General features: G+C 37.2%; 2 protein-coding genes across 2 annotated transcripts; both read right to left on the bottom strand.

The window, feature by feature from the left end:
- Positions 1–1,218: 1,218 nt before the first annotated feature.
- Positions 1,219–13,675, bottom strand: LOC126818196 (osteoclast-stimulating factor 1). Its single transcript, XM_050545466.2, has 8 exons — positions 13,529–13,675; positions 10,897–10,943; positions 7,561–7,675; positions 7,078–7,169; positions 6,502–6,621; positions 5,906–5,984; positions 4,506–4,595; positions 1,219–2,507 (listed from the first exon to the last, which is right to left on the bottom strand). The coding sequence occupies exons 1-8, from the start codon at positions 13,578–13,580 to the stop codon at positions 2,449–2,451; spliced, it is 654 nt and encodes a 217-aa protein (XP_050401423.2). The 5' UTR covers positions 13,581–13,675; the 3' UTR covers positions 1,219–2,448.
- Positions 13,676–31,124: 17,449 nt separating this feature from the next.
- LOC126818037 (NXPE family member 3-like) lies at positions 31,125–40,295 on the bottom strand (the record flags this gene model as incomplete). Its single annotated transcript, XM_056100294.1, has 2 exons — positions 40,003–40,295; positions 31,125–31,350 (listed from the first exon to the last, which is right to left on the bottom strand). Coding segments are annotated over exons 1-2 (519 nt in total), but the record flags the coding sequence as incomplete, so codon positions are not given.
- Between the last annotated feature and the right edge of the window lie 20,653 nt (positions 40,296–60,948).

Here is a 60,948-nt window from a genome sequence, read left to right as displayed (position 1 = left end):
CAAGCAAACAACAGCATGTATAACCTCCATAAAAACAAAGTTATTTGTTAAACAAAGAAGAAAAAGTTTGAGATTGACAATTTTCAAGCTTTTTTTTTTTAGATATTATCGAGAATTATTTAATAAATAACTAAAGAAACAGACTTTATTTGGTTTCATTTGCATTCATTTAAATTGGTTGAATACATTGCCGTAAAAACAAGAACAACCAAAATTTTGCAGTCTCGAAATAAACTCATTTCTCACTGTGATGAATCAATGCTCTTCATTTGAATACTAAAATCATGTTTTTATTTTTTGCATGTCAGAGCTAACATTGTGGTTTTTGTTTTGGCGTAAAGACAGTGGTCATAAATGTAACAAATGTTAACTTATAACCATAAAATATTTGTTCCTGTTTTCCTTTAACTGGTATACTAATAGCAATTTTAAAATTGTGCAAGTGTTACCTCATCAATCAATAGATTTTCTCAGATAACTCTGTGTACTGAAAATATGGAAAGCAAACAGCTATAAGCAACAATCAATAAGAAACATATCTTTGATAAATAGTTATTTGTAGATAAATACCAGAAACCTTACATGTACCACTTTTAAGAGAATGTGATTGTGAGCATCGAAGATTTCAAGTTATCGAATATAAATGAATAAATGCCTATAACATAGGACGTTGCTTATCATTTTCTTTTTTTTTTATTAAAGATTTAGATAAAGAGCTGACTGTTCTCGCTATAATATTTCAAAAATAGATACCGGTAATGCAAAATGAATATTGAAAATTTTATTCAAATTACTTTATTATGAGCAAAGTTATCAATGGTTTAATTTTGACAAGATGTGTGCATTGATCCTAACTACCGTACTAATCATTAGAGTCTTAGCCTCACTTCTCCATTTTTAAATTGAATCATTAAATGACCGCACCATTCTAACCCAATGGCATTGAGAGTTGATTATGGTCTGTCAGGTTAATAAATTATATAACATTTAAGGCCCAAGAAAAACTTGCAATAGGCAGATTTAGCGGTTACATAATGCCTGTTTAATTCAAAGCCACAATTAAAAAAAAAAAACACACCTTGAAATTTTATTTATATATTAAAGCCTTAAGCTAAAAATTGTCAAAATATATTACCACACCTACCTCTCTCAATGCTTAGATACATTGTAGTTTTTAATGAGTCATCACGAATAAATTGCCTGATAATTTTAACATGCATTCTTTTTTTTTTAAAATCAAGAGAAAAGTGCAAACAACTGATCACAAATAGCCATGAATAGTTAAAATAATATCAACAAGAAATAAACTTAGATAAATAACAGCAAATATAATAATTACATACATTAAATAAAAACATGTACAAGTTTAACAATTCACTTTTATAATCCTCCTTAAAATTTAATGTTGCATAATGACATACATGTATTGATGGTCATTTGAATCATTCAGTAGTCTTCAAGGGATCAAAGACAAAATAATATTAATAGGTTCTCCCTACCCAAATAAGGATATTTCCATATTAATATTAGAGGGAAGATTTGTTGTCTCTATGTATGATGTGAAACTCAGGTTTGAAAAGTGTAGGATTAGTTGTTTTAGCAGGTTCAAACAAATTTCACACTTGTGTAACATAATTGTGTGAGACCCTGGAATAAAAGTGCCTTTTTCTCAGCAACTATTAAACCAATTTATTTGTCAATATTCATTAGAAATTGAGTAAAATCAGAATAAAATGATCTTATTAACCTTTGTATATCTCCCTACAGAGTTAAATACCATTCTTTCTCTCTCAGTGTTACATGTTTAAAAAGACAATATAATACAATGTGGAAATTCAGAATAAAGCATGATGTTTGCTTGAAAGACATAATGACAATGTTTACGAAGATATAATTCATAAGCTTTATGTGAATAATAAAACTAACGTAATCAACTAATGGTAACATGATTTTAATACCTTAGAAACTCAAATATACAAAAATACTGTTATTTTTTAAATGATCTAAAACAAAAGTAAATGTATGTTACAGAAAATGAATTTATTTTAAAGCCGGAAATACATACCTGTCACAGACAGCATCAGACAGCAGGCTTCATCAGACATAATCCCATTTTTTTTGTTTTGTTATTGATATTTTAATATATGCCCGACAAAAGGCTAAAAATGTCTGATACTAGTTGATTTGTCATATATACATACAATCATTATTTCCAAGCCTACTGTTTGAAAATAGTTAACGACAATTAAGTACAAACTTACTACAAATGCTGTACATAAAGCTTTATATCTTATTAGCAAAATAAAATTTAAATAACAGATCGTTTTGTGTAACATGAGATAAATTGTATGATAAAGATTTAAATTTGATGTACTGTAATAAAAGAGAGAGGTATAATGGTCCCCAGTTGTTTATAATATATATATGTTATTATACTTATATACTCTTCTAATCTGAATCTTCATCATCCACATAACCTTCGGAATATCTATCCGATGTCAATCCAGCTGAAATGGGAAAAAAAGGACAGGTTTTGAACAACAGTGTTATTAATTTGTAAAAAAACAACCACACCCAGTCTTTGCCTCGAGTGAAAAAATGCTATATTATAGTCATCTGCAAACTTATTGATTTTGGAGAGGGGTGATAATAGGCTTTCTCCTGTTCCCCAATCCTTTCAGTTATCTAAATAAATATTGTTTATATAAAAAAAAACTTATTGATTGAATATTACAAACCACCACATTACTCAGAAACAACATTTTAAAAACTCTTAACCAGGGTGGGGGGGCTATATATATATGTATAAAAAATTGTAAAACAACACATTTCATGAGTGCTTTATCCTTTATCATTGTCATCAGATGGTGGGATGGGATGAGCATTCTAAGTGCGAGATAATGATACAGACATATGTGATATCACAACTAATGCCTTGTATCAATGAAATTGAATCGCAATGTGATCCTATTAATTCATAATAAAAATTTACATCAAACGGTGCATTGGATTTCTCTGATTAAAAAGCTCAGTGTGTATGCATGCCTACGCAATTTGGAGATGGGGATGACATCATGCATGGTCAATTGTCAAATTTCCTTAACAGGAACCTGGCAAACCCTCTCCTATAAAAATTCATGGACCCGCCCCCTGCTTAGTTATTAAGTTGGATAGTTACCAAAATAATGTTTGTTTACAGTGAGTGTCTGAGTGATGTTATAGAGATATAAACCAGTGGCTGCCAGGCAGGATACGCCCACATTTTCGAGAGATGGATAGAAAACAAGCTAAAACGAAAGTGATTTTTCCTACAATCAAGGGCCATAATTCAGGAAATTACAATTTGATATGCGCAAATATCGAAAGGAACCAAGATCTTTGACTTATAAACTTACATTTCAAGTTTCAACAAAATCGGATAAAAATTGTGACCTCTATAGGGTCCACAACCTTGATATACCATATTTTTACGCAATTTGAGAACGAGGGGCGGCCATTTTTTCTGTCAGTTTTGAGCCGATTTTCACGAAATTCGAACTCAGTCGTCCTTAGGGTGTAACGGTGATATAATAATACGTTTTTTTAAATCGGATAAAAATTATGACCTCTATATGACTATAGGGTCCACAAGCTAAAAACGCGATTTTTCGTACAATCAGGGGCCATAATTCAGGAAGTTACGTTCCGATATGCGCGAATATCGAAAGGAACCAAGATCTTTTGGTTATAAGCATACATTTCAAGTTTAAACCAAATCGGATAAAAATTGTGACCTCTACAGTGTTCACAAGCTAAAAGCGTGATTTTTCGTACAATCAGGGGCCATAATTCAGGAAGTTACGGTCCGATATGCGCGATAAACCTATATTTCAAGTTTCATTGAAATCGGATAAAAATTGTGACCTGTAGACTGTTCACAAACAATTGTGAGTGGACGGACGGACGGACGGACGGATGGGGGCGTAGAACAATGGGCATCATTCACAAATATTTCAAGTACTGGAGCATAAACTGTTAGAATTTCTAGATTAATATGTATATTCAACAATTTGTAAAAACTGAAGCTGAAGGTTTCACGTATAATTTAACATGAGTATGATTTGACAATACATTTTCTAAGCAATATTTTCAGATATAATCAAATGCTATAAGATTTGGAGAGGAGGGGAATGGTCTGTCGTTGAGTCAAGTGGTGTACGTTCAAACACATGCTTGTACGTGACAAGAAGTAGGGTCACATGCCCAGCCATGGTGTGTTTTCTCAGCGTCCTCCCGATTCCTACCACTACTAAAGATCCTTACACGCAAGTGAATTATTGAAATAAATTTACAATTTTTTTTCATGAAATGATCTAATTTTGAGTTGAGTGGACGTTAAGCCTTATTTCTTTCTACCTATCAAATTTATTTCAGCTTGTTACTACCGTAAATAACAGATTCTTCCAGTTTTAAAAGACCAATGTTTTAGATTATTATTTAACATGAAAAGATAATAGTTATATTACCTGCTTCTTTTAATAAGGCAGCTGTTTGTGGATCTTTCGTTAATTCTACTGGAAGTTTACCATCATTATTCCTTATATTTGGGTTTGCACCTGCAAATATCATTTAATATATTTTATAGGCAACTTTGTAAAACATTACAAGCAACGCGTGCTTGGGCTAGCTTGGTAACCATAATTGAACACAAAAGTCATTCAACACACGTTTTGTTTTTCACGCGAGACACCTAAGCCCCAGAGTAAAAAAGCCATCGCTAAGAATTGTCAGCCACTTATGAGAGCAAATAGTTCCTCATGACGTAACATATTGTGGAATATTGAAATTGTACAAATCTCATAGTGACCCAGAGTCAAAACCAAGAGCAAAACTGTTACTCTTTCAAAGGGAAATAACTACATTTTACTCAATATTAATGTCCTGGGCCATGTTTATCGAAATCCAAATTTTAGTAGATACTTCAAATTTGATTAGCTAAGTACTAAAATCAATCTAATATTATCCAATCAAATTACTAAAATTTGGATTTTATCTTAGTTAAAATTTCGTGAAACAGGTCTCTGGTCATAAGCGACAAAGATAAGTCGATCGGTGACGGTTCTAACAAAGTTGATTGATTTTCGAGACATTAGTTTTGATATGGAATGCCATTATTTTATTGTCAAATCAATGAAATAAATTCTACCTGTATAAATAATGATATTACAGCATAAACTCTAATTCGTTATTCATATATACTAATTATGAAAGTTTTCAAAACAAATTATCAGTAAAAATAATTTGGTGATAATATTGATTATTGATCGGCGAATGGTCCACGATTATTGATATTTAAAAGCAGTATTGATTGACATCCATACCTGGCTCCCCACAACAGACAAGAAATTAAAATAAAATCAAAAGCGACCTTTTAAATTCCTTCACACTATTTTCAAATTCAGTGCGAGATTTACAAAATGGGGCCCCTGTCATAAGTCTTTTTTATACGCAATGTAGTCTTAAATATCCATCATCATCCTTGTCTTTACTCAATTGTATTTAAAATACACTTTCATCTTCCTCTAGTCGTGAGGGTGGAGTGATTGGGTTGGGCCTCATATGCGGAATTAGCCTAGGAACTCTCTTCATCTAAAGCTGTTAGTGTTTGTGTGCATGCAGACACCTAGTCAATTCAAAAGGAATGACGTAAAAGATGTGCCAACTAGGGTGCACCACAGAGATAAATTTCTGACGAGGGTGCACCACAGAGATCAATTGCCGACCAGGGTACACCACAGAGATCAATAGCCGATCAGGGTGGACAAGGAAATCTATTGTCTCGAATAATGCTGCAGTAGCCTGCTACTAAATTGCGTCCTTGAAGGTATGTGGAAGATTTCCAAAATATATATAGATAGCATCTTACCAAAACTAAGTAACATCCGTACTGCCTCGGCATGATTTTTCCAAGCTGCTGAATGAAGTGGTGTATCACCTAACTTGTTCTAAAAACAATAAACATGCCATTAAGGTATTTATAAAATAAAACAATGATCTATGCATGAGATGAAATTATTTTCACTATTTTTCACAACTGAACATTTTTTAATCAATCAAATTTTAAATTGCAATATATTAATACATTATAATCTAAATTACAATACATTTAATACATTATAATCTAAATTACAATACATTTAATACATTATAATCTAAATTACAATAATATCAATACATTATAATATAAATTACAATGTATTAATACAATATATCCTAAATTATAATAAATTAATACATTATAGTATAAATTACAATATCTTAATACTGGTACCAATTTTTTGGTATATGTTTATTAGATATATTATATCTTCACTATCATTTAGCAATTTCTATAAGACTCGTGAGGTTTTCCAAGAGACCACACACTTTACTAGCAGACATAACTTGACATGTTATAAAAAATCATGAACTTAGTCTTGAGACTTAGTGGAACAGTAATAATAATGTATACAAGTTATGTACCTTAACATCAACTTCACAATTACCAACATCGAGTAAAGATTTTAAACATTCCATATGTCCACCATGTGATGCCCAATGTAAAGGTGTTGATCCTGCTTTATCTAATCCATTCACAGACACCTAAAAGTAATTGAAAATTATATAATAACTTGGTATTTTTAATACCAATAACAGTTATAAGATACCGGTACTAAATTCATAACTTTTGATTGGAAAACGTGTGCCTATTCATGCTACAGTTTTCATTTACCATTATTAGAATAGACTCCTTATTGTGAATTTTAGGGTATATTGTTTAAAAACATAAAATAGACCATGCCAATAACAATACAGTAGAATCTGTATAAGCAGCCACTCCTATTCAGCGACATCCCCTTGTAAGCGGTCACGATAAATTCCCCCCCGTAAAAATTATATTTTTTTTATCTCTTTAATCAACTGTAACTCCTCTAATGCGGCCAGCGGTCACTATTTGACTAATAAATTTAACAAAACATCAAGCATTCAACAGCCATTGTTGAATGATACCATCCTGTCATGATTAATAGTTAATAGAAAAGGTTTTGAAATACTTACTCTATTTGCTATACATTCACTCATAAAATCCATGTTACCTCTTTTAGCTGCTTCATGTAATGGATGATCTATTGATTCTGTATGTTCACTCACTGAAACAGTTGAGATAAATTATTATTAACAAAGGATTTGATTTAAAACTAACTAGGAAATTTCAGGACTAATATATGGTACAATTAATTCAATAATTAGCTTGCATGTATGGGTGTGCAATAAAACCACACCACAAGATAAGTACCATTTGGGGACCAGTTGCTGGTCCAAACATCATCTTTTCTGCGACAACTAAGGATAAATTCCGTGCTTGCGATTTTTATCCTCTTGGAAGTTAAAATGTTAGATAGTGTTCAATTGTTAATGATATTTGATCTCATAATAAAATCCATTTTAAATATTGCATATGAAATGTAAAAAGCACCATGAATAAGTCAAATGAACATGACCGAAAACATTACTAAGATTTCTACCCCTGCCAGTACCTACCATAGTTACTGGGTATGAGACCAGCTCTTTTACCACATTTAGCTTTCCACCAATTAGAATCTGACATATCGAGAATATATAATGTATCTCCTTCATCAAAAGATAATTCATCTGGCTGAGAAAAAAAAAAACCCACAGAAATATGAGATTTCAATTATTTCAATTTTTAATATTAAATCTGTTTAGTTGTTGATTTTTTTTTTATAAAAAGACACTAACATTATGATGCATTATTGGTTGGGTTTTCTAATATGAATATTATTGACATATGTGACTTGTGCTGGCAAAATGAGTTGGAATGCGTTAAGTCTAATAATGGGCTACAGAAAAAACAAGATCAAAATAGCAAGAAAATATTTTAGAAACCTTTATTTGGACATTTTGCAAGAGTACTGTATTCTTAAATCTTTCTTTTTTCTTAAAATTCTGACCAAAATTAGTTATTTTTCAACACACATAGTGGGACGACCGGTCAACCTCCTTACGTAATACTTGGAATCGTTGTGAAGCGCTGCGATGAATCTCTAATTTATAAATATGACCAAAGTATTGCCGATATTCTCAGTTTCAAATAGGCCTAGTTTCAACAAATAGAAACTCATTCTAAAACCTATACAATACGTAAACAAACTCCCAGACACCCTGCGTAGTGCATTGTGGTATCATGGTTCCGTCCAATGCTCACACTGTTAATTCGCAATCTGCAGTAAAAAATGAAAGTGGCGATAAAAATTTGATTTTGTCGATAATGTTTTGGGGTACTTCTGATTCTTTCTGAAAAGTGGTGGACAATTTTTTTTTAAAAATTCTAATTGTATGTATATAGGCCTGCAGTCAAGGTCTTCCCTACAAACAAATTATAATTTTTGGAAATCTTATAACACCAGGAACATAAATCCAGAGAGTTCCAAGCAAAATGTTTGCAATAACTCAATTTGAAAATTGTCAAGTAAATGTTATATTTTACTAACAATTGTGAAGTTGACATCAAATTAAATATTGGCGAAACCCTCTGACCCCTTCATCCTACGCAAAGAATAGCTATTGGTTTAATTTTGATTTAAACCAAAATGCAGAAAACATAATGGACAAGGGAACATAAAGAATTTTGGAAACCCTTTAACGGTAATAGAGAGTTATCTCCCTTTCTGTCAAATGTCTGCAATTGTTAACAGTATTTAAGGTGCGTGTTTGACTGCTGATGCTGTATGATGCACAAGACCATGTGTGAGCACACAAGCCCAAATATTTATATTGTCAATTCCGTTTGCTACGGCATGTAAAATATACAAGCATGAATAATAGGAAATCATTGTTTCAAATTCTATTATCACCATGGGTCCAAAATGTGAGAACAACAAATAGCAATGATTCTCAATTGAGAAAATGGTCCGCAATATGTTTCATTATACCACTGCCAAAATGCACCAAAGTGACTGTAAGCATCTCTTACAAGTCTTACAAATGAAGTTGAAAGTTTTATCATTCTATCAGGGGTTCTGAGTCTGATATCGTTACGGTACCTGAAAATAACAGTAGACCTATTGTGCACACAAAACCTTATTTTAATTCAGTTGTGTGATGAAGATAACAGAACAGAGTTGGTGCGTATTTTGTTCTATTTTTGGTAATGAAATGTTTATAATACACTGATTTTTTCAAAAAATTCTTCTCAGACCTCTCTATATACCTGTGTGGTACCACATTCCACAAGATTTTCGACTTGATAGTGTTTTGATCTGTAGTGTTTTTTACAAGAGTTCCACAAGATAATAGACATACACTGTAGAAAAAAAATCAGTTTCTGCAAAAAATTCTTATCAGACCTCCATTGGAAAAAATCAGCGCCCCCAATCAATGAGCGCCTTTTCCATATGAAACCAACGACCAATGTGCCCATTGCCCCATATCAGTAACCCAACAACCAACGTGCCCATTACCCCATATCAGTATGGACGCCCCATAAAGCCGAGTGACATTGGTGAGGTGCCTCATAATGAATCCCATGATTAACACCACAACGTGATTGATGGGGCGCCCAAAACGGCATGATCTGTGGGGTGTCTTACATTACAAGCAATTAACTAACCCAATAAATATGATTGTTGCTAAAATAAACAATTTATTGGCTTTTTTTAACAAGACAATTTGTATTATTGCACATAGTAATTTTGTGTAACAGTTTTAACAAGACAACAGATGTATGTGGATTCGTGTCATTGTATGATCTGTTCGATACCCTATTTAAAACAAATGGAAATAAAATAAAATTTGATTTAACATTCTGCGGTTCTGAAACCTACATGGGCTACTGAATACGGGCATACGCAATACAATGTGTTATGAGGGGTATCCCAGGCATCGGCACTACGGCCGCAAGGCTTCTTTTAAGTGCACGCCTTCATGCTGTTCGTCCCATCCTAACGACTAAACGTCGTTCCTTGTCAGTACCTCCTCCCTGCACACTTACCACAGCAGTCTTATACTATAGTTGGTAAAATAACCACAAGCATGGCATTTTTACTGGATATGATTTACTAATTTAAGGTGTTTTATTATAACTTCTGTTAATCTCACCAATTATTAAAATAATTGGTGAGATTAACAGAAGTTATAATATACAAAACCTAGCTATAGATTACTAATATATGGTGGACTAATCTCTTTTGTTCTAAACTATAACACCGAAAGAAACATTAAGCAAAAAAATAACAAAAATATGGCGTGGTTGCTATGTGATTTAGTTTTAGAACACACAGACATCTTTAACATGCTTTTTCTTAAAACTACCTTTTCAGATTTGGGCAACCTCAGTCAATTTTTGCCCTATTCATACCAACTACTGGTATACATCATTTTGAAGGTACCATAATGAAACTGAGAATGTCAAGATAACAATAACTCAATTTTCAAAATTAAAATTTCTTCATTGCGACTCAATTTTCCAGCACGGGTCACATATGTCAAAAAGAAGTTATATATTTCAATGATTTGTAGCTACCCCATAGCTAATTAAATTTATGCTTATTAAGCCTTTGAATAGAAAACATGCCAAAAAGGGAAATCTGCTGAGATATTTCAGTGCAAACATTTTTGACGTCAAGACATGTATGTACTGGTACTGCATTTGATTTATTATGAAAGACAGTGTGCTGGCTCTACTTAGAAATGAGTGTGTATTAATGCACACCACACATTATGATAGGAATGCCAAACTCTCTCTGTAAAACTTAAGTTTTTGAGGGCTTACTAGATAATTTGCACACAACCTCTCTGATATTATCTACAACAGGATTCAGCTAACTTGAGTAACATAGAAAAAAAATCACCACAAACCTGTTGTGCATCATATTTATATAGAGCTTGTACGACTTTTACTTGACCTGTAAAATAACAAGTAGATTTTCAGTACCGGTAATTAAATAATTAATCAGCTTTCAAGCCAAAATTGAGATCAACGGCCAATACTGAAATATCAACCTCTCTCCATTAGTCCATTTCAAATATTATGTGTGGATATAATCATAAACATTATGACATAGTTTAAGAAATCACTATGTTCACTAGTGTCGGTGTATGAAAGTCCGAAAAAACCCATGAAATAGAAATGCTGGCAATTTCCTAGAGTGAAAAATGATTTCTTTGCGTCTATAATCAGTCTCTAATTCCTTACGATTTTTTCTGCGGCTGTAAGTGGAAAAAGAAAGAAACGCTTGCCATGTGTTGTACTGCAATATTGATTACCATTATTGCTGTTTTGATAATTGCCTCATTTAAGAATTTTTAAGGGTCTGGCAAGGAAAAGTGTCTAGTTATTCAAATGGTACAAATAATATGAGGTCCATGTGTACATAAAGAACCCTGTGACGAAAAACCGAGGTCCAGTGTACACTACACGTTGGCCTGCATGTAAAAGAACCATTGTCAGTTGAAATTCGATGAATTTGCTCGGGTAAAATTTTGTTTTCGTAAAATTTCACGCTTACATATAAAACACTGAATGGGATATGCTGGGAAGTCATTCACAGGGCTCAGTGAGTATTGATAAGTCACTAACCTAGAGGTCAGGAGTTCGGTCCTAGTGTTTTGGAGGCGAAAGTTTCCAGGGATTTTCTACTGTCTAGCGTGGTTTCCTCTTGTCAGTGATGCAGTGCAGAGGGCCTGGCAAGAAACATCATCTATTCTTCAAATGGAACGAAAAACTGAGGACCTATTTCGGCATACATCGTTGGTGCGCCATAAAAGCAAAAGAACCTTTGACAGGTGGATTGGAATTCAATTGAAGAGCCCCGGGGAAGAATGATCCATGTCACTTTTTCAACGAACCCCAGTTAATGGCGTCATCTGGTAGCAAATCGTATAAGCTTTCTGTGGAACAATCAATTTCAGGTAAAAACAATTGGAGTCACATCGAACCAAGGCCCATCTGAAATGGCCTCCCGGACAAATATGTCCATCGGACCCTTTATTTGACCTTAATTTGGCTAAAAAGTGGAAGTCAGTTGTTGTACTGGTAATTATGATTCATATTAACCATCATTTTGAAGTTGTAATTAAACCCACTCGTTGTTCTGCTTGCATCAAGCATTTTCGCCCAAAAGTCTGTTTCGCCTTTTTAAATGCGAAAAGACAAATATACGTCCACATGAAAATGTGGGCGTATAAAAATGTGACTTATTGTCTGAACCATCGTAAATTTTAAATGGATTTCTTTGATTATGAACAAACTACTTAACTTTGGTAATTATAAACTTACCTGTGTGTTGGAAATCAACTCCCGTTAAATAAAATCCATTGCACAACTAATTATCTCAACAAATAAAAAAAATCTCTCTTGAAAAATTTTTGACATAGAAAAATACCAATATGGAAGCTGATTATGTCACTCTTCGGGAGATATCATTTCGTATAAAATAAGGGGTGACAGCATAGCAAACCGAAACAGTTTTCGGCACTTTTACGACAATTCAAGTTTGGTTTAAAGCGATAATTTCATATTTTTAAGTTATATTTTTAAAATGTATTAAAACAAAGCCTTAAAATAGATAGTATCTATAAACAGTCCTACCTTGTTAAAAAAAATAATCCTATTAATCCTATAATTCACTATTGCCAGTTGAAAAAATGGCAAAAATATCATTTTCAACTTCAAATTCAAACATTTGAAGACTTTACCTTTTGGAATATTTTTTTTTAATACTTATTTGATTAGCGACTCGGATGGGATAATTTTCTTTTGAACGCACATTTGGCACAAAAACAATTACATTCGTTTTACCGGCCATAAATATTTCCTATGATTATCTTTAATATGATATAATATATAATCTAATAAGCAACACGCTTGTAAATGTTATTGAAGCGGTTATTATTTGATCCCGACGTGGTTTCCCCTTGTCAGTGGTGCAGAACGGAGGGCCTGACAAGGACAGCTGTCTAGTCCTTCGGATGAGACGAAAAACCGAGGTCCCATGTATATATTGGAATGCATGTAAAAGATCCCCTGGCAGTTGGAATTCGATATAAGAGTAGGCGATAGTGCCGCTGCCCGGGCAAAATTTCCCTCATAGCACACTGTATGGGGTATGCCCGTCTTCATTAGCCCAGTAGGCTGAGTATAGGAGCAGAACAGTAGGACGTTAAACCCCATTTCATTTCATTTCATTTATTATTTGATTGAAAGAATGCTATCAAATTAACAATACACTCGGAGACTTCGGAGGTGAGTTTCATGAGCCGTGTTAAATTATTTATAACATATATTTTTAGTTTATATATGACTTTATTTTTACGAGTATTTTAATAATTTCCATTGGCATTTGGTCTACTACTGGTCTAGCCCCTAGGCCTATTCGTTTTTTAGGCTATATAATATGCACTTTTGTCTATCATCAGATTCTACAATTCAGATGTAGATCTATATAATAAGTCAGTCTTTCGACATCGACCATTTTTGACAAACAATTACCTGGTTTTGGGACCAAAGGCGGTGGCCTCGTAGGTCTTGGACGGTTAGCCATCTCTGCGTTAGTCAGAAAGTTGAAGAAACTTTTCTCCACTTTTTATTAACTTCCGGGTTAGACTCGATTAACCTATGGATTAACAAAGAACTTTTCTTTTACAACGACTCGATTTCACTGGATAATGCTGATGCAACGGAGCAGTTTTGGAGTACGGATAGTATAAGTCTTTGAAAGGCGGACTAAAATTGTTATTAGTCAAAATCGCAAAAAGCCCATTAAACTCTCTATTCGTGAGAGAAAAGCGAGATTTCAAGACGTATAGTTTAATTTTGTTCAAATTAGTTCTACACTAGTAAGTACACAACACAGTTTACACATTTAGAGAAATACACTAAAAAAGTAATTATGGATATGAAATTCACTGAACATAATAATGCAGGTATTGTCACTGGCATAAATAAATACTGTGTCCTTCACATCATAATTGTCCTTGTTTAATTTGTTTTTCTCGGTGAATTCATGTAGGAAAGTTCACCTTTACTGTTTAGTTCAGTTTGTTTATGATTTTTACACGAGGAAGTTTTCTAGAAAAGCACCGGAAGTTGTAATACTAAAAGGGAGATAAACTGTGGATAATTTGTGGATCAGGACCACAGCGATAATCAATAAGCTACAAGGCCTTAAAGAGAGTAAACACGAACATCGCCACCCCCCTGACAGAGTCAAACAAGTAGTTAAACTGAAATAGGACTATAAAGATTAATTAAGATTAAGGAATATTTGATATTCAAATGTTCTTTGAAGTATCAGAGAATTCGAGTCTTTAGATGTTTTCTTCTAACAAACAGATCTTTGCAGCGGGACGGATGTAAATTCCATGGGCTGTTCCGACTTTCACAGTTCGTATACGACCATCCTCTCCTGGGTAAACAGCGGTGATACGACCAAGTGGCCAACTACCACGAGGTTGGTTGTCTTCGACCATAAGAACCAAATCATTAACATGTAGGTTTGGTTTTTCCTTTGTCCATCGATGGCGTAAGGTAAGATTTGGTAGGTATTCCTTAAGGAAACGCTTTGATACATGGTTAGCAAGCACCTGTACTTGTTTCCAGCGTTTTCTGCTGTTGATTTCTTTGTCGTGTACAACAGCTGGTGAGAAGGTTGTTTCTGCTCTTCCGATCAAGAAATGATTTGGCGTGAGAGCTGTAAAGTCATTAGGATCGGAACTGTTATGCGTCAAAGGACGGCTATTCAGCACAGCTTCTACTTCGATAAGTGATGTTCGAAGTACAGACTCAGAAACATTGAGGTTACCAATAACTGCTTGGAGAGCTGTTTTGGTTGAGCGTACAAGTCTTTCCCAGGCACCTCCAAAATGTGGACTTAATGGAGGGTTGAAATGCCATTCGATCCCTATTGGTGCTAGAAAATTGGTGACTTGTTGTTTGTTCAATTCGTTTAAGGCTAACTTCAGTTCATTGTTCGCCCCGACAAAGTTTGTGCCATTGTCACTGTAAATATGTTTAGGGTGTCCACGGCGACCAATGAAATTACGTAGAACTAAGATGAAATCATCTGTTTCAAGGGAGTCTGTTTCAAGGGAGTCTGCAACTTCAAGATGAACTGCTCGGTAGGTCATACATGTAAAGATGCATCCCCAGCGTTTGACATTACTGCGACGAACTTTAACGAGCATCGGACCAAAATAATCAATACCAGTATGATGGAATGGACCAGTCATACAATCGATTCTGCAGCTGGGAAGATCAGCCATTCTTGGTACCATCGGTGAGCTGCGTCGACGCTTGCAGTAGCAACAGTTGTTGATTACAGTTTTGGTAGCACGTCGAGCAGATATAGGCCAATATTGCTGTCTCGTATGAGCTATTACGTGTTCTACTCCACCATGGGCAGTTTTGATATGAGCGTCATGGAGCAGTAGATTGGTGACCTTGTGTCCATGAGGTAAAATAAGCTGATGCTTTGTTTCGAGTGGTTCTTTCGATCTGGATAGTCTACCACCAACTCGTAGATGAGTTCCATCATAGAGAGGTGTTAATGGTAGTAAAGAACTATTGTGTGGAAGTTCTTGATGATCGTCAAGACATGCGATCTCTTTAGGAAATTCGTCTTCTTGAGCTTGTCGAATCCAACATCGTGAAGCATGTTCATATTCCTTTGGTAGTAGATTGTCGTTTCTTATGGGAATAAGATTCAATCGTTTGATGGGAACAAGAAAATTCCGGATAGCTCGAAGTAGCCATGCTGTTCTTCGAGTGAGTTTTATCCACGTTGAGAAATTTTTAGCTTCTAATATATTTCCAACTTGAACTATAGGAAGAGTGTCCTTTGGAAGATTATTCTCTTTGGTGGTTGTAAACATGACTGAAGATCCTTTGATCTCAGGATCATTAACTGGGATTTCACCATGTTGTGTTTGTTGACTTGGCCAAAACTCTTCACGACGATGAAGATAATCTGGTCCGTTGAACCAAGGATGGTCCAACCGTAGTTTCGATGCAGGTAACCCACGAGAACAGAAATCTGCAGGATTATCCTTTGAGGGTACAAAACGCCATTGGTAATTTTCAGTTGACTCCTGAATCTCTGCTATCCTATTTGAGACAAATGGTTTGAAACGCCTCGTATGGTTGTTGAGGTATTGAAGTACTGTTGAGGAATCAGTCCAGAATATGACCTTTGTAAGTGGTAAAAACAATACATCCTTCAGCAAACACCAAAGTCGCACTGCAAGAACTGCCGCTTGAAGTTCGAGTCTTGGAATTGATAATGCAGGCTTGATTGGTGCTACTCTAGTTTTAGATGCCAGGAATGAGCAGATTATGTCTCCGGACATATTTGAGTATCGTAAATATGCCACACTTCCGAAGGCCTTTTCTGAGGCATCTGCATATATGTGCATTTCAACCAAGCGGACGTCTGAAGAGAAGTTAAGATGGTGACGGTTTAACTTGAATGATGAAAGATCTTGCAGTTCACGTACCCACGAACTCCATTTGTCATCAATATCTGGAGGAAGTGGATCATCCCAGTCATTATTAGATCTCCAAATATCTTGTATGATGATTTTAGCTCTTAGTGTGAATGGGGAGAGATATCCACATGGGTCAAAGATTGAGCTAACGATGCTAACAATCCCTCTTTTGGTAGTGGGTGTAACCTTTGGTTGTGGATTAAAGATGAAGATGTCTTGTGACACATCCCATTTTAGGCCAAGGGCTCGTTGTAAGGGTATGTCATCTAAATCAAGATTAAGGGTAGTGATTGCTCGTTCCGATTCAGGAATGGAGTCGAGTACATCGGTCGAACTAGACATCCACTTGTGGAGGTGGAATCCGCCAAGTTTCAGTAGCTCAGTTACTTCCTGGTAGATGCGAATAGCTTCTTCGGTCGTTTCTACTGACTTTAGTAGGTCGTCTACATAGAAGTCTTGAAGAGTAGTGTCAATAGCTTGCTTACTAAATTTATGTTTATTATCAGTAGCAGTTCGTCTCATAGCATAATTCGCACAGGCTGGTGAATCGGCTGCTCCGAATATATGCACATTCATTTTGTAAGCATCAGGTGGACCAGGTTTTGATATATCAGTCTTCCACAGGAACCGAAGAGATTGGGCATCTTTGTCAGGAACTAATACTTGATAGAACATCGCCTCAACGTCACCAACGATGGCGACACTATATAACCGGAACCTTTGTAGAACTCCAAAGAGGTTGTTAAGGAGATCCGGTCCGGACATGAGGTTATCATTAAGTGATGTCCCGTTGTAAGTAGCAGATGCATCGAAGACTGGGCGTACTTTGCCTGGTTTATTTGGGTTGATGACACCGTGATGAGGTATATACCAAGTGAGAGGAGAGGTAATAGATACATCTTCATTGGTAAGCTTCTGTGCGTATCCATTTTCTACATAACTGTTTAAGGTCTTGCTGTACAAATTGTTTAGGTTATCATCACGAGCTAGACGCTTTGTTAATAACTGAAAACGTCTTTCTGCCATTGGGTAGTTGTTCGGAAGTTTAGTTTTAGGGTTTTTCCATAGCATGGGAACTTCATAATGACCGTTGACTATACGTGTATTCTGATCCATCAAAAGAGATGCCTTCCGATCTTCAGACGATAAAGCAATTTTATCATTGTGGGAAATACCAAAGGACTCTGTTCTCCAGAAGTGAGTCATCTGCTCGTCCAGACTGCAACTGCGAGTTATGAGGTTAACGTTCACTGTTGGATCTGTAGGATTATCCCCGGCCACCCCCATGAGAGACCATCCCAAGGTAGTGCGAATGGCTATGGGTTGATCAGTGTCCCCGGATCTAGATTCGAGTTGAAGATGAGCTTCTGGGATATTGGCTCCTATTAGTAGTTTTACTTCTTCTTGCATGACATTCAAAAGTCCAAGTCCGGTGAGATGTTTCCACTCCGGATTAATTATCTGTGGTGAGCATTTAAATATATCAGTTGAAACCATCCAGGCCTCATTTACCTTAATTAGACTACCAAGCGCATCATCAGCTGATTTGAGCGAGAATGATACCGTAGATGATTGTTGTGATGTTTCACCATTGATAGTCTGAATAGTTAGCAACTTGCGTTTGCCTTTAAGTCCTAATTCTTGACCCAGTTCCTCCCGTATGATCGTTATTTCGCTAGCTGTGTCTTGAAGGGCGTACGTTTTAACACATTGTCCATTTGGGCCGTATATTAGTACTCTGACTATTTGGAAACAGACTCGTGATGACTTTGACTGCATCTTATACATAATCTGTGATTTTGGCGTAGTATGATCACTAGATTTGTTTAAATGTAATGTAGTGTGATGCTTTTGTTGACAATTGGGCTCACGACATAAGATTTCAGAAAAACATGTATCCGGTTTGTGAGTTCCCTTTAAGCAGTTTTCACATAACTTATTATCTTCAACAAGTTTGCGTCTCTCTAGTACAGACTTATTGATGTAAACTGGACATCTGTATAGGTAATGTAACTCTGCACATAATACACATTTATTTCTGCTAGTAACATTGGTACTTGTAGCGTTTGGTGCTGACACACGGTTATCAGACGATGATAGACTTTGGCTTGTAGAATTTCGCTTACTCGTAGTACTAGTCGTAACTGGGGCAGGTTTCTTAGCCATGTTGTTCAAAGTTTTGTATTTAACTGAATGATCATGTGAATATGATCTGTGTTTATTTTGATTAGATTCTTGTTTTGTGTACGTGGCTGCGTATGGATTCATATCCGCATTAACGCGCTCATATAGCCAATCCTGCATGTCAATTAGTGTGGGATCACGTAATTTCACAATTCGTTTTGAGAATTCGTTCCAGCTATTAATTTTATCAGTTGGAAGTCTTTTGATACACTTTAATAATATTTCACTACTCATTATGTCCGACATGTAGTTCATCTGACGAAGTGTAGTTATGCTGTCTCTTACAGAAACGTAAAAATGTCGTAACGCAGCTGGGTCGTTCCGTGCTATCTGCGGTCCGCTTATAATTTTGTCTAATACGGCTCTGGCTACTTTAACACGATGTCCAAAAGCAGACTTTAATTCTTGTAAGGCTAATGCATAATTCCTACCACTGTAACCAAGTCCCTGGATGTGTGACTTAGCCTCGCCTTTAAGATGTGAAAGTAATAGGTCCATCCTGCGAGTATCATTTATTCCGGGTCTACAATGGATTTGCGAGTGTACTTGTTCTATGAACTTAGGCCATGACATAGGTGAACCAGAAAATATTGGTAAGTCTACTTTAGGTAGATCACGCTCACTTTCAAGTTTAATAAGCGTTTGTGTTAATTGATCAGTAGTATTTGTCAATGTGTTATGTGGTATGACAGTTTCTTGACCGGGTACAAGTTGGTCTATCCACGCATCTATAGGCCTACTAGTAGATTCATGGTTCTGTATATAGCCCTGTGGTGTGGCATAATCACTATTATTGTGACATGTAATAGGTTCATAAGGTGCTGCAAAAGGATTCATTTCAAATCGTGGTGGTTCTTGCACATTGTTATTGTTTATGTTTTGCAAAAATGGATTTGTCGAAAACTCTGTATTTCTTGGTGGCTGTCTCAGTGGAGTACTACTTATAAACGGATTGAGACTGTGCTGTGTTTCCATGTGATGCTGACCATTTTGAGATTTAACATTATGTGTTTCCAATGTTGTTGTTTGGTTGGAGTTGAAATCCTGATTAATAACCCACTGGCCTACATGTACATCTGAGGTATGACGGTTTTCAGGTACTGACGGTGGTTTGTGGTAATCACGTAAACATTGTTCTTTGTTAAGAATATCTTGATAGATGTCAGCTTCTAGATTAGCAATTTCCACAGCCTGCCAAGCCCTTTCCTTTGCACGGTCAGCCTCAAGGTCTGCTGCCTTTCTGGCTAATTCAGCATTCTTGAGAGTATGTTGTGCCTTTAATCGTGCCATCTCGGCTTTAACTTTCAGAGAGTGGCTACTGTGGCTTTCACTACGTGTATGGTATGAAGGAGTACTAGGCCTACTTTGTGTCGTATTACTACCTTGAGTTGATAATATTGACGGCGATATCAAGTGACGGTTTGAGTTATGATCTGACATTTTAGTACGTTTGTATGTGTAAAAAAGGGTAATACATGTAAATAGTAAACGTAAATAGTAAACGTAAACAGTAAAAGCGAGTATCCCTACTGTGTCTGTAAGTCGAGAAAAACTTTCTATTCGTGAGAGAAAAGCGAGATTTCAAGACGTATAGTTTAATTTTGTTCAAATTAGTTCTACACTAGTAAGTACACAACACAGTTTACACATTTAGAGAAATACACTAAAAAAGTAATTATGGATATGAAATTCACTGAACATAATAATGCAGGTATTGTCACTGGCATAAATAAATACTGTGTCCTTCACATCATAATTGTCCTTGTTTAATTTGTTTTTCTCGGTGAATTCATGTAGGAAAGTTCACCTTTACTGTTTAGTTCAGTTTGTTTATGATTTTTACACGAGGAAGTTTTCTAGAAAAGCACCGGAAGTTGTAATACTAAAAGGGAGATAAACTGTGGATAATTTGTGGATCAGGACCACAGCGATAATCAATAAGCTACAAGGCCTTAAAGAGAGTAAACACGAACACTCTCAAAAATATTTATTAATTAGGGTTTGACACCGAGCGGAATCTCTCACCCGTATTCCAGCACCCGGATTCGAGATCAAGTTAGCACACATATTCTCTCACCCGTATTCCAGCACCCAGATCAAGTTAGCCCACATATTCCTAGCGCCAAGAAAAACCTAGATTTTGCATGCTCAGTTAGCCTAGTGTGCGATATTTTAGTATGTTTACGGTAATAGAATATTTTGGGGGGATGGGGTGGGGTCGGGGGATCTATTACATATATACTTTGCATTAATATGTTTTAAAATTTTATTTTCTAATATAAAGGCAACAATTATTTTTGTGATAATTATATCTAGGTTTTTCTCTGGGAATATGTGGGCTAACTTGATCTCGAATCCGGGTGCTGGAATACGGGTGAGAGAATATGTGTGCTAACTTGATCTCGAATCCGGGTGCTGGAATACGGGTGAGAGATTCCGCTCGGTCATACGCCATACAGTGTGCTATGAGGGAAATTTAGCCCGGGCAGCGGCGCTACGGCCAAGGGATCTTTTACGTGCACGCCAATGTGTATACGGGACCTCGGTCCTCGGTATTTCGTCCCATCCGAACGACTATGCAGCTGTCCTAGCCAGGCCCTCCGTCCTGCATCACTGACAAGGGGAAACCACGCCGGAAAATCTGGATGAACTTTCTCGGCCAATGCAGGGATCGAACACCCGACCCATAGGCGTACGAGCCAGGAGGGCAGGGGGGGGGCAGCTGCCCCCTAACTTTCGGGCAATCTGACTTTTCGGGCAGACAGGTAAAGTGATAAAAAAATTTTTATTTCATCTACATGGCAAAATAAAGTGCCCGAAAAACTAATAAAACACTAATTTTACGTGCTGGAATAGCTGGAAAACGCTTTTGCGGCCGTCAAATATTCCAAAATTTTCTTGGGCTCCGCTTCTTCACCCCCGAAATTGTCATCGAGCGCTAATAAAACACTAATTTTACTTTTCTTTTAATTGAAGACCACGAATTTGTACTGAGATGACTATGGATTAAAACATTTTGTCTGGAGCCACTTTTTTCGGGTATCGATTATTATTTGTGAATGCAGGTGCAACAGTCTGGTTGGATGGGTGGAATTCAGAGGGGGTTTTCGGTTACAAAACCATTTGAAACTTTTGGAGTTGCTTACACGGGCTAGAATAGCAGAAAACGCATTTGTGGTGGTTACATTTTCAGGCCCCCATATCCCGCGACAATTGATTGGTTGATTGGAATTTGGGTCAGCCAGGTAGGCTACTGAACCAAATTGAATTTGCTGTATTCACAGTCTGGAATAGCAGGACATCACGTTTGCGACGGTCAAATTTTCTCCCAACAGTCCCGTCTTCGTGGACTGTAAACGATTGATTGGAATTCGAGTCAGCCACCTTAAAAAGACTATATTAGACCACTTTGAAGTTGCTTTTTTCACGGGCTGAAATAGCAGGAAAACGCGTTTGCAGCCGTCAAATATTCCAAAATTTTCTTGGAGGTCCATACAAGGTAAGGGTGTGTGTGTGTGTGTGTGTGTGAGGGGTAGCCGCTGTCTGTAAACGCAAATTTTTTTTTCTCGGGCATTTCGGGTTCTGCCCCCCTAACTGTCATCGAGCTCGTACGCCTATGACCCGACCTCTAGGCTAACGAGCCAGCGTCTTACCCACTTGGCCACCGTGATACCCTAGATGATGGGTGTAACGATTTGTATGTTTCTAGATGGGATCTTTTTTACCACTGACCCGTGGGACACTGACGCCTTTAGTGGATTTCTTATTCACGTGGGTCAAGGGTGAGGTAGTCATGTCTCCTTGTGTGATTTGATCTGTTTTAGTTCAAGTATTTTCAAATGTTTTATAGAATTAAATTTATTATCACTTCAGGGAAATATTTACAGTATCCGTGTTTGTTTATTTGTACCAGAATGGGAGAAAAAGCGTACTTACGATCTTACTTTGATTTCAGTCCGAACTAAGCCAGACTGGATTACACTGGGGACAGTAGCGTAGAGTCCCTCATCACCTGACAGCTGAACAAGTGTTACTTAACAAAGATTATTTCAGTTATGTTTATGATTATTTACTCCTGTCACAAATTATCAGATTTCAAAGAGGACCTTGATTTTTCGTCCCCCCTCCCCCGTCCTGCATCAATGACAAGGGAGAACCACGCCGGAAAATCTGGATGAACTTTTTCGGCCAATGCAAGGATCGAACACCCGACCTCCAGGCTAGCGAGCCAGTGTCTTATCCACTTAGCCACCAAGATCCCCCAAAATGATCGGAGTATGGAGCATAAGTTTTGGGTAAATGTGCCCCTCTAGGAAATGAAATGGGGTTTAACTTCCTGAAAAACTCAACGCCCGTAAATACAAACAGCGGCTGCCAGGCAGGATACGCCCACATTTTCGAGAGATGGATAGAGAACAAGCTAAAAAGAAAGTGATTTTTCCTACAATCAAGGGCCATAATTCAGGAAGTTACAATTCGATATGCGCAAATATCGACAGGAACCGAGATCTTTGGGTTATAAACTTACATTTCAAGTTTCAACAAAATCAGATAAAAATTGTGACCTCTATAGGATCCACAACCTTGATATACCATATTTTTACGTTATTTGAGAACAAAGGGCGGCCATTTTGTCAGTCAGTTTTGGTCCGATTTTCACGAAATTCGAAATCCGCCATCCTTAGGGTGTAACGGTGATATATTAAAACGTTTTTTTAAATCGGATAAAAATGATGACCTCTATAGGGTCCACAAGCTAAAAACGCGATTTTTCGTACAATCAGGGGCCATAATTCAGGAAGTTACGTTCCGATATGCGCGAATATCGAAAGGAACCGAGATCTTTTGGTTATAAGCATACTTTTCAAGTTTAAACCAAATCGGATAAAAATTGTGACCTCTACAGTGTTCACAAGCTAAAAGCGTGATTTTTCGTACAATCAGGGGCCATAATCCATGAAGTTACAGTCCGATACATGCCAATATCGAAAGGAACCGAGATCTTAGGGTGATAAACATATATTTCAAGTTTCATTGAAATCGGATAAAAATTGTAACCTGTAGACTGTTCACAAACAGACGGACGGACAGGGGCGACGACAATATACGTCCACATGAAAATGTGGGCGTATAAAAACGCCAAAAATAATAATAGTATAAAGTGATTTTAGGTTTTTGTTACCGCAGTGGCATCCTTCTTATTTTTAACTGAAAATAAACCACTATACTGACATAAAATTCATACGAAAAGATAATACCCTATAAACTTGACAACAATAAAATGAAGATTAGAACAAATAATAATTTTGATTCGATTCCCGAATAATAATAATAATAATAATAAAAACTTTATTTAATGAGGCAACGTAATTAGTTTGCAAAAAAACAAAAAAACTAATCTTCCATATGGGACGGTGAGAGGGTATCTCACAATTCAAAAATAGAATTGACTGTCACTAGAGAAGGGACACGAGAAAAAGTAGAAAAATCCCGTGCATTCCCCCGTTTTTATTCATTCTGTTCTTAATAAAAACATGGTAATGCACGGACTTTTTCTAATTTGTTTGTTATCTTTTATCTACTGAAAGCCAATTCTTTTTTTGAATTGTCAGATATCCTCTCATCGTCTCATATAACAACTTTTTTTTTTTTATCTTCAACGGAATTATCAGTGAAATGAAATTCGATCGTTTGTCTGTTACTTCAGTCAGAAGGACAACTCATGTTTGTCATGTTTGACGTCACTTCCCGTTTCTTCACGTGCTTGTTACAAGTCTCCCGTAGCAATGATCTCTGTGTTAAAATTATATTATATTTGGGATGTATTTAACGAGCTCTATCACATATTTTATAATGACTGACACCAATTTTGTCCTTTAACAAAAAAAAAAAAAAACAAAAAAAAAAAGTTTTGACGACACAGGAGTCAAAAGAGGTTTTTTTATCGCTGAAAAATCCTTATAAAGTAATGAAATATAAAACAGTTTACTTCACAATATGAAATTTCTAAGAATTATTTTTTCAATCCCGAATAACGAAACACCTTGAAGTTTGAAAAATAAAATGGTTTGTTTTATGTCATAGAAGGGAAAAGGGTTTGTTTATTATGGCAGTATATTAGACTCAAAATTCTAACATGCTATCGTCTAATTTCTGACTTCTATTCATGTAATTTCTAACTTCTATCCATGTAATTTCTAACTTCTATTCATGTAATTTCTAAATTAAGACAATGTATAATCCAACTTCTTTTTTTGTTCAGTGTAAATTTTAATTCTGTTTCATCTTATTTCTATTATTAAGACGAAAAATGTCTAATTTGTTGTCGCTTTACATGTTAAGCATGAAAGCCAAACAAATTTAGAATTTTGATACTTCTACTTAGCAACCATTATTATGAAGTCGTTTGGGGTCGCCACCGTGTGATCGGGACCATTATGTTGATACCAACGACTCGCTCTTCGTCGGGTTGAATGGTATGGCGGAGTGTTGAAATTGAAAACAACATCGAACGTGACATGGTTTGCAAATCGAAATACTATTTCAAATATAAGCTAAACCGCAAATGTTGTTTAGCTTGTAATTGAAATAGTATTTGCAACCATATCACGTTCGATGTTGATTTCAATTTCAGCATCGATTCCCCGGTTCGGCGGTTGTACGTGACAACGAGTAGTGTGGCCTGTCCAACCTCGTTGGTTTTCTCCGGGTCCTCCTGATTCCTCCCACAGCTAGACTCCTCCTTGCAAGTGAATTATTGAAATAAAATTGAAACATGTATATGTTAGTACCGAAATGGCCTAGTTTGTGTCGAGTGGTCGTTGAATCTCTCTCTCTCTCTTTCTCTCTCAATTCCAGCACGGAGGGCCTGACAAGGACAGCTGTCTAGTCGTTCGGGTGGAAGGATAAACAGAGGTCCCGTGTACACATTGGCGTGTAGGGCCTACGTAAAAGATCCCTTTACCGTTGGAATTCAATATAAGAGAAGGCCGTAGTGCCGCTGTACTGGCAAAATGTCCATTATCGCACACTGTATGGCGTATGTCCGTCTTCATTAATCCAGTTCGGAACCGAACACTAGGACGTTAAACTCCATTTCATTTCCAGATGAAGAAAGAGAGATGGGGTTCAACGACCACTCGACACAAACTAGGCCATTTCGTTACTAACATATACATATGGTTCAATTTTATTTCAATAATTCGCTTGCGAGGAGGGGGTCTAGCAGTGGGAGGAAACAGGAGAACCCGGGAAAAACCAACGAGGTTGGACAGGCCACACTACTTCTTGTCACGTACAACCGCCGAACCGGGGAATCGATGCTGAAATTGAAAACAACATCGAACGTGATATGGTTGGCAAATACTATTTCAAATACAAGCTAAACAACAATTACGGTTTAGCTTATATTTGAAATATTATTTCAATTTGCAAACCATGTCACGTCCGATGTTGTTTTCAATTTCAACACTCCGCCAAACCATTCAAGCTGACGAAGAGCGAGTCGTTGGTATCAAGATAATGGTCCCGATCACACAGTGGCGACCCCAAACGACGTCATAATGATGGTTGCTAAGTAGAAGTATCACAATTCTAAATTTGTTTGACTTTCATGCTTAAAGTAGCTAAGTCTTTAACTCAATATCATCAAAAATCTTCGACATTGAAAACAAGATTTATTTGTCGCTTTAAATCAACATTGATGTTGTGATTTTACCGGGACATATGGAAGCGTGTTTGGGTCACTACTTATTGAGATAATATCGCAACAGATCGAACTAAAATATGTCAACTTCATGAGTTATATTACAAAAACAAAAAATCGACTTAATAAGTCGACTCGACGCATTAAATTCACCTCTAAACGACAAAAACTATGTCGATATGTTTACAAAATGCCAATAGTCGATTTGACTCTAAATCAACAATTCATATTTTAATGCAATATATAGACTTAATAATGTCGCCATTTTCAGTTATGTACCACGTGCTTAATTTCATTGCCCGAGATTGCTTATTCATGAAAGTGCAGCCAATGATGGGGTTTAACGTCCACTCGACACAAACTAGGTCATTTCGGGACTAACATATGGTTTAATTTTAGGGGTCTTTAACAGTGGGAGGAAACCGGAGGACCCGGAGAAAACCCACTAGGTTGGGCAGGCAACCTTACTCCTTGTCACGTACAACCGGGGATTCGAAACCACGCCAGTTGGCTCAATGACAGGCCTTATGATACAGTGCGCACGTGCTAATATGTAATATAACTCATGAAGTTGACATATTTTAGTTCGATCTGTTGAGATATTATCTCAATAAGTAGTGACCCAAATACGCTTCCATACTTCCAAAGACCCCACGACATTAAAAATGTCGTATTGTTGCGTAAAAATGTCGTGATGTCGGGTAAAAATGTCGTATTGTCGGGTTAAAATGTCGGGTTGTCGTGGTGTCGGGTTGTCGGGTTATCGGCCATATTATGATTATAAACTGATCCTGGTGTTGGTCAAGAAAGTTCCCCGGGATTTTACAGCGTGGTTCCCCCCTATCTGTAGTGCAGGACAAAGGGTCTAGCAAGTACAGTCTCTAGTTGTGTAGATGGGACAAAAAACACGCTCCTGTGTACACATTGGCGTGCACATAAAAGAATCCTTCACAGTTGAATTTCGATGAAGAAATGCCACGGTCCATTGAAAATTTCCGCCATAGTACTCCGCGTAGCGTATGCCTATCTTCAATAGCCCGATTGGTGCAGAAAAGTAGGAAAATTGAATGAAATGAAATTGTGTTTAACGTCCTACTGTTCTGCTCTGACTGGGCTAATGAAGACGGGCATACGCTATAAATTGTACTGTGAGGGAAACTTTGCCCGGATAGCGGCGCTACGGCCTATATTGAATTCCAACTGTCAGGGGGTCTTTTACGTGCTCGCTTATATGTACATGAAACCTCGATTATTCGTCCCGTCTAAAAGACTATACGTTATCCCCTGACAAGTCGAAACCACGCCGGCTAGCGAACCGGCGTCTTACTCACTTAGCAACTGTGACCCCCGGAGCAAAACAGTTGGACGTTAAACCCCATTTCATTTTCCTACTTTTCCGAACCAATCGGACTATTGAAGATATGCATACACTGTGCAGATTAATATGACGGCTAGCGAGCCAACGTCTTACTCACTTAGCCACTGTGGATCCCGGAGCAGAACAGTTGGACGTTTAACCCCATTTCATTTTCCTACTTTTCCGAACCAATCGGACTATTGAAGATAGGTATACGCTATGCAGAGTGATATGACGGAAATTTTCAATGGACCGTGGCATTTCTTCATAGAATTTCAACTATGAAGGATTCTTTTTATGTGCACGCCAATGTGTACACAGGAGCTTGTTTTTTGTCCCATCTACAATACTAGACACTGTTCTTTGCCAGGCCTTTTGTCCTGCACTACCGACATGGAGAAACCACGCTGCAAAATCCCGGGGAAATTTTCAATGTACATAATCATAGTATTGAGAGGAATATGGCCGATAACCCGACATCACGACATTTTAACCCGATAATACGACATTTTTACGCGACATTACGACATTTTTTGGTGCCGGGTGAAAATGTCGTAGTGTCGGGTTAAAAATGTCGTGATGTCGGATTGTCGGGTTGTCGTGGTGTCGCCTTATGAAGGGCGACGCCACGACATCACGACATGATACCAATCAGCCACCATAGCCTACAACTTTCCTGACCAAGAGATATGCACAACCGTCAACATACAAGCCATTTGTGTTATCTTCAAATATGAGAGGCCATCGTAAACACAAGGGCGTCCTTTTCAAGCTCGGAAATGAAGTCATCACCAAACAGCAAAGTTTACAGAGGTCCTCGGGGCTGGAACCTAAGCTGATTACAATGGGCAAATAATTGCTAGTCTGAGTCCATCTTATCTTAGTCTTACAACTAGAGTTATCTTTCCCTGGGATCGTTCATTTTTCTGGAAAAATACCGTATTTTAATGACATGCAGAAATAGTCACGTGATCAAATTTATTTCCGTAATATGCATGGACAAAATCTCAAGCAGAAAATCTCGAGTAGAAAATCTGAAGTTGAAAGTCGAATGTCAAAAGTTGATTATTGAAAGTGGAAATTATGTTGTTGAAAGTAGAAATTATGTTGTTGAAAGTAGAAATTATGTTGTTGAAAGTAGAATATTTACGACTTAAAGTTGAAAAGGTGGACGTATTAGGTTGAAAAGCACGAGCGGTATATGTTTCCCATATGAAAATGTCCATTTTGGATAGGAATTTTCTCTTTTGCTTTTTATTTTCTACTTTCTACCTCAGATCGCATTTTGAACCCGATACCCCGCCATAATAATATACTCAGCCAAATTAAAAACTTGACACTGATGAATTTCAACAAAATTTTTTTCTGGTAAGTCAAATAAATTTTAAAGTGTTTCTAACGATAGTAAGTAGTAAGAAGCCTTTAATTTCATAAAATTGTAAAGTCACGTGGATCACGTGATTTTTGTGCATATAAAGATGAAAAACCTGAAAAACACGTGCAAACACAAACTCGTGAGGTCAATCGATGCAAGTTTGCTTAAACTGAACACGCACACGTAACTTGAACTGGAAAAACAAATTAAAATTGTTATTTTCATCTTTGTTAGAAAATGCCGCGCCTTTCAAATGTAGAACGTCTACGTGCTGTAGGTAGGCTCTATGCTGGTCAGTCCGTGGTCACTGTTGCAAGAGCCTTTAATTGTTCACGCCAGACAATAATTAATCTTAGAATGAGAGTGCCTCAAACTGGAACTATTGCCGACCGCCCAAGGGCGGGAGCGCCACGTGTGACGTCACTCCAGGAAGATCAAGCAATACGATTACGTCATCTTAGAAACAGATTTGTCACTGCAACCTCCACAAGTAGAGGGATGTTTGGTGGAAGGGTAACTGCACAAACTGATCGAAATCGCTTGCAGACTGCTGGTCTTCGAGCTCGGAGGCCCTATAATGGACCAATATTGACACCTCTTCATCGCCGTAACCGACTTGTGTGGGCCACAAGACGCATAACATTTACACAAAGACAGTGGAATTCGGTTGTCTTTAGTGACGAATCTCGATTCACTTTGAGATTTGCCGATGGCAGGGTCCGAGTGTACCGCAGTCGAGGTGAACGTTACGCTCAAGTATGCGTCAGAGAAGTTGACCGATTTGGTGGCGGCCGCGTCATGGTTTGGGGAACTTAAATGCTGTCCAGTACAGGGATCAGATTTTGCAACCTGTTCTTCTTCCGTTTATGCAGAGACAATGCTCGACCCCATACAGCAATTGCTACCCAGAATCTTTTAAGAAATGCCGGTGTCTAAGTCCTGCTACCCAGAATCTTTTAAGAAATGCCGGTGTCTAAGTCCTGGATTGGCCGTCGCTAAGCCCCGACCTTAATCCTATTCAACACATCTGGGACGAACTGGGTCGACGTGTTCGTCAGCAAGTGAATCCACCACTGACGCTAGAGGAGGCCACATCCGTTACTAAACACTTTATTCCGATTGTTCTCCAAGTCTGTGAATTTCAGTTTGGGGGGTACTGTGACATCACGAACGTTATCAATGTCAAGGACTTTAGGCGAGGCGTATTCTTGCTTTCTGTTGATGTCAAGGTCGTCTGTGCACGACATAACACTAAAATAGTTGCCTTAAACCAAATATTATAAATCTAGTCCCAAAAATCCCGAGTGTCAAGTTTTTAATTTGGCTGAGTACTAGGAAACAAACCCCGCATTATGTACAGTTAATATCAAATAGAACTTGACCTAATGTTTCAAGTTAGTAGGCCTAGCTGAGTGGATGCCTGAAAGTATACTGTCAGACTTTACGAGTCTAACTGATTGACAAACATTCAGCTTTTATTATTTTTATGACTAAGGACAAACATAGCCAAATAACAGCCGTAGCATGTTCCATTGCATAGGATTTGGGGGGTGCATGTCTCTATTTGCATAAACACAAGACATATCCCAATAATCCAAGTATGTAACTCTGTTCCGAAATTCTGCGAGTTGATTCTTTAGAACTCTTTCTACAAATGGTCCCGTATAATCACTGACCCCTGGCACCCAAGATACACTATACATGTGAGGGCCTTTCACGGTTATAAATAAATTCTCATTTCGATCCAACGCACGCCGCAGAGCCACGGTAATATGTCGTAGTCTTTCACGAATAACATAGTAGTGATGGCGTGCAAAATGAGCAAACATATGAATAACAAATATATATCTTCCTTCGGCCGGTATATCATCCAATAAATTTGCTATCGATTTGGCTCTTAATTTCTTTTCGTTGGGAAGCTTTTCAACACTAGAAATTGGCATATTGTGCGGTCGCCATTGAATTTTCAAGTTCATTCTTTTGTTTTCGCATTCTGCAACCCGAGTCCACTTTTTAAAATTCGATGTGCCTACAGTTTGCTTACATTCTATAAATTTCCGTAACCCAATAAACCAATGCCTTGTAGTAGAATCTCCAGTAAATATTACAGTTGTATTTATCAAACATGTTTTAATATCCTCATCGGTTTTGTTAATTTGACAGTACATAGGGAAATATTTTCCCTTTGAAGCATAACCTGTTGGTGATGAGGTATCCCAAGTTTTTGATTTGGATAATCTATTGCAAATAGGTAGTAGATGTCGTCGGTTGTCTTCTTCTCCTACAAAAAAAAACATGAAACGAGTTTAGTACAGTTTTGAATTTTCTGTCATAATTACTTACACATTCAAATATCAGAACTGTTAAAATTAATTGTGGTTCCTCGCATATCATTAGCACTTTTACAGGACAAATAGATTATAGTTAAAGTAGCTAAGTCCGTAATTCAATATCATCCAAAATCCTCGACATTGAAAACACGATTTTTTTTTGCAATTTAAATCAGCGTTGGTGTTGGGATCTTACCTGGAAAAGATGGGCTTCTGATATCCAATATTTAAGACAAAAAAAAAATTTAACCATTGGTACACGAATCGTGTACCATAATGCGTTTCAGCGCCATTTGTAACAAGGTGCTCAAAGAATGAGGCTAGACATATTGCACAAGTCATGTCAAACGGTGATATCATATTCTTTTTTGGAGAGCATGCGCAATAAATAATATCGGTGTTGACTGGAATAACCAGACGCTAGAAACTGACTTGCCGTTGAGACTTCTGGCGTATTTCGCCGAACATAACTGATGACAATTCACAATAAAACGGACACGACTGAATGTAAAACAGTTTATATAAATTCATATTACATTATTATATGTGTTGCGACCCATTTGTGCCAATTTCTAGGTACAAAATATTAGCGATTTAGCTCCTTTAATCCAGTATACACCAACATTTACCAACTATATCGCAGTAAAGTAATTAAATATGGGCAGATGGCTTTGGTATCGGACTCGGGGTTGATAACTATTATTCAGAGTTTATTTCGAACAATCAGATTGCAGTGTGCTAATGAAATACACGCAACTGTTTGATTAATGTGGACGACTGGTATAATCAAGAAATTTTATAGGTGGTTGAAATATGGTGCACACAACAATGAAATATGACTGACCTTTTACTTTAACTTTTAACGCTTTAAATAATCTCAACGTCTTACCTCTGAAATGATAGCATTGTATTCTATATTATTGAGATATCAGAAAACTAAAATCGGTGGCACATCCTTCATTTCGCTAAGAAATTGAACGAGGTGAGATAGAGGGCTTGACAAACAAAAAATCATACAAAATTTATTAACTAAATCTGGAAACAAGAAATGCAGTATGGAGTTTAGTGCGTTAAAAGTGCACTATTATTATTATAATTCACAGAAATAAAGAATTCAGTTAATAGCTCAGACTTCGGAGATTCAATCACCCGCACAGAATACCTGTTCCAGTGCCGGACTGGGCCCACCTGTCCGTGACAGGCTTAGGCCCACTTAAAAAAAGTGGGCCTAATGTAGCACCATAAGCCTTCTGTCTGACGTGGAGAGCGTCTATGGGAAACCGGTCGCCACATCCTACGTATGACCCATGCATCTTTTCTTACTACATATTTCTGTAGCCTTGTGATCGTCTAGGATTTGTCTCTAGCTGTCTTTACTTCTGCTTCACGTTGTGTATTTACTTCTTCCAGTTTCTTAAGACGTTTGTCTTACCAGGAATAATAATGCATAGTTCGCTTCTACATTTTATATATAGCATATAACTGAATACAGGTATACAAGCATAGCACAAATTACAATACTATATAGCTAAAACCACTTCTCCACCCTATCCAGCCTCCCGGCTGTCTAGGAACTCAGATGTACCCTCGATCTCTGGAATCTAATGCAAGTCTGACTTACAGGGTTCCCCGGTTTCTTTTAAAGGTAAATGAATATCATGCACCATAAAGCGTGATCATGGCCCTGAACTTGTGTAATTAACAAAATGATTGGTTACTTTAAAAAAAATGATGCAATTAGAATAATTCCACTCACGTGTAATTCAGACTAAGTTGATTTAGTGCACACTATATATGTGAAATTACTAACTTGCCAAAGATATTAATTAATGAAATATAAAGGCATCTTATTTCAAGAGCAAAAATTCTAGCAATATTATTACACTAAGCCTATAAAGAAAAAAGAGAAAGAAAAAAGAAAAAAAGAGAAAGAAAGGAGAGGTGGAGGAAAGAAAAGAAAGAAGGAAGGAGGGGACAGGACACAGGAGAAAGAAAAAATAGGGAAAAAATGACTGACAAACAACACAAAAAAAGAAGTGTACTAGAATTCTCAAATTCATCTTATGAAAGTGCTTTTAGGTCATTCTGTTGTCTAATTGTATCAGGAAATCAAACATTTGCCTTCTTCTGCTTTGGTCTGAAATGCTTGGGAAATGGGTTTGCGGTTGTCAATTTTTGCGCGCTCGTGTGGACCTTTGGCCCACCAGTCCGGCACTGCTGTTCAATAGTAGGTGTGGTTCTGATATTGTAACTGTGTGAAATACTTGACGCTTGACAGTTGTAATTAATTGTACCCCCAAAAATCCATAAAACGACTAGTTAAAAGAGTCAAGTGACTCGTTTGGTAAAGTGAGTTCTTTGACAACTGTTTTGAATCATGTGACACAACAGATGAGTAACGCCATTAACTGAAGCGAGTCAAATGTCTAGTAAAGTGAATCAATGCAAATAGATTTGAGTCTATGACTAGCCAACACAAGCCCGAATCGTATTAAAATTATATTACAATTTCATTTTCGTTATTTTTTACTGATATTTTTGTCGGTAATTACTAAAAACAAATGCCAACATCTTTGTCTGATGTGTACATCTTTGCATCAGTGTGATGATGCGTTGGTCTTTTGAACTAATCAACTGGTTAGCCGACCAATTAAACAACATAGTATATGTCTAAGCCTGTATGGTCATTATGGTGTCGGTTTAAAAATGAATAATATCGAAATATTTTTTTCAAAACGAGGCAAATGAAATGAAATGAAATGGGGTTTAACGTCCTACTGTTTTGCTCCGAACTGGGCCAATGAAGACGGGCATACGCCATACAGTGTGCTATGAGGGAAATTTTGCCCGGATAGCGGCACTACAGCCTACTCTTATATCGAATTTCAACTATCAAGTGATCTTTTACGTGCACGCCAATGTGTACACGGCACCTCGGTTTTTCGTCTCATCCTAATGACTAGACAGGTTCTCCGCCCTGCATCACTGACAAGGGGGAACCACGCTGGAAAATCTGGATGAACTTTCTCGGCAGGGATCGAACACCCGACCTCTAGACTAGCGAGCCAACGTCTTTCCCACTTAGCCACCGTGACCCTCCCCCAGCCCCTCTTTCAAACGAGGCAGTCCATATAAGTATTTTATACTACCAACTTAAAATACTATAAATAAAATACATTTTTATCTCATTCCATAAGTTGTTTATCCATGACATGATTTCTCTGGTTTCTGCAATGATACAAAACAAATTTCCCAGACTAACATAAACACTTCAGTGTTTAAATCATAAGTTACAGCTGATGTTGAAATGGTTTAAACGTCAAATAACACTTCACCCATCTCCCCGATTTAGGTGAAACTCACAAAGCAGGACTGTGGTCATTACATTGCCAATGTAATTAAGAACCATTCCACGAGAAAATCATGCAGAAGGTCCTAAGGTGGGGGTCGGCGGATTTTAGAAATCAACCGTTTCTGAGATTTTCAGGTCAAATTTCGACCATTTTTCTAGCATTGCTACAGCTGTTAATCAACCATTGACAACTAGGTTTTGGTTGGTGATTATGGTCTGGGTCTCACCCTACCATATTATAATGGCCACCCAGTGCAACCTCTCTTTCCGAAGGTGTCATTAGACTACACAAAATACCTGTCTGCAGATACCTGAATTATACCCTTTCTTCAAATTGCCAGATTCCACTTGAACAGGGTTTTTGATAAAAATGGAAAATCATTTATTTGCAGCTTGACCTGAAAACAAGCTAAAACGAAAGTGATTTTTCCTACAATCAAGGGCCATAATTCCGGAAATTACAATTCGATATGCGCAAATATCGAAAGGAACCAAGATCTTTGGGTTATAAACTTACATTTTAAGTTTCAACAAAATTGGATAAAAATTGTGACCTCTATAGGGTCCACAACCTTGATATACCATATTTTTATGCAACTTGAGAACGAGGGGCGGCCATTTTGTCTGTCAGTTTTGGGCCGATTTTCACGAAATTCGAACTCAGCCGTCCTTAGGGTGCAACGGTGATATAATAATACGTTTTTTTTTAAATCGGATAAAAATTATGACCTCTATAGGGTCCACAATCTAAAAACGCGATTTTTCGAACAACCAGGGGCCATAATTCAGGAAGTTACGGTCCGAAATGCGCGAATATCGAAAGGAACCGACATCTTTGGGTTATAAACTTACATTTTAAGTTTCAACAAAATCGGATAGACATTGTGACCTCTATAGGGTCCACAACCTTGATATACCATATTTTTACGCTATTTGAGAACGAAGGACGGCCATTTTGTCTGTCAGTTTTGGGCCGATTTTCACGAAATTTGAACTCAGTCGTCCTTAGGGTATAATGGTGATATAATAATACGGTTTTTTTTTTAAATCGGATAAAAATTATGACCTCTATAGGGTCCACAAGCTAAAAACGCGATTTTTCGTACAATCAGGGGCCATAATTCAGGAACCGAGATCTTTGGGTTATAAGCATACATTTCATGTTTAAACCAAATCGGATAAAAATTGTGACCTCTACAGTGTTCACAAGCTAAAAACGTGATTTTTCGTGCAATCAGGTGCCATAATCCATTAAGTGCCAATATCGAACGGAGCCGAGATCTTAGGGTGATAAACCTATATTTCAAGTTTCATTGAAATCGGATAAAAATTGTGACCTGTAGATTGTTCGCAAACAATTGTGGACGGACGGACGGACGGACAGGGGCGACGACAATATACGCCCACATGAAAATATGGGCGTATAAAAATAAAATCTCTGTCAACTAACCTTCAACAGTATGAAACTTTGTGTCGAAAGTTACGATATTCGTCCCGTCGATTTCCGGTTGGGATTTCGCCCGTACATTCTGGGCATGTCCTGCGCTATGGTGTACTGATTGTATAACTATCACTCATCCCGATTATCGTTGATAATAGGCTGGATTGATTACACACTTAAATGATCAGGGTATTTATCGTGTTATCGTGTCAATACACCTATCTGTTTACCTGCTTAATCTGCCTTGCTTGACTGACTTATTCCTTTGTCGGGAAATTCATCAATCTAATCTTGAACAGAAGTCATTACTTCTTTTTTGTCGGACTATCTATCAATCCAATAAGAGTTAGTATCAACCTTATCTACGTGATTACCTCGGGGGTTTCTCCGTTGCCGGACATTTTAATCTCAATGATATCAACATTAAGCCAGCGGATTCTTTTTCCCCACGGGTTTTTTCTATCCGCTCTGATGACGCCTAACATCAGTTAGTTGGACCTCCTGTTTTAACTTTATTATGACAAAGGGGGAAGATGCCCCGCCCCCTCTTCTCACGTCAGCGAGTTTATAAGTGTGCTTTGAGGAATTTTTGGTATCTGAGGACTTCTTTTTTTTTTAATTTGTGTTTTTAACAATTTTCAAGCGTAAATAATTTAATTAAATCAACCTATCCATGTTATTATATTCATTGTATTGGACGTTAAATCTTTAATAAACAACAACAACCGACACCCCGTAGAAACTAGTACATGATGTCACATATTATACTAATAGTATATATAACACCCCAAATCAATGGACAGTCATTATAAATTTCAAAACCTCTTTATATTATTAGCTATAAAACCTTTAACTTATTTATTTTCCGTAATGAAACTACGTCTTTTAAGACACCATATATAAATTTCCATCTACAGTGGCACTTTCCCGCGATCGCTTACCATATAAGGCACTGCTTACTACGAAACTATATGATAAATGTTAACGGTCACGTACGCCATACGCTGAAGTTATGTATGCCTTTTACAAGTAATTTAACTATTAATGTAATTTTAAATTACTACTTTACGAAAATATTTTGACATCGCCACAAGTAATTCTTATTTTGGACGACTTTCTTTCATTTCCTACCGTATAAATGAAGATTCGTAACTTTGGAGGAATATTACTGGCGTGAATTTCATTGAAGCAGGCATGGATCAGCAAGCTTTCATTCTATCGTATTACGAAAACACGTAATTTTGTAGGAATATTAATGACATAAATTTGAATACCATACCGGAATGAAATATGAATAACCGGTTGCCATGCAAGGTACACTCACATTTTGCAAGAGATGGGCAGAGAACAAGCAAAATAAAAAGCGATATTTCATACAATCAGGGACCATCATCCAGTATATTACAGTCCAACATACGACAATATCAAAAGGAGCCAAGATCTTAGGGATATAAAAGTATATATAAAAGTTTCATTAAAGTCGAATAAAAATCAATTACAAGCTAAAAACGTGATTTTTCGTATATTTAGGGGTCATGATTCAGCACGATACGGTGTGATATGCGCGAATATCGAACGGAAACGAGATCTTTGGATATAAACATCGGATAAATATTGTGATCTCTAGGGTGTTCACAATCTTGGAATTACATACTTTAACACTATTTGCCTTAGAGGAGCGACCATTTTGTTAGACAGTTTCGGTCCAATTTTCACATAATTCGAACTCCGCCATCATTAGGGTGAATCGGTGATATAACAAACCGTTTTTTATTTTTTAAAAGTGATAAGAAATTGTGACCGCTAGAGAAGCTACGAGCTAAAAACGCGATTTTTTTGTACAATCGTGGGCCATACTCCAGACAGTTACCATACGATATGCGGGAATATCGAAAGGAACCGAGATCATCGGGTTATAAACATACCTTTTACGTTTCATCAAAATCGGCTAAAAATTGTGACATCGAGTGTCCACAAGCTAAAAACAGGATTTTTCGTAAAATCGTGGTCCATAGTCCACGAGGTTACGGCTCGATACATGCCAATATCAAAAGGAACCGGGATCTTAGAGAGATAAACCTATATTCCAAGTCTTGTTGAAATTGGATAAAAGTTGTAACCTGTAGAGTGTCCAAAACAAATATACGACAATATGCGTCCAAACGAAAATTTTATAAAGGAGAAAAAGATGTGTTGACATCACAAACGATTCTTATTTCGGAAGTTCTACATCCATTTGCTGTGGTATAAATGTAGGCACGTAATTTTGAAGGAATATTACTGTTGTGAATTTGAAGCCAAAATAGCGAAGTGTTCCTATTACATGCGGATTTGAATATTTTGTTGACTTTCATAAAGAAGAAAAAGATGTTTTGACATCACAAACTATTCCTATTGTATTACGAAAACGCGTAATTTTGTACGAATATTAATAACATACATTTGAATACCATACGGGAATTAAATATGAAAAATACTTTGCTGTGATATGAATCAGCGTGCTTAAATAGCCATAAAAGTTATGCCCCTTTATTTACGGTAAAGTGTCTGACAAGAAAATTTTTGACATACCAACTCTTTTGTTTTTTCAATATTTTCAAATGAGATATGGTTTGTCGATAGAGCTACGTGTACACTTCGAATTGTATACCTGGTGACCTCGAGATTGAAGGTTACGTCAAATAGGCGATTTGGTTCCCCCTTGTCAGTGATGCAGGACGGAGGGCCTGACAAGGACAGCTGTCTAGTCGTTCGGATGGGACGAAAAACCGAGGTCCCGTGTACAAATTAGCGTGCACGTAAAAAATCCATTGGCAGTTGGAATTCGATATAAGAGTAGGCCGTAGCGCCGCTGCCCGGGCAAAATTTTCCTCATAGCACACTGTATGGCGTATGCCCATCTTCATTAGCCCAGTTTAGGAGCAAAACAGTAGGATGTTAAACCCCATTTCATTTCATTTCATTTCATGATTGAACTGCTGGTATGCGAATATGCTACTTAACTTAACATTTGTGAAATGTAATGAATTTTATAATCTTATGACAAATGTGTACACAAGACTATGTCAGTGGGAAATAATAAACAAAAAAAAAGTGTTTTGTTATGGTGTTATATACAGATTAAAGATACATTAGGATTATCCTTTGAAGGTTTGACAAGATGTGTGCATTAATTGTAACCACCGTGTTGGTTGTTCGAAGCAAAAGATCCTTTGACAGTTGGAATTCGAGATAAGTGTGGTCCGTAGAGCCACTATAGGCCTTTGGACATATTTTCAAATCCGTCTGTAGCCCTGATAAACACATCGGTGCCACCTATACGTCATATCTGAAATCTTGAGGTCGTTCCTCTTTTAATGCAATTAAATCAACACCCGTTGATATTTTATTTTTTAAATTAACTATTTATATTGAATTTGAGTATAACTTAGCGTGTATTAAGACGTGCAAAGTTAGATATGATGATCAGCGATTTTAATACACTACTGCATACATACCTTCCACGTAAATACTGTTGGCCATTGGCTATAGCTACATCTATAAAATGATAATCCATAATCGATACCACATCCAGACATGATAAATTTCTTGACGGAGGTGCCCCACAATACCACTCATCATCACCATTTTCATAGGTCATATTACATATAACATCATATCCTGGTATATTTGGACGAGATGAACACAATGTAAACTGAACTTCACTGCCTTTTGTGAACTTCGCTTTATAATAAAACAGCGCATTGAACTGTCGTGTCCATGTTAGAAATGTAACGCGCTCTTCTCGAAAATATGGCATGTATATAATAACATTGTTTGTTCCATTCCATAAAGTAGGAATAGTTATAATATAAGTACCATTATTATAATCCTTTACACGGCCAGCTATTGTCAGCTGTTTATTTATTTCAACCATCCTTACTCGAACATCATCCCCACCACGTTTAACCTTGTCACCATATCCATTATAAAGCTCAAGTTTTATCAATATATCCTCACCAACTTCATAAACACCTTCATTGGGTATCATCGCCTTGACATCCGATTTTACCGCATTAGGGAGTCGAAGCGCATCTTTAACAGACTTGTCTTTCAATGTTATCATTTCAAAAGGAAGCAGTTCTTCTTTAGATATCATTGTATTGTTAAACACCGTTTGGAAGTTCAAAACAGGGTTTGATTTAAAACAAAGACAGTCGTCTCCCTGGCACGCTGATTTGTTTTTGAGTGAATTTGGACATTTAATTGGGCAACCAGTACAGCCCTTTGTTAAGCTCATGTTCTGGTCTATTTCAGCTTTGTATATAAAATGCTGTGATAGTGTGGATACTGGAGTTTGCGGCCATATCGTGGATACAAGCTGAACATGATTTATGTCAAGTAGATTCCTGAAAAATCGAGAACATGTTAAGTCGTATATAGGTTAAGATCAAGCTGAAAAAATAAAAAGAGAAATTAACCCATCTTGTCATCAATTATTTTAAATTAGATAATCCGTGAACATCATTAAAAGGGGGAATAACTATAACACTTACCTATTGTTTATATTCAGGTAATACAACACGTAAAGACCCGACACAAAAAATACGGCATACGCATATCTTTTCACACTGGACATCATTACTTCACTTATCTACAACAGAGATATGATATACTCTGTCTTGCAATAAAAAGTAGAACTAGAACTTTTACAACATCTGGACGTTGCTAGAGTACTTCACAATTCCCGAAATTATAGCTACGTTATCTACAGACGCGTGAACAGTAGCGTCCAATCAGAGGTTGTGACATCCTGACCTCCACGGAAGCCTTGACACTGAACGAACATGGAACTTTGCAACTTGATTATCACAGGTAGGCAGCCAGTCAAAACAATTGAAACAGATGATAGGTTGTGGGAGGACCAAGCGCTCTACAGAGTTTGTGTTCAGACTCAATTTTGTCGATCACCAGTCGCGAATGCTTGTTCATCTGTTGGGTGTACCCGTCTTAGAGTGAAACTTAAAGGTTCAGCGCTCGTAACCGCAACCGCATTTTGCTAGCTCGCCCATTTCCATGTCTACAATAGCAATTACGCCACGAAAACTCTAAATCAGTTGTATTTATATTTTGTACTCACCTTACACCATGTATAATAAGTGATTTTATAGATAATACTATATTTACTAATATTATACAATAGCCGTTTCAAGCATACACAATTTAAATTGCGCAGAGATGCAAAAGCTTTATCTCTACACAGTTAATGATATTATGCAATAGCCGTTATCGAGCGTACACAATTTAAATTGCGCAGAGATGCGAAAGCTTTATCTCTACACACAGTTGGTAATAACGTAATCCTACAAGAAAAAATTGGCTATAACCAGTGTATTCATGAAGAAAGGCTTGGATAGTTCAAATAAGAAAGAGGTTAAAATAATAACATGATTAATATGTATTGTTCAATGGTCGAGAGCGACCAAGTGTTTTTACAATATATTACGGAATGTCTTAAAGGACAATATTGGTGTCCGTCATTATTACATATGTGATGGAACAGGTTAAATACATTCCAAATATAATTTTAACACAGAGATCATTGCTACGGGAGACGTGTAACAAGTACGTTAAGAAACGGGAAGTGACGCCAAACATGACAAACACGAGTTGTCCTTCTATATAACAGACTGAAGTAACGAGCGGTAAGAGACAAACGATCGAATTTCATTTCACTGATAATTCCGTTGAAGTTGAAAAGTTATTATATGGGACGGTGAGAGGGTATCTCACAATTCAAAAATAAAATTGGCTGTCACTAGATAAGAGACACGAGAAAAAGTAGAAAAATCCCGCGCATTCCCCCGTTTTTATTCATTCTGTTCTTAATAAAAACATGGTAATGTGCGGACTTTTTCTAATTTGTTCGCTTTTTTTTATCTACTGACAGACAATTCTTTTTTTGAATTGTCAGACATCCTCTCCCGTAGCAATGATCTCTGTGTTAAAATTATATTTGGGATGTATTTAACGAGCTCTATCACATATTTTATAATGACTGACACCAATATTGTCCTTTAAGTTCGAGATTAAACAACTTAAAATACAGACACTTGCTAGTGCTTTGCAATGAAATATGTCACTTGGGTTCAATATTTTAACTAGTTACACGTGTCACATTGCCCGTACGATTATTTGAAATAATGGTACGCCAACATCAAAGGATGACGTCACATCTATATTTTAAACAAAGATATTGAACCACCACGGATGTCAGCGAGAGCACCATGAATTTTAAATATGAGAGCAAGATTACTTGTATTATTAGCTACTAGCAGGATTCACGGCTTTACCCGTGGCCCAAATTCGACATGGGCTCAATCCGCCACAGTGTAACACTATTTTAGTGATAACCGAGATCAGTTTAGTAAATATATGATTTATGTTCATCGAAACAGAATATCAAACAGTTACAGAAGACGGCCGTCTTTCGAGATGGTCTACATTTTCTCATTTGCTTCTTTGTATTCAGTATTGTTGGAACATGTGCCCTATCTGTATTCATTATGCCTCGCTTCTGTTTAAAACTAAAACGTTTCACATTTGACTTAGAGCATTTTTATATATATTTCACCGATGTGGTTACTTGTATAGTTAATTTTTACTTCAATATGCTTACATTCATATTTCGCGTAACATATAGCAGATCATGACTCATGCTGGCATTAAACAATAGTTTCTCTGGGTTATATTCCTGATTGTTTTTCAAATTTAAGTGACGTCTGTATCACTACAGGCCCGGGACTGTACAGCGTAGTGCACACTTACGGCTAGCCCCCGCATCCATTCACTTAATTTGAATTGTTCGTTTGTTTGTGATTCCTGTCTTGTCCATATGTTTGTTTTTGTGTAAATTATGTGTGGTGCAGCCCCCCCCCCCCCTACACTTACTAATAGATACAATAAGAATTAAACTACATTGGGAACTATAGATACAAAAGGAAATAAACTAGATCGGGAACTAGACTACGACATGAACACATCAACAATATTACATCTACCATTCCGCCTCTCTGCCAAGGCAGGCACTGAACTCTGGTTCGTCTGCGCCTCGTCTCCGCTCTAGTCGTCTCGAGTCTCTGCCCGTCAGCAAACTCCTGATTATATAGCGTCCGACAAATAGGGAAAATAGATAAAACTCATGATTAAATATGGAATTGTCTTCTTATCACGTCATGGTTTGATTACTGACCAGTGCGTATTCCTTTGAAGTCATGTGGAGAGAGAGAGAGAGAGAAATGGGGTTTAACGTCCACTCGACACAAATTAGGTCCTTTCGGGACTAAAATATGGTTTAATTTTATTTCAATAATTCGCTTGAGCGTAGGGGTCTTTAGCAGTGGGAGGGAACCGGAGGACCCGGAGAAAACCCACGAGGTTGGACGGGCACCCTTATTCCTTGTCACGTACAACCGGGGATTCGAAACCACGCCAGTTGACTCAATGACAGGTCTTATGATACAGCGCGCACGTGCTAACCATTCGGCCATCCACCCCCACCCACACCCACCCTTGAAGTCATGTGGAGCTTGTACACAAATCATATATAGTTTGTAAATGACATATGGGATTTATTACATATTTAATTAGATCATAGCCAGTTCCTGCCCTAACAGAGTTGAAAAGTCAATATCATATATTATCAAAAAGTTCTAAGCGCCTAAATGATCGTTCAATTTGATGAAAGTTACATGACATTTTGTCAATGAGGCCCAAATTCTTCAGGAGCCACAATTCGCCCTTTAAACAAATTCTCGCGGGACCCAAGTTAATAGCACATATGTGGGGTGGAGCGCGACGAATCGTTATTCGCCCAGGGTCCTGGCCCAATCTGCTCGTAGCTCAAATTCGATGATCTAAAATATTCACGGGGTCATGCTGGTTACTTTGATCCAACATACATATGAGTGTGCAGAGCCTAAATTCAATGGCCTAAAACATTAACGTGTTCATGCTGGTTATTTTGTTACCACATAATGTGCTTGTAGATCGCGGCACACACGCCTCCATACTTGTACTTACACATATCTTTGATTTTATTTATATGAAAAATATCGTCACAGGGAGAGGCGGGGGTTTATACGTCAAGTAATCTGCAGAATAATGTTCTAAGCTCTGGTTTGCCAGTCATTTGTGCGTTATGGCCACATATTTGATTCCATATGTGAGTGCATGGGGATTGTGGTGCCTTCTCCGGCATGCGGGAGCGTCGCAAAACAGGGATTGGGATCTGAAAGTTTCTGTGCGTGTTTGTTGTTGTTGGCTGGAATAGGTGACTCAGTGGGTATGGTGTTTGCTCAGTATCCAGGATGTCCGGTGTTTGGCAAGAAACTTCCTTGTGTATTTTCTTCCCCGGTTCCCCTCGTTGGTTATACAGGACGGATGGCCTGTCGATGAAAAACGCCTAGTCCCTCGGTTGGAATGGAAAACTGGGTCCCATGTTCACCATTGGCTGCACGAAAAAAAGAGTGTAGGGTGTAGTGCTGCTGTCCGGGCAAAATTTCCATCATAGCCAATTGCATGGCGCATGCCCGTCTTCATTAGCAAAGGTACCGCACAGAAAAGCAGGACGTTAAACCCCATTTGATTTTATTTTAACGTCGACTAAGGTCAAAGACAAGTTAAGACTCGGCGTTCCTTGAATAAAAACTTAAAGGTTCAACGCTCGTAGCCGCTATCGAACTTTGCATCCCTACCCCCTCCATCACTGTATTCCAGCCCACACAGCAAATACGCCCAGACAATTTCAAATCATTAAGAATAATAATGCCTTATTACTATCAAGCATACACAATTTACAAATGCGCAGAGACAGTTGATAATAGGGTAATCTCAGAAAACGACATGGGCTATACCTGTTACATTCGCGAATACGGATTTATATAATTAAGATAGGAGTAAGGTAATCATAGGAGAAAAACAACGGGTATGAATAATACACCGTGAATACGGGAGATAACGAATTACATAACTAAGTTAACATTTTTAATAAACGAAGATACACATCCCTTCCAGCATGCTACGCACGGACGTAAGAAAGATTGCGTCTACAGTTGATTTATTTTAAATATCTCTGATCTGTAGGCCTATAAAATTTACTAGAACTGTTTGACATTTTTTGTCAGTAGACGTCAGGGCATCATACATGCAAAGGTCAAGGGTCACTAAACGACTAGATCACCAAATCGTAGATAAAAATTCGAAAAATATTCAAAGTAAAACATGAAGTAAACAATGTCGAAATTCAAAAATCGGCCCCTAAGAACTGTTGCCGCCTGGACTAGGTTCTCCCCCCCCCCGCCAAAACAGTTTCCAAAATCGGAAATAAAAAGGCGGCTGGATATCGAATTGAATGTTTTTTGTAAAATCCAATACGGCGGCCAAGCGGTTAAAAAGATTATGGAACAAGATCTTTGAAAATGGAAGATACTTTCTGGGGCTAACGCCACCATATGTCATTTTTTTTGTCTTTTTTAAAATGGAGAGAACTATTCATATCCGGGGAAAATCGGAAGGCTCGAAATTCAAAAATCGGCCCCTAAGAACTGTTGCCGCCTGGACTAGGTTCTCCCCCCCCCCCCGCCAAAACAGTTTCCAAAATCGGAAATAAAAAGGCGGCTGGATATCGAATTGAATGTTTTTTGTAAAATCCAATACGGCGGCCAAGCGGTTAAAAAGATTATGGAACAAGATCTTTGAAAATGGAAGATACTTTCTGGGGCTAACGCCACCATATGTCATTTTTTTTTGTCTTTTTTAAAATGGAGAGAACTATTCATATCCGGGGAAAATCGGAAGGCCTCGGTAATCTCCGGAAGCCGTCACAAAATATTTTATGCAATTTTGAAGTCATCGATGTGTTCCTCATTCCTACCAAGTTTCAACTTGATACATCAAATAGTGACGGAGATATGCCATCTTGCATGTCGAAAAAATGACGAAGAAAACTTTCGCAAATCTTTGATAATAACTTTAATCGAGTGAACTTCCGAATATGGAAATACCGTCAGTCAGAGCCCATGTGGGATTCGTCCAAATAATCGAAGATTATTTTTGTCCCATCCGTAAAACACTTCCTGCCTGTCAAAAATGACCCAATTTTTATGTAATAAATAGATCCACGGAGGCCAACAACATCTACGTTGACAGAATCTTTACACCATTTACAGTTTTAGCTACACAAACTGACTTAATCGCCGCCCCCTCACCCCCACTCAAAAAAAAAATAATAATAAAAACACTTGCATAAATAATTTGTGTTTCGACCGAAGAGCAATCTCAAGATAAACAAGAGCATCGCTAACGCTGCTATATACGTCCACATTCCAGCTTTGACTGATATGCTACTTTTTAAAATGAAGAGAATGGAATATGAAATGGCTGTAATATGATCAAAGGCAAAGAAGGCTAAGCGTCGGGTTTGTTTTGCCAAATTTACAGACAAAATACTAACAAAAAAGTGGGTGTGACACTGCCCCAGGAGGTCGGGGCCAGCATCAAAATAAATAGTTGCTGTCTTTATGGTATAAGGAATAAATATGCAAAGTTCCAAGATGATCCATTCAGAATTGCAGCCTGTAGACGATAAATACAAAAAATGGGCGTGGCTCTGCCCGTGGGGGTTGGATATGGAAACAATATAAACAGGCACCATCCTGTAATTGAAATGACAACATCAAAAGTTGCCGTCCTTAGGGTATAAGGAATAAGTATACAAAGTTCCAAGAGAATCCATTCAGAATTGTGGCCTTTGGGCGGTAAAGGCAAAGGTTGGGCGTGGCTCTGCTTCTGGGGGTCAAGGCATTCACCAAAGTCAATAGTTGATGTCCTTAGGCTATAAGGAAAACATATGCCAAGTACTAAGTTGATCCATTCAGAATTCCGGCCTGTAAACGATAAATATAAAAATTGGGCGTGGCTCTGCCCCTGGGGGTCGGGACATGCAGTTGTCGTCCTTAGGCCGTAAGGAATACATATCCCAAGTTCAAAGACAATCCATTAAGAATCGTGGCCTGTAGGCAATTCTCACAGAGACACAAAGAAATATATATAGGGAATACGTATACAAAGTTTGAAGAAAATCGAGTAAGAATTGCGCCCTGTACGCGACCAACAGACACACATACATATATACATACATACACACAGAGAGTCAGGGGCGACGGCATAATACGTCCATTATGAATGTGGACGTATAAAAATGTAACCAGAATCCCCCAAATGTTGTCAAGTTGTGGATGGTTATGAATGTAGTGTTTGAGCTAAGAATTTGTCCCTCTATGTGAGTATTAAATACAGTCGGTCATACCTATTCAACCAAAATAAACTAAAAAAAACATATGGGCGAAACTAAACGACGTTTCCGCATCAACGAGCATAAATCCACAGGCATAACCAATGGCTCACACCATAGAGTAAACTGGTCAGCTTAAAAAACCCAAAACATCACAATACACCCAAAGAAAACCCGAAGGTAGGTTGGTGGAGTCTGTCTAAATAAAAAGACACCAACCAAAACCAAAACTCAACAGAGATAGTGATATTTATATCCCCAAAGCCAAAGATGAGTTAATCCAGAAATAGACTGTTAGTCTGGAGGCTCAGTGCGGAGGGGTGTCCATCAAATGGGAAAAAAAACAGACCTAACTCTTCTATAGCAAAAATTTCGAGTAGAATTCGATGCCGAGTGGTAATCAGTCCAACGTTGGGACGTTTTCGAAGTATTCGGGGCCAAAGGTCAAATGAGTTCATTTGCACTGAAATTGAATGCGCAGCCATTCTTGTATGATGAAAATAAGTTAAAAAATGATCGAAAGTAATCACTCTTTCAATAAAAATGTAAAACAGCTAAATTCACCTTTGTTCTTTGTGACCCCGAAGGTCAAAAGGTCACATTTTCCGTTTTAGCACTAAGAAGATTTAAAGCAATAAATGTCAGCGTAAAATATAAAAAAAAACTAAAGCGAAACTAGGGCCCAGTTCCTAGAAAATTCTTATAAGTAAGCACAAAGTCATGCTTCACTTTTACTTACGTAAGAAACTTTATAAAATACCGTCTCTAGAAAATTCTCAAGAACGTTCTTACGTAAGAACAAGTCAAGTACGGGTCTAAGCACATTGTGACTGTTAAACTGATACTACGATGCTCTCTAACGTCATAAAAACAATTTTGGTATGCGAATTATGTCATAAATAGTTGATTCAGATGCATACACATATAAAATGTGCCACAAGCTAATAACAGATAGGTTGCCAGGCAATGAAACATACGCCCACAGCAGCTAAGTCGTCCCACTATTCTGTCTAAGAGTAACAGCTCATTAAGTAATTATCCGAAAATTATTAGAAATTGTTTGGCTTTTAGTCCTGCCCCATGCCAACGTTTAGTATACGAAATATCATGGATTTAGCTGTTCCAAGTTATCAAAATTCATTGAAAATCAATATACTTGTTCGTCTCAAGACCTAAACTCTGTTTATCAATCTAAAAGTCAATCGGATAATAACTTTGGTCTCCAGAGCATCCATAAGATTTTTCAAAGTGATCAAGTGCAATAACTCCGGTAGTAGTTATCGGAAAATCACAGGAATTCTCTTCGTATCACGACCTTAAACACTGTGTATAAATTTAAAATCAATCGGATATTAACTTTAGCCTTTAGAGCGTCCACACGATATTTCAAAGTGATCAAGGGTCATAATTCTGGCAGTAATTATCGGATATTCTAGAAAATCAATAGGATTCTTCGTCTCGTGACCTTAAACACTAAGTATAATTTTAAAGTCAATCGGGCGGATATTTTTTTAGCCTCTAGAGCGTTCACCGGAAATTGTGGACGCCGGACCAACATAATAACGTGCTTGTGCTTACACTAAAGTCTACTTAAAATCTAAGCACAAGAACGTTCTTAAGAATTTTCTGGGAACACAAAATACGTTAAGTTTACTTAAATGCAAAGTCTACTTAAAATCTAAGCACAAGAACGTGTCTAAGAATTTTATAGGAATTGGGCCCTGTACACTTATTATACAAGATTACTTAAATCTTTGCAGCAGCTATGTGGTAAACTTGACTCGTTCTCAATTGTAATTGGCGGAGATTTTAACAATGCCCTAAATGTTCAACTTGATAGATATGGCGGAAATTATAAACTGAAACGAAAAGGCCAAAATGCCATAGTCAATATAATTAATTATTATAACCTATTAGATATATTCAGAATTTTAAATAAAAATAATAAGCGTTTTACTTGGAAACAATGTACATTAAAACCAACTTCTTTCACTGATCATTCATCAATTTATATACATATCAAAATAACTAATTATCCTCACGGACCAAATCTATGGATATTTAACTCTTCGTTAACAAAAGACAAAAAATATATTAAATTGATAAAATCATCTATACCGATATGGAAAAGTAAATATTTTGACAAACAAAATAAAAATGGTTTATGGGACTTCATTAAATTTAAAATAAAGGAATTTTCTATAGAATATTCCAAAAAGAAAACAAAACTTTAAAAAGCTGTAAAAAATAGCCTTGCTGAGAAACTGATCGAGCTTGAATCCCTTATCAGTAAACAGGAACCTAGTGACAACAAAATTATCGAAAAACTTTATGATCAATATAGTTTACTGAGGTTAAACAATCATTAGACAACATTTACATTGATGAGCAATTATTAGGTCCAACAAAACTGGTATGAAAGCGGTGAAAAAAACACAAAAAATCAGTTATAAACTTAGAAAAAGAAAGAAAGTGTGCTACTACAATAGAAAAGCTTAAAAAATCAGACGATTCTATTATATTTGATCCCATTGAAATATCGGATGAAATATTTTTATTTTATAAAAACTTATATGCTTTGAGAGATTCGTGTTTTAAAGGGGAAAATAATTTTATAACAAATTATAGACCTGTAGAAAGGCTTAATGAATATCAGAAGGATTTATTTGAATTCAAAATTGACCACTTCAAACTTCAGAAGGCCTTAAACTCATTTAAAATAAATAAATCTCCAGGAAATGATGGTATCACAATTGAATTTTATCGACATTTTTGGTCTAATATTTATGTATTATTATTAGAATCATATAACTGTAGTTTTGAAGAAGAATCTTTATCCGTAACACAACGTCAATCAGTTATTAAACTCATTCCTAAAGGTAATAAAGACAGAACGTGCTTAACTTACTGGAGACCCATTACGCGTGTTAATGTCGATGTAAAGTTGATGAGCAAAGTTTTGTCTAACAGATTAAAACCATTTTTGAACCTTTTAATACACCCTAATCAATCCGCGTTTATACCCGGTCGCCACATTCATGAAAATACCCGTATTATTTCCGACTGCTTGACCCTGCAAAACAAAAAAGAATAATAGGCTTTCTTTTGACTATAGATTTCCAAAAAGCCTTCGCTAGCATAAACCACGATTTTTTTAATACAAGCTTTAATACGGTTTCGGACGTAACTTTAATAGATGGTTAAAAACAATGGATTTACAACCCCTTATTTTCATATAAGGGTGTTCGACGACGCGATTCAATGTCATCCAATCTTTTTAATTTGATCATAGAACTGCTATTATGCGCTATTAGAGACGATGTAAATATAAATGGAATAAAATTTGGTCCTAAATCCATACAAGTTGCAGCTCTGCAAGACATTTGTTTGAGATATTGAGACTTTTTTTTTAGTTTAGTGTCGGGACTTACATTAACGTTAACAAAACAGAGGCGATAGATTTAAATAGCTGTGATATGAATTTAATGCAAAAATTTAAAATCAACCAGTATAGTTTTATGCGAAAAATTCATAAAAATTCTCTGGATACATTTTTCAAAAGACACTCTTATATTACCGATGAATTAAATTTTACAAATAAAATAACTGAAATAGAACAAATATTAAAAGTATGGGGATAAACATAAATTATCTTTAATTGGAAAAACACAAATAATTAAAACATTTTGTATTTCAAAAATTCTTTACCCGGCAACTGTTAATCCAGTGTCGGATTCTATTATTCAAAAACTAAATTCAATATTTTACAAATTTATATGGAACGGACCTGATAGAATAAAGCCAGATATTCTTATACAGAACAATACAAATTGAGGATTAAAAATGATTGACTTAAGAGAATTCCTAATATGTAATAGCATATTTTGGATTAAAAAAATATACCAGTCACCTGTCCAAACATGGCTCATACCATATGAATTCATTAAGGCTGAATATGGTGGAAATTTATTACCTGCTTGCAACTTTCCAGAAAAGCTAAATTTAAACACTCCCTTTTTAAAAGCCCACATTTTCATGTGGACGTATTATGCCGTCGCCCCTGTCCGTCCTGACGTCCGTCCGTCTGTCTGTTCGTCACACTTTTTGGGACACAATAACTCTCCTTCTAATTGAGCTAGAATGTTCAAACTTGGCGTAGGTGTTTATTAGGTCAATGCCTTGATGGAGTTCGAAGATGAGCATTTTCGGCTTAGGATAAGCAGAGATAAGCAATTTGATTGGTTGATGCTTTGGGACACGGGGGGTTGGATGGCTGAATGGTTAGCGTGCGCGCGCTGTATCATAAAGTCTGTCATTGAGTCGACTGGCGTGGTTTCGAATCCCCGGTTGTACTTGACAAGGAGTAGGGGCGCCTGTCCAACCTCGTGGGTTTTCTCCGGGTCCTCCGGTTTCCCCCCACTGCTAAAGACCCCTATGCGCAAGCGAATTATTGAAATAAAATTAAACCATATGTTAGTCCCGAAATGACCTAGTTTGTGTCGAGTGGACGTTAAACCCGATTTCTCTCTCTCTCTCTCTCGCTTTGGGACACGATAACTTTAGTTCTAATTAAGACAGAATGATGAAACTTGGTGTATAATTTCATTACATCAATACCTTGACTAAGTTCGATAATGAGCATTTTCTGCTCAGGGTAAGCAGAGCGATAAGCAATTTGATTGGCCGAGACTTTGGAACACAATAACTCACCTTCTAATTAAGCTAGAATGTTCAAACTTGGTGTAGGTGTTTATTAGGTCAATGCCTTGATGGAGTTCGAAGATGAACATTTTCTGCTTAGGGTAAGCAGAGTGATAAGCAATTTGATTGGTCGAGACTTTGGAACACAATAACTCTCATTTTAATTGAGTTAGAATGTTCACACTTGGCGTAGGTGTCAAGATGGGAATTTTCTGCTTAGGGTAAGCAGAGATAAGCAGTTTGATTGTTTGATGCTTTGGGACACAATAACTTTGGTCCTAATTAAGTGAAAGTGAGGACACTTGGTGTATAGATTTATTATATGAATACCTTAACTAAGTTCGATAATGAACATTTTTTGCTGAGGGTAAGCAGAGTGATAAGGAATTTGATTGGTCGAAACTTTGGAACACAATAACTCTCCTTCTAATTGAGGTAGGATGTTCAAACTTGGCATAGGTGTCTATTAGGTGAATGTTTAAACTTGATGTACATGTAGATGTTCATTAGGTGAATGTCTTGACTGAGTTCAATAATTAACATTTCGAGCTGAAGCTAAGGAGAGCTAATCGATTTCATTTGTCGATGGTTTGGGACAAGATAATCTTGATTCTATCTGATATAGAGTGATGAAACTTAGTGAAAAAAATAAATGTGCGATTAATTAATATGTGTCATCTATTTATTTTGCAATTTCGGCGGGGGACATCAGCCTCACTGTTGTCTTGTTGTTTTATATTTTACGCTGACATTTATTGCTTTAAATCTTCTTAATGCTAAAACGGAAAATGTGACCTTTTGACCTTCGGGGTCACAAAGAACAAAGGTGAATTTAGCTGTTTACACTTTTATTGAAAGAGTCATTACTTTCGATCATTTTTAACTTATTTTCATCATACAAGAATGGCTACGCATTCAATTTCAGTGCAAATGAACTCATTTGACCTTTGGCCCCGAATACTTCGAAAACATCCCAACGTTGGACTGATTACCACTCGGCATCGAATTCTACTCGAAATTTTACTAAAGAAGAGTTAGGTCTGGTTTTTTTTTACCCATTTGATGGACACCCCTCCGCACTGAGCCTCCAGACTAACAGTCTATTTCTGGCTTAACTCATCTTTGGCTTTGGGGATATAAATATCACTATCTCTGTTGAGTTTTGGTTTTGGTTGGTGTCTTTTTATTTAGACAGACTCCACCAACCTTCGGGTTTTCTTTGGGTGTATGGTGATGTTTTGGGTTTTTTAAGCTGACCAGTTTACTCTATGGTGTGAGCCATTGGTTGTGCCTGTGGATTTATGCTCGTTGATTAGTTTCGCCCATATGTTTTTTTTAGTTTATTTTGGTTGAATAGGTATGACCGACTGTATTTAATACTCACATAGAGGGACAAATTCTTAGTTCAAACACTACATTCATAACCATCCACCACTTGACGACATTTGGGAGATTCTGGTTACATGCCAGTATCGATATGAACCGAGTAATAACTAGGGTAATAAACCTATATTTCAAGTTTCATTTAAATCGGATAAAAATTGTGACCTGTAGAGTGTTCTGTTCACAAACAATTGTGGACAGACGGACAGGGGCGACGACAATGTACGTCCACATAAAAATTGTGCGTATAAAAAAGGAAACCACACATGATACTCAACATCAGAGAAGTTGTAACGCCAGATAAACTACGAGGGAATTATAAAATATGAGTATTAAAATGCACACAAACCAGCACAACCCACATACTCCTAAGTAAAAATATTAATAATAGTCCTACACTCATCCATCCGATTGACACACACACACATTTATGCATAGATTAAATAAAAGAAACAGTTAACGGGTTTACTAAATGATAATTAAATAAATGACCATAATTAAGTGGGATATAATTGATAAATTATGAATATTAGAAAGCCACACTAGTCCTACCCACAGAATCCTAAATAATTATAGTCCTACACGCTTCCTCCTTTTAGACACACACATTCCATGTCTTATTAAATTTAGTACTATAAATGGATTACAAGTATTTTACAAGTATTAGAAGTTGTTGTCATGCATGGTTTCTTATTTTGTTGTTATTGCTTGTCTATATATAATTGACCTACACATTTCTTACTGTACTTGCTTGAAATCGTTGAGAGAATACTCTTCGAACCGTCGCCTAAATATATCGGCAATTGTTCTTCCATAAATATGTGTTATGGTTTATTGACACAAATTATGCACGGTCAAACACAACCAACTATCGGGCCATCGTGAATTGAAAGCAAATGTTTCTAAAAGCTAACTGGGGGTCGGTATTTCTCTTATCCAACCTCAAGTATTTGTCTTACTCACCCTCTCTTGAATCACAGGAATACTCGCAATCGTTAGAACAGTCAGATTCTTCCCATTTCATCCGTATTATGCAACAATGATGAACTTTGTCTTGACCGTAATTTAGGCCACACTTACGCGCCGGTAATGCTGGGGTTTTGTATCACGCTGGCAAGCATGTTCCATCCCTTATTCCACTGTTTTCTAGTAGAGAAGGTGACAAGGACGGTGTCATAGTGAATCATTATGTATGCTTGACAGTTCACTCTCTGTAGCTTCTGTTCGTATGGCCCTGATCTTTGGGTTATAAACTTACATTTCAAGTTTCATCAAAATCAGAAGACAATTGTGACCTCTAGAGAGTCCACAACCTTGATATATCATATTTTTACACTATTTGAGTACGAGGGACGGCCATTTTGTCTGTCAGTTTTGGTCCGAATTTTACGAAAATCGAACTCAACCAGCCCTTGGGGTGTAACGGTGATATACTAAAACGTTTTTTTTAAATCTGATAAAAAATTATGACCTCTATAGGGTCCACAAGCTAAAACCCGATTTTTCGTACAACCAGGGGCCATAATTCAGGAAGTTACGGTCCGATATGCGCGAATATCGAAAAGAACCGAGATCTTTGGGTTATAAACTTACATTTCAAGTTTCATCAAAATAGGTTTAAAATTGTGACCTTTATAGTGTCCACAAGCTAAAAACGTGATTTTTCGTACAGTCAGGGGCCATAATCCATGAAGTTTCGATCCGATACATGCCAATATCAGGAAGTTACGGTCCGATATGCGCGAATATCGAAAAGAACCGAGATTTTTGGGTTATAAACTTACATTTCAAGTTTCATCAAAATAGGATTAAAATTGTGACCTTTATAGTGTCCACAAGCTAAAAACGTGATTTTTCGTACAGTCAGGGGCCATAATCCATGAAGTTTCGATCCGATACATGCCAATATCGAAAGCAACCGAGATCTTGTTGAGATAAACCTATATTTCAAGATTCGTCAAAATCGGATAAGAAATTGTGACCTGTAGTGTGTCCACAAATAAATTGTATAATATTTCGATTCATTTCCAAATAACTGATAGGAACAAAATAATTTTCAAGCTGAACCACGTTTTTTCAAGGTGAACATCATACTCCGTACTATGGGCAAATGAATTATAGTTATAGCATCGGTTATGTATTGCAAATAGCGGCATCTGAAATTTGACACATTGACGTGAGTAGGGAAGGAGCAAGGGTCAATTATTACGCCCGGGCCATCACAACACCACTCTAAGAATATACCACCGACTATCCTACTAATCTCTTATGGTTAATAATAATCGTTGCCTGTCCTAGTAATCTGTTCTGGTAAATAAGATTTAGTACTCTCTTACAGTAAATACATGTAATATCTATAATATCTCCATTGTATACTCAGCCAAATAAAAATCTTGACACTGATGAATTTCAACAAATTTTTTTTTCTGGTAAGTCAAATAAATTTTAAAGTGTTTCTAACGATAGTAAGTAGTAAGAAGCCTTTAATTTCATAAAATTGTAAAGTCACATGGATCACGTGACTTTTGAGCATATAAAGATGAAAAACCTGAAAAACACGTGCAAACACAAACTCGTGGGGTCAATCGATGCAAGTTTGCTTAAACTGAACACGCACACGTAACTTGAACTGGAAAAACAAATTAAAATTGTTATTTTCATCTTTGTTAGAAAATGCCACGCCTTTCAAATGTAGAACGTTTACGTGCTATAGGTAGGCTCTATGCTGGTCAGTCTGTGGTCACTGTTGCAAGAGCCTTTAATTGTTCACGCCAGACAATAATTAATCTTAGAATGAGAGTGCTTCAAACTGGAACTATTGCCGACCGCCCAAGGGCGGGAGCGCCACGTGTGACGTCACTTCAGGAAGATCAAGCAATACGATTACGTCATCTTAGAAACAGATTTGTCACTGCAACCTCCACAAGTAGGGAGATGTTTGGTGGAAGGGTAACTGCACAAACTGTTCGAAATCGCTTGCAGGCTGCTGGTCTTCGAGCTCTGAGGCCCTATAATGGACCAATATTGACACCGCTTCATCGCCGTAACCGACTTGTGTGGGCCACAAGACACATAAGATTTACTCAAAGACAGTCGAATTCGGTTGTCTTTAGTGACGAATCTCGATTCACTTTGAGATTTGCCGATGGCAGGGTCCGAGTGTACCGCAGACGAGGTGAACGTTACGCTCAAGTATGCGTCAGAGAAGTTGACCGATTTGGCGGCGGCAGCGTCATGGTTTGGGGTTCTTTTTGTGCACATGGACGTTCTCCTCTTGTTGTTGTCCAAGGGAACTTCAATGCTGTTCAGTACAGGGATCAGATTTTGCAACCTGTTCTTCTTCCGTTTATGCAGAGAAATGAGCCTGGACTAACGTTTCAACAAGACAATGCTCGACCCCATACAGCAATTGCTACCCAGAATTTTTTAAGAAATGCCGGTGTCCAAGTCCTGGGTTGGCCGTCGCTTAGCCCCGACCTTAATCCTATTGAACACATCTGGGACGAACTGGGTCGACGTGTTCGTCAGCAAGTGAATCCACCACTGACGTTGCAGGACCTTCAACATGCTCTTGCTGAGCAGTGGCGACGTCTTCCTCGGGTAGTGTTTACTAATGTTCTGAGATCCATGAGAAGACGTTGTGTGGCAGTACGAGACGCTAGAGGAGGCCACAACCGTTACTAAACACTTTATTCCGATTGTTCTCCAAGTCTGTGAATTTCATTTTGGGGGGTACTGTGACATCACGAATGTTATCAATGTCAAGGACTTTCGGCGAGACGTATTCTTGCTTTCTGTTGATGTCAAGGTCGTCTGTGCACAATATAACACTAAAATAATTGCCTTAAACCAAATATTAAAAATCTAGTCCCAAAAATCCCGAGTGTCAAGTTTTTAATTTGGCTGAGTATATATTATATATAACCTGATACTATGACTGTTCACACAGCTATTAGCCCATATTATCATCAGAATCCGGTTTGAGGCCAACTCTTGGGGGGTTATCTCTTCTTGCTATAATGTGCTATGGCATTACTAAATTGTGTAACACTATGAAGACCAGATTTATAAGGGAAGATAAAAAAAATTAAAGCAAGGCCTACAAAGAACGCGCTAGATCTCATTTAATTTGATATGTTAAAATAATAAAACAAAACAGCCGATCTGATGCATAATTCAGTCCCCCCCCCCCACAAGCACGAAAAAAATAAATAAAACCAACAAAACTACAGTGAAGCTGGGCCTTAAACATAATATTCAGTTTCTCGAGCTGGGTTGCGGACGAATATCTTCAGTAGGCTATGCAACTTCTAACCACTAAAGGGTCTAAATTTATTTTTGTTATTGATCTTTGTTAATCGTCCGTAAATAGATATTGTTGAAATGTAAACTACATGTAAATACTAATAGAATGACTTAGTTGGCTCGTTTACATTAATCCTGAAAAACTTGCAAATGTTGGCGTACGAAAATTGCATGGTTAGATTTTAATTTTTTTTAAGGACAAGTATAGCCAAATAACAGTCGTAGCATGTTCCACAGCATAGGATCTGTGGGGTGTATGTCCTTATTACCATAAGCACTGGACATATCCCAAAAATCTAAATATGCAACTCGGTTCCGAAATTCTGCGAATTCGTTCATTAGCACTCTTTCTACAAACGGTCCCGTATAATCGTTGACCGCTGGCATCCAACCTGTATAATACATGTGAGGGCCTTTCACGGCTACAAACAAGTTCTCATTGCGATCCAAAGCACGGCGCAGAGTCATGGTAATGTGGCGAAGTCTTTCACGAATAACATAGTAGTGATGCCGGGAAAAATGGGCAAACAGATGAATAACAAATATATATCTTCCTTCGGCCGGTATATCATCCAATAAAAGAGCAATCGATTTGGCTCTGAATCTCTTTTCGTTGGAAAGCTTTTCAAGACTTGTAATTGGGAGATTATGGGGTCTCCATTGAACTTTCAAGTTCATTCTTTTGTTTTCGCATTCTGCAACCCGCGTCCACCCATTAAAATCCGATGTGCCAACAGTTTGCGTACATTCTATAAATTTCTTTAACCTAATAAACCAATGCCTTGTTGTAGAATCTCCAGTAAATATTACAGTTGTATTTATCAAACATGTTTTAATATCCTCATCGGTTTTGTTAATTTGACAAAACGTAGGGAAATATTTTCCCTTTGAAGCATAACCTGTTGGTGATGAGGTATCCCAAGGTTTTGATTTGGATAATCTTTTGCAAATAGGTAGTAGATGTCTTCGGTTGTCCTCTTCTCCTACAAAACAAACATGAAACGAGTTTAGCACAATTTTGATTTTTCCGTCATAATTACTTACACCTTCAAATATCTGATTGGATCACAAACTATTTACTTGTTGCAAGAAGATAACATTTTCAAAATATCTACCGTACTTTCGAAATTTTATGACAAACTCCCCGGAAAAAAACAGCGAGTGACGACGACACATGGAAATATCAAATAGAAATCGGTTGATAACTTCTGAAGGGCATAACTCTAGTAAAGTCATTGAAAATGGACATAGTACACACAATCTTTCCCATCATAGGCTTTGGAGACGAGTGAGTGTTTGGTTGGTTGTTTTTTTGTTTGTTTTTTTTTTTTCGAAATATAAATTTTGAAAATTAGAACTGCTGTTTCGGCCTGTAAGTTCTGAAACTAAAAAGTGGTCCAACTGAAACCCCACTCTGTGGTCACCTCTTGCAGTTGCATGCATTCATCGGACAAATGTAAAAAAAAAAACATAATTGGAGCCGAGGTCGATTTTATTAGCGATTTATTTCGTGACGGTCCTTATTGCGCCGGAATAAATCGGGCAGCGTCAATAGTCACAGGTGTGATCAACTTCTAAAAAATACCTCCGGTCTACTAACCCGATAAATGAATCGTACTGAACACATTTTACCATTTTTTACCGAACATTGTGATTGCAATTGAGCTTGCCCGACCGAGCATGGGACCCCATGTTAATCTAGCTGTTTAATCACTGATTTCTTGAAGTACCAATACAATAAATATGATTAATTTTACCTCCCTTTTGCAAAAACATTATGAACAAAATCGGAAGGCTCGAAATTCAAAAATCGGCCCCTAAGAACTGTTGCCGCCAGGACTAGGTTCTCCCCCCCCCCCGCCAAAACAGTTTCCAAAATCGGAAATAAAAAGGCGGCTGGATATCGAATTGAATGTTTTTTGTAAAATCCAATACGGCGGCCAAGCGGTTAAAAAGATTATGGAACAAGATCTTTGAAAATGGAAGATACTTTATGGGGCTAACGCCACCATATGTCATTTTTTTTGTCTTTTTTAAAATGGAGAGAACTATTCATATCCGGGGAAAATCGGAAGGCCTCGGTAATCTCCGGAAGCCGTCACAAAATATTTTATGCAATTTTGAAGTCATCGATGTGTTCCTCATTCCTACCAAGTTTCAACTTGATACATCAAATAGTGACGGAGATATGCCATCTTGCATGTCGAAAAAATGACGAAGAAAACTTTCGCAAATCTTTGATAATAACTTTAATCGAGTGAACTTCCGAATATGGAAATACCGTCAGTCAGAGCCCATGTGGGATTCGTCCAAATAATCGAAAAAATGAAAACCCGAAGAATATCCGTTGAGAAATAACCGAGATAAGAACATTCTGAGATTATTTTTGTCCCATCCGTAAAACACTTCCTGCCTGTCAAAAATGACCCAATTTTTATGTAATAAATAGATCCACGGAGGCCAACAACATCTACGTTGACAGAATCTTTACACCATTTACAGTTTTAGCTACACAAACTGACTTAATCGCCGCCCCCTCACCCCCACTCAAAAAAAAAAAAATAATAAAAACACTTGCATAAATAATTTGTGTTTCGACCGAAGAGCAATCTCTAGATAAACAAGAGCATCGCTAACGCTGCTATATACGTCCACATTCCAGCTTTGACTGATATGGTACTTTTTAAAATGAAGAGAATGGAATATGAAATGGCTGTAATATGATCAAAAGCAAAGAAGGCTAAGCGTCGGGTTTGTTTTGCCAAATTTACAGACAAAATACTAACAAAAAAGTGGGTGTGACACTGCCCCAGGAGGTCGGGGCCAGCATCAAAATAAATAGTTGCTGTCTTTATGGTATAAGGAATAAATATGCAAAGTTCCAAGATGATCCATTCAGAATTGCAGCCTGTAGACGATAAATACAAAAAATGGGCGTGGCTCTGCCCGTGGGGGTTGGATA

The sequence above is a fragment of the Patella vulgata genome, chromosome 4 (genome assembly GCF_932274485.2).
Source record: "Patella vulgata chromosome 4, xgPatVulg1.2, whole genome shotgun sequence".
Taxonomy (NCBI): domain Eukaryota; kingdom Metazoa; phylum Mollusca; class Gastropoda; family Patellidae; genus Patella; species Patella vulgata.
The sequence above is the reverse complement of the archived record's forward strand: the minus strand, read 5'-3'. Positions and strand labels throughout refer to the sequence as shown.

Bases quoted from the DNA above. Each gene is read 5' to 3' on its own strand.
- LOC126818196 (XM_050545466.2), bottom strand. From the start codon at position 13,580: ATGGCTAACCGTCCAAGACCTACGAGGCCACCGCCTTTGGTCCCAAAA. The intron at 10,944-13,528 runs GTAATTGTTTGT...GTTATTTTACAG, and splicing joins GCCTTTGGTCCCAAAACCAG to GTCAAGTAAAAGTCGTACAA. The intron at 2,508-4,505 runs GTAATATAACTA...TTCCCATTTCAG, and splicing joins TGCCTTATTAAAAGAAGCAG to CTGGATTGACATCGGATAGA.